The sequence below is a fragment of the Lytechinus variegatus genome, chromosome 13 (genome assembly GCF_018143015.1).
Source record: "Lytechinus variegatus isolate NC3 chromosome 13, Lvar_3.0, whole genome shotgun sequence".
Classification (NCBI taxonomy): Eukaryota; Metazoa; Echinodermata; class Echinoidea; order Temnopleuroida; family Toxopneustidae; genus Lytechinus; species Lytechinus variegatus.
In genome coordinates, this window is record NC_054752.1 from 34,975,377 (window position 1) to 35,047,465 (window position 72,089).

The 72,089-nt window shown below is 36.5% G+C and overlaps 3 protein-coding genes across 4 annotated transcripts; 1 reads left to right on the top strand and 2 right to left on the bottom strand.

Moving 5' to 3' along the window:
- Positions 1–1,500: 1,500 nt before the first annotated feature.
- On the bottom strand, positions 1,501–13,269 carry LOC121426362 (aqualysin-1-like). The gene is made up of 10 exons (XM_041622642.1): positions 13,120–13,269; positions 11,926–12,032; positions 10,372–10,494; positions 9,396–9,528; positions 8,330–8,445; positions 7,195–7,330; positions 5,339–5,523; positions 4,506–4,683; positions 2,953–3,109; positions 1,501–2,007 (listed from the first exon to the last, which is right to left on the bottom strand). The coding sequence occupies exons 2-9, from the start codon at positions 12,025–12,027 to the stop codon at positions 2,964–2,966; spliced, it is 1,119 nt and encodes a 372-aa protein (XP_041478576.1). The 5' UTR covers positions 12,028–12,032; positions 13,120–13,269; the 3' UTR covers positions 1,501–2,007; positions 2,953–2,963.
- A 4,215-nt stretch (positions 13,270–17,484) lies between these two features.
- Positions 17,485–46,370, bottom strand: LOC121426093 (pre-mRNA-processing factor 40 homolog B-like). 2 transcript variants are annotated; one of them, XM_041622244.1, is made up of 26 exons: positions 46,301–46,370; positions 42,424–42,504; positions 40,988–41,231; positions 40,206–40,307; positions 39,360–39,400; positions 38,358–38,453; positions 37,475–37,498; positions 33,455–33,565; positions 32,546–32,666; positions 32,091–32,118; positions 31,251–31,607; positions 30,756–30,855; positions 29,861–29,925; positions 29,278–29,350; positions 28,773–28,864; positions 28,226–28,485; positions 26,952–27,085; positions 26,029–26,235; positions 25,279–25,395; positions 24,030–24,167; positions 23,538–23,633; positions 22,460–22,552; positions 21,565–21,766; positions 21,173–21,237; positions 20,746–20,859; positions 17,485–18,326 (listed from the first exon to the last, which is right to left on the bottom strand). In XM_041622244.1, the coding sequence occupies exons 1-26, from the start codon at positions 46,301–46,303 to the stop codon at positions 18,234–18,236; spliced, it is 3,057 nt and encodes a 1,018-aa protein (XP_041478178.1). In that variant the 5' UTR covers positions 46,304–46,370; the 3' UTR covers positions 17,485–18,233. The 2 variants fall into 2 exon arrangements, with proteins under 2 accessions (XP_041478178.1, XP_041478179.1); XM_041622245.1 differs by lacking the exon at positions 37,475–37,498.
- Positions 46,371–46,515: 145 nt separating this feature from the next.
- On the top strand, positions 46,516–57,568 carry LOC121426443 (INO80 complex subunit C-like). The gene is made up of 5 exons (XM_041622744.1): positions 46,516–46,630; positions 52,692–53,141; positions 54,985–55,096; positions 56,852–56,919; positions 57,396–57,568. Exons 1-5 carry the CDS (start codon positions 46,529–46,531, stop codon positions 57,525–57,527), a joined length of 864 nt encoding a protein of 287 aa, XP_041478678.1. The 5' UTR covers positions 46,516–46,528; the 3' UTR covers positions 57,528–57,568.
- Positions 57,569–72,089: the final 14,521 nt, after the last annotated feature.

Genomic DNA, 72,089 nt, shown 5'->3' on the forward strand with positions numbered 1-72,089 from the left:
GGCTTTGCCCCCAAACGAAAATACACGTTCCGCCGTCTCTGCTGTTCATGATTACCATGATTACAAAAACTGCGCAGAACTTCCAGTTATCATTTCAGGATATTAAGGATTTTAGCTCGGCCTTTGTGCTCTATTATGAAACAGGAAAAACGGCATGTCCCCCTTTTGTCCTCTTTAGTTTAAAATATTAAAATAGTTAGACATACATTAATTTATAACTGATTGCCATTTTTTTCAATTGTGCCAGAATTATTTAATTGTTCATTGTTTTTATTAGCGAATAAATTATACAATTAGTAGTTTTAAAATTACTTACTGTTCCCTTTTAAAAATTTCAAATATTTTAGTTTGATTCATATCATCATCTAAGTAACAATATTCGTTTATTTATGTTACTAAGTATTGTTATCTTTGATTTAGATTTTGACATTATTTTCATGTATGATTTGATGATTTATGTTGTTCTTTGTTTTCATCAGGTCATTGATGAAAAATATTTTTATACTGATCTTTTGTACCTGATTATGTTCTAATAAATAAATAAATAAATAAAATCTTGGTGCCCCCACTGTCTATAGTGACAGAGCTGATTCCTTACCCTTTATAAATTCAGTGATTGGTAAAGTTTATGGAACATAGTCAAAATATTATAAATCTTCCTCATTCCCCTCTTCTTCTTATTTCTCCCCCTTCTTCCGTCATCTTTTTCTTCTTCCTTCATCTTTCAATTCTTCTTTTCTGTTACTCTTTTTATCATTGTCACTCCTCCAACCTTTCTGATTAACATTTCATTTTTAGAGTGTATCATCATTTTAAAACATTTTTTCATCATGCTAATCATCCTACATCTCACCAACAATATCACCTATGTCATAGTTCATCCGTCACTATTGTTATCCCAACATCTTCGATAATGCTATAATGCGATCATCATCATCATCACCATCATTATCATCATCACCATCATCATCATCATCATCATCATCATCATCATCACCACCACCACCACCATCATCATCATCACCATCATCACCATCATCACCATCATCATCATCATCATCATCATCACCATCATCACCATCATCACCATCATCACTATCATCATCACCATCATCACCATCATCATCATCACCATCATCACCATCATCATCACCTTCATCATCATCACCATCATCATCATCAGGCGCGCATCAAGCATCAGATCCTAAAAAGCAATTCATGGGCCCATTGATTGCTTTTTAGGATTTTTACGCGCATGGGGACAATAGTGGATCGATTATGCTTGTGCAAGGGCCCATCCATTTCTTTGTCATCGTTGATGCTGGATACTCTAAGTCCTCCTCCTCATTATCATCATCACTCCCTTTACAATGTCGCAGTCAAATCAACTAAACCGACCCCATTCCGATTAAAAGAAAAAACCCATCTGCTCTTCAAATCTTTGAGTGGTGTCGTTCTTATATATTAAGGAACAAATTAATGAGAATTCAGTAACGCTCCTGTGAATAGAATTGAAGCAAACTTTATTTTATCCGTACACGTTCGCTACCAGAATTGCACAGCAGAACTGATAAACGAAATCTATATTTCATTTTGTAAACTCAAGATAACTACGTCATTATCAATATCACTTTGTCTCTAATTAAATAGATATTTGGTTGACAATTTCTCAAAGGTAGTTCTTTATTTCACATTACAATGAACGTGTGAAATGGCGTCAAACAACTTTTTTATGAACGTCTTAATGTCATGTACATGAAAATAAACTCGCGTACAATAAGCCATCAAGTTATATTTTCATTGCATAATTTCATGTATTTAACTACATGAAAAACATCGAAATAAGTAGCAACAAAGTATTATTATGAAAACTTGGAATTTTGTAACAGAATTACATTTCTATGGAGAAGAAGATGGTTGCAGCGCTGAAGATCGTAGAGACAATTTCATCTGCAAGGATTGATTGTGTTGAATGAAAATATAGTTCGGTATGGTGGTAAGTTTAACCTGAAAGTAAACGGAAAGGTGAAATATAAAACAAATAATGCATGGCATACAAATATTTTGACACTGTGTTCTTCGGTTTATGATCAGTTCAATTATTTTGATTTTTCTACTGACCATGGGCGGAAATCCGAGGAGAGGTGGGGGCAGGGGGACGCGTCCCCCTACCAAAAAGAGTAGGGGACACAATATCAAATGCCCCTACTATTTTTCGTCTTTTATGATGGAAAAAATACACCGTTGACAAATAATACATGTATTTTGGACTAAATTACCTTACATTTTTGTTGAAAGATTTTTTTTGCTTGTTGCTTGTCAATTTTTTGGGGTTAAAATTACATTTTTTTTTGGGGGGGGCTTGTCAAATTTCCAGCCCCTGGTCCCCCTACCTTTGGGGATAGATTTCCGCCCATGCTACTGACACTGGGGTGATTTTCAAATGTCAGAATACAGTCATCACATCATCTTGATCAGTGGAATACAATAAAATCGTACAACAAATGAATTTACGATAACATCGTCATGATACATGCGATATATAAATAAAACCTCTCATTGTAACCAGACTTAACCCGAAATCAGGTTCTCGTAACAGACCTGAAGTTAGCAATTAATCGTTGGCTTGATTTTTACATAAGCTCTATGTAGTTAATGCAATCAATCGCTAAAAAATACGATCAATGCTGAGCTTTGTGTTGCGGGCCCCAGGACAGGACTGATGATGTCAATTATTGATGGTGTTATCTCAATATATCATGGGTAATAGGCCCGAGATAAAAGGTACAAAAATAAATCCGGTTTCCAGAAGGCTCTAAAATATTGTGTGTTTGTCTCTTTGATATTTCTGATCACTCCTTGCTTAATATTGTAATTTGTTCTTGATTATATAATAAATACATAAATGATTTTTTTAAAAAGTTTCAAACATTACAATGCCTATATACTTACCGCCGTTTGGTCTAAACGTAGAGCAAGCGATTATTAGAACCGGTGCCAGGGTCGGTTACTTTATCGACGGAAGCAGCACTGAGGAGTTCACTGACTGTGTTCAGACCATCATCCCCCTCCTGTTGATCCTCTGCTACGGCATACAATGCCAATGCGCCTATGTACAGAATGATAACACGCATAAAGATAGAATTTACTTATTGGCAGAGTAGGTGAAAGGGGCGCTTCCAATGACGAGTGGATAACATGCGCGACCATGGGGTCTCGAAAAGCACCCTAAACACGTATTTTCCATATTCTGAAAATGCACCCCTTAACAAGTATTGGCCTGTGAAACCCTACCCTTAACAAGTATTGGAAACAAAACGATACTAGTATTCCCTGAAATGAACCCCTACACAAGTATGTACAGCAATATTTTATTGTTGTCACGGGTCCGTCGGTCGTCGGTTTTACCTTTACACATCATTTGGTTAAGTACGGCCCCACCTTCCACATCTCGCGCAAATCGGATTCTAAATGCGTAGTATATTGTGGCAGAAAGGACATCCTTTATAAAACATTTTGATTTGACCCTAAACACGTTGCTTTCCTAGCGAAATAGATTCCCTTTTCATTATTTTTGTGTTTTTGACACCCTTATCACGTTACGTACGTAACGTGCCCTATCTTGAAAAAGACATCCTGTTTACGTGTTTTTGGGGTCGCGCATGGTATCCACTCGTCAATGTAAGTGGGCCTCACGGGGGTCGAGGTACAGGAAGAGGAGAGGGGGGGGGGCAATTCGGAAGGCTCTTTTTTGTGTATGTTTTTTTTTGCTGGTCAGTGCTCATCGGATGATAGTGCATTTGAAACAAAAAGTAGTTGTGAGCAGATTTTGGAACATAAAGTTTTTTCGGGAATAGCGATGTTTTTCATACTATTCATTGTTTTATTTTGTCAGAAATTTTGTGATACGAATTGAATTCAAATTATAGTTGTACTCTAAAAGGTAGCTTTCACAATTAACTTTCGACCGGAGTTTAAATTAAAGAGTTCACCCTGATGAAAAGTTTGTAATAAAAATAGCAGGAAAAATAATAAGAAAATTATTGGAGGGAAATCCATGAAATATCAAGAAAGTTATGAAACTTTCAAGTTTTGATTTGTGAAGTTATAAACAAGCAGATGTAAAACAAAATGCATAAATTTAATTTTTAATGGTTCGTGATGAGATATTTTTTATTTTCTTTTTTTTTTTGAAGCGCATGTGAAATGATTTGATTAATGATATACTGAAGGTACAATAAAAACCATTTTCAATCTGCTAAGAAAATGACATTTCACTGATTTTTTTTTACCCAATATGTAGGAAGCTGCTCGTAGATGTCGTCACAAATCAAATGATTAAAATTCTAATAGCTTTTTCATTCTTTGATGGATTTTCCTCAAACCTTCGCCACTATTTTTTTCTGCAATTTAATTTTTATTTATTTTTTTTTTTTTGGGGGGGGCGCTGGTGAACTTCTTCTTTAAACCCTAGTTTCATTAGTTTTTGCCGTTTGTTGTCTTACCAGTGACATGAGCGCATGCGCTAGATGTGCCACTCATGGTTTGTGTAGCTGAGGTACTGTCTGGGTCATACCAAGCAGAAGTGATTTGATCACCAGGAGCGAAGATATCTACGCAAGATCCATAGTTGGAGGTGGAAGTCCTGACATCAGAAGAATCGGTAGCTCCGACGGTCACGACCTGTGATTAATCAATCAATCAATTCATTAATAAACTGATTAAATAATTGATCTTATCTGCCAACATCACTCTCCTGAATAAAAAAAATCTAAATCAAATGTCAAGGGGAAATATCCCATAGGGGATAAGGCTAACATTTATTTTACTCACATAATAATTCATGATTGAAAAAAAATACTTGAACACGTTTGAAAAGACTCTAATATGGTCACATGATCACCGTTGACAAATACTCTGGCATAAAGGGATGGGGGTGCATGGTGTCCAATATTCTGCCAAAAAAATGTGTCTGCAATTGGGTAAATGATGGTAAGTATTCCTATATATTAAAGCAATTCATTATTAGCCGGTCTACACAGTAAAAACGCTGTTTACTATATGAAGCTTACAGTTTGTTTAACCGTTTAAACAATCATATTTAATTTATTGAAGATTAGATATTGAAAATTAAACTTTGTTGCTTAAGATTTAAACACTTGTTTAAACTGTTTAAACAATTACTGTAAGGTTCATATAGTAAACAGCGTTGCATAATTTTTTTTTACCGAGTATGGCGTTCTTATAAAGTACAAATATCATTACTCTGCGTGCCAGCAACGCTTGAGTCAATTAACGTTCCTTAGCGTCAATGCGCCTATGCACGATACAAACTAACCCCTGTTACGCCAGCTGGAGAATAATAGCATGCGTCAGCGTTGTAGTTCCCGGCTGGGACCGCGGTTTGGACACCGTTAGACACTAAAGTGCTGACAGCGGTGTCTAAAGAGTCGCTTTTGCCGCTAACAAGGGACATCATTGCAAAGGCAGGCTTTTCAGCATGATCCACTATCCATCCGAGAGCTAGTAAAACAGAAACATCAAATATTTATGAGATCTATATGTAGAATTATTGCAGGAGCGATGATACAGAGGCGACCGAAACCTCGCCCCCAAAAAAAGGATAAAAAAGGAGTGAAGACCATTTGATTCGTTCTACTATAACCTAACAGTTTTTTAACAGTACCGAATTGGAAGTGATAATAAATTTTCCTTGCAAGGGGTGGAGGGGATGGGAAAGAGCTTGTCGAAGAAAAATAAATAACATAATATTATAGGACCCATATTGAACCAATTCTCTAAAATGCAATGGACATGCGGAATTTCTTTATGTTGTTGGTTGTTCATTATATAGCCGATCATCTCCATCCATCCCCGTTTTCATCAACCCAAAAATTCTCAAATTCTTCACACTAAGTGAATGATCTTCGAATGTTTTGAGTTTAAAAATCATTTTAAAAGAGCTGATTAAAGATCGAAATGTTCTTGGAATGAATAACTCAGTGCTTGAGTGCAGAACTACAATTTAAAAAATGTAAAAAAGAATAAAAGCACGTTGTTTAAGCTCGTCACTGTAACAACTAATTTTTTATAGTTTTAAGCAATTGTTAAATGTGTTAAACACCATGTTTAAAATTTTACACGAGTTGTTTAATGTATCAAACAACTTTTTTAAAATTTTGAACAATTTGTTTAGATATGTAAGTAAGTTATAAAACATTTAAATAATTTCAAAAATGTTTGAATAATTGTTTGAAAGTTTAAACAACTTATTGGCAGAGTCAGGGGCGGATCAAAGATTTTCAAAAAGGGGAGGGGCAAATTTTTCGGATGATATTTCGTCCGCTAAAAAAATTAACAAACAAAGAAAGAGAAGAAAAAAGGTCTTCAACCACAAATGAAAGGGGGGGGGGGTTAAACCAAACATAAAAATTATGGGTTTTTCTGCCAGAAAATTTGACGGAATACATACCGCCTCACCAGGGTGGTTGAGGAGGAACTTGAAGAGTCGGGAGTCATTCCTATAAATCATAGGCCTATATATCTTAGGATTATTTTCAAACATTCGAGCTATAATGGAGGTGACTCTTAAGATTTTCCCACGAAAAAAATGTAGGTTGCCACCGAAGTCGAAAAGTGGCTATTCTAAAAGTATTGCAAAGAAAAAAAAAGTTTTAAGAAGCTAATTGGAGTCTCCCGGACGTGGTCCAACGCAAAATTCATTCAAAATTAAATTTGTTGAGGATTCTCCTAACATGCTTTCTAAGTTTTTGTAAATGTTTTTACACTGAATATAATAAAAATGTTAATTAATAATAATAATGATAATAGTAAGGATGATATTAATAATTGCATTTATGTAGTGCTTGAGAGTTTCTAAGCGCATTACATTTCAATTATTATTACCCCGGTCATCGGATCCTGACATGCCCGCACACAATGTATGCATATGCTCCACTCCCTGTGCCCTGCATGTGGAGCGTTCAAACAAGAGTTCAAGGACTCGGTTGCTAGTTGTACTACAAAGGCTTTCGCATCCTACCAAGTGCCCATTTAACGCCTGGGTCGAGAGTGGCAAAGTGTGGATAATTTAAGCCTTGCCAAATGACACTAGCCTGTGGTGGGATTCGAACACACGACCCCCTGATTACAAGGCGATAGTCTGAACCGCTTCACCACGACGCTTCCACTTACCAACAATAATATTATCGATTGTTGCATATCCCGTGCAATCTGTAACCTTGACACTGCAGAGATGCGCTTCAGGAGCAACTCCATAATTGGTACCAGATGCGATCCCAGCACAGTAAGTGCCGTGTCCGTTACAATCCTTTAAACAACAAAACAAAGCATTAGCGGTTTAATGATGATGATGACGATGATAATAACAATAGTAATAATGATATGTAACCAATTTCATAAGCTTTTCTTATATAAATGAATGGGGTATATTGTATACGTCAACGTCATACACTTGAAAACAGTATTACGGCCAGAAACAGCCCATCTCAAAGTTTGTGATCGTTTTATGTCTTCTTTGAATCTCGAAGATTCAAGGGGTGGTGCGCGGAATATATAGCCGACAATATTTGGGATTTATTTTTAATCTTTAGGATTTTTAACATTTAAATCTCAAAAGATTTAAATTCATTTTTTTTAGCTTTATGGTTAAATCCTACAATGATTTGAATCTTGATCTAACATTCGGCTGGTCACTATTCACAGCCGATCTGAATTTATTTTAAATCCTTGGAATTCAGAGTGTGGATTTTTTTTGTTTGGCTCCACGACACACGATTGTCAAATGCCCTCTACGGCAAATAACAGCCAAGAAATCTTTGTCGAAAATTGGTAAATCAAAACAAAAGTTTCATACTGGAATCTTGGACTCACGATATGTTTGCAATATTGCGTCAGGCCGTCAGCTACGAAACTTTGGACGAAACTGCTGCTCCGGTTCACAATTTCGACCAAGAACTCCCATCAGGGACCCATTGCAGAAAGAGTTGCAATCAATCGCAACTCTAAAAATCATGCGCAACTTGATTTTCAACCAATCAAAAGCGCGCATTTGGGACTTGCGATTGATTTTTTGGCTTGCGTCATAGAGATGTACATCTCTATGGCTTGCGTTTGAGCGCAACTCTTTCTGCAACGGCCCCCAGTTCTTTGTCATTGATGGTCACTTTTCAATACATTTACTAAGATCTTGAATCCGTCTTGTTTTGCGGATTGAAAACTTGCTATTGAGACGTAAAGAAGTTGGGAAGCCCTATAGGCTACAAAGGTCATGTGGACTTATGACATGAGGAATAGAAGAGATACTCACACTTGGGTTCGTGAGCTGAAGAGGGTTTTCAATATGTAGACGGTTGGTGAATTCGTCGTGATTTTCTTGGATACCAGTATCAATCACGTACATGTGGACCAGAGCAGTTCCAGTAGCTGATTATACGAGAGAATTATCATGATTATGGGAATTTCAATGAAACGCTAAGAAATTTTAGAACCTTTCGTTATAAGTTTGGAACGTTAAAACAGTCCTTCAGAACCATTTTTGTTCAACAACGAGCCCTTTATACAACCTACGGGGTTCTTTGTGGTGTAAATAACCCTACCAGATTGAATGGGGTTCTCAACACCAGAGACCTAAAGGTTGTGTCGAGAACATAGAATGATTCCTGTTCTTCGTTATTGAAATGGTGTCACCGACGATTTCCATCGAAAAAATGATGAAAGTAAGTTGAAACAAAAATAACGATAAGCAATGAAAAAAGGATATTAATAACGAGAAAAATTGTCACACCAACAAAATTAATAACCGAACGTGGAATGACATTATAGAAATAACTTTGATCGCTCTGGAGTTGGTTTTGTTATAATGACTGTCGATGGGTATTAAATCAAACATAGTTAATGAAGGTTATACGGAATTGCATCAATCTATAATGAAGGAATGGGTTTTAAGTTTTCATTTTGTGACGTCACGTGTGACCAGCTACTCCATGTTACCCCTATAAAGTCATTTTTTTCAAATAGGGAATAAAGGGCATAATTACTATGATACGATCCTCAGTTTATTGTTTAAGATTAATCGACTGCAAATCATTTGTGATTTCTATTTGAAGACATTGCATTTTTACCACGTAACAAACCATTCGCATGTGACGTCAGAAGTTGATATTTCTTAAATTTCTCAAAAACAAAATCCCTAAGTCCCATTCCTTTGATTAAACCTTAAAGACATCAAGTTGAATCGGTATTTGGCTGGAAATAATGTAGATAATAACGAAAATAAACCAGCTAGTTAAGCTTAATGAAAGAAGGCTTCATACGATTGAGGATATCCAAAAATATTGAGCCATATTTTTTAAAGAGCGAGATTCACTTCTTACCAAGGTGAGGTTGAAAGGTGTCATCTAGTGGAAGATCTCTTTGGTCAATACGATCGAGACCCCATGACGGCACGGTTTGAGGGCGGGCAATAGCATTCTCTTCAACATATTCAACAGCGGGCAGGTTAAGCACCTATGGAAATCGATTAAAAGATTCATTAAGTTTATACACGATAAGAGGTTTTTCCATTCAGGCCAAAGTAGGCAACTTTACAATAGGGGATAAGGTATATGCGTTTAAAGCGGGTACTAACGACTTCGCGAACGACTACTTTATAAGCAGCTTCTTTAAACCACCATTGCCGGGTGTTTCATGAAACACTGACAATTCAAGTGGAATCTTTGGTTTCGATTGGCTGAGAGGCACTGGACTCTGGCTGTTACTACGGTAACTGTCGGAGAAAGGTTGTCAATGCTCAAAACTTTCATGAAACGGTCCCCGATCAACGCTCTTTCATCGGGACGTTATCATATTCGATCATTATCCAGAATTTTCTTATAGAAACTTTGAAAATCTTTCCAAATCTTCAAAGACGCCTTAGACAATACCAGACCCCTTGAACAAAGTCCCTCTTAACCATCCAAATGATCACTGTCTCTTCATGCCCCCCCCCCCATTTTTCGTTACTTGTAGGCTTAATGGTTTTTGTCAATTACGCCCTATCTTTGTGTTAATATATTATTTTCCATGTTTCATACTGATTTCATATGTGACCCGTTTGTTCTATGAAAACCTTTTTCATTATTTTCAATCGCTGTTTTAATTTCTGTTATTATGTCATGATTTGACACGGCTACCTTAAAAAGCAAGTCAATTGGCTTGAACGGGACAACCCTGACTTTTCAAAGAAAACTTACCAAGAAAACAAACATACAAATAAATAAACAAACAAACGAAGGAATGAATGAATAAATAAATAAATGAATACATGAATAAATAAATAAATACTAAAAGAGGAATCATGATTGTACTTACAACGTTCAGTACTTCATCAGAGAGTTCTGCGGAGAAGCCACGAAGAGCCGATTTGAAAATACGTCGAATATTACCGCCGGCAAGACGCACGGTGGGCAGAACGGATTCAACGTCGAAATCAGACTACATTAAAAACAAAATGAAGAAAATATTTACTCAGTTGATGTATGTCTGGGTAGGGGGCGTTTCATAAAGCTGTTAGTAAGTCAAAAGTGACGCTTAAAGAACCACTGGTGATCCTTTGTTATGGTGAATTATATTCACCATTAAATGTTCATTGGTTTAGCTCGTAAGAATAAAGGTTCACCAGTACCAGTCGTTCTTAAATTCGCTAATTGACTTACGAACAGCTTTATGAAACACCCTCCAGGTTTGTAAGGGCCCAATGGAATATCACAGATAGCAGACACATCACAAGAGTGAATCATTTGAACCCATTTGAAATAAAATATCAGACTATACTTCAAAAGCGTATTATCGATTTGACATCGCCAATATCATGAATACCATGATGAATTATAGTGAATCTTATTAAACCATATAGGAGCCACTTGCACTCCTTAACGGTTCTTCTCCCAGAGGCACTTGATACCCTTCTCCAATCTAAAGCGTCAAAGAGTGGCTCAGTGGTAGAGCGCCCGCCTAATGAAAGGGAGGTTGTGGGTGCGATCCTTGACCGAGTCATATACCAAAGACTAAAAAATAGAAAATGAATGGGATCTTCTGCCTTACCCATGTTCAAGGAGCTCGATGTTTTTTAATGGAGAAGGGTATGTTATGCAGGGCCAGCTGGGAGAACAGTTCATGAGAGCTAAAGTGGCTACCCTGGGTAAATAATCGCATGCCAAGAAGACAAAGTCCCATTAAAAAAAGTCTTTCGTGTGACTCGTCCGTGGATCAACACGATGTTCGTCCCCTCGTTAAGATAGAGTGCTCTAACACCGATCCACACGGTCACTCTCTACAACGTACGCACCAATTCCTTTGAAAATGGGCAAGTCAAATCACAATGGAGAGCTGAGATCGAGGTTATTTTGTCGAAAGTTGGTGGACCGGGTACAGCATCGGAATCTCTTGACTCAGGACAACGACATATTCACAATGGTTCGTCCGATGCAAATCTTCGGATAGTCCAACAACTTTCAACTGTCAGCTCTCCCATGTAATTTTAATTGCATTTTCAAAGGAATAGATGCTTTGTGTAGAAAATGCGAAAACTATAATGGAGCGAGAGTTCTGACACTCTAATGGGTTACCAACATGACACATAATACTCTGTGAGGCAAGCCCAATGCAAAAGGAATCACGCCATATTAGTAACCCTTTGAATTTGGGTTGGCCGAAGCTTTGGATCCACCCTATCCATTTAACAACATTGTGAAATGACTGAAATCTAAAGCAGGAGGATCAATATTTCTTAAATGTCCGGACATCCATCCTCGATCCGAAGTTACATAATTAACGTTGCGTGTTCAAGGAAATATTCTAAATGGTCCGTTCGTAGAAAAAAATGATACTCAATATTAACTTTATAATACATTGTATTAGTTTTACCTTGATCTTGACGATGTACTGACCAGGAATACTATCCTGTACTCTCAGTAGGTTCGCGGCATTGGCCGCAGCAACGATGACCAGAACTAGAAAGGCACGCATGATGTCTGCAATGAAAAGGTTTTGATTAAGAATATTCTTCATTTCATTAAAAAGATGCAATCAAAGTGAAACAAATTCTTCATGTGGACAAAGACAATGTTCAACGTCATAAAACAAACTATAGACATGTTTGACGATAACTATGTAAAGACACAAAAAATTGTTGCCACTTATATGCTTTTAAGATAAGTAACCAACATATGTACTTAATGCAACTGGTAAAAATATCTATTGTTTTAGTTGTAACGATTGTATCATTATCGTGACGAAAAATCAGTTGAAAAGGAAATAAAAATTGTCGGTATCATGATAACAAAAGAGAAAAATATATCAAACATAATACTTTGAATATCACGACCATATAGTAATGGTATAAGAACTACAAGATTATTTAAGCAAAATCAAGCGTGATGTCTATTTTGAGGGAGTTTGTTCTATAAGATATTGGCGACATGTTTGTGAATTGTACCACTTATCTTTTGAAGTGTATTTACCCGCCCCAACAATATTACTAAACCATGCATGGAGCTATCTTGTTATTTTTCGGGATGGGATGGGAATTAGGGAGGTGAAAGGCGATTAAAAAAAAGAGGAAAAGTGAGGTTGGGTGGGGGTCGTTCCCCTTGAAGGATGTAGAATTTATCTAAAAACTGAAGTGAACTACTGTTTTGGAAAGGGGACATTCTTAACGCTAACCCTGGCGTCAAATTTTGGAAGGGGTGCAAACAGTGCACCGAATTGATACTGCTATTCACATCAGTACATGCCAGTGTTAAGAGCGAATGGTGATCCCATCTTGTGAGCTAAATCAACACCAATGAAAATTTCTTATATCATTTACAAAAAGAGAGAAGGTCATCGGTCTTTCATAAGTCAAGCTTAACTTACGAACAGCTTTATAATAACATGACGATGTCAGGTGTCTCTCTTGTAGGCTGTCGGTCGATGGGTGTCATCTGATGGCTTGAACAGTTAGCCGGCCGGCCTTGGGTCGACATCGGGTCGGCCCCTTTTGCTGCTGGTCGCCTGGGCTGTCGGTATCGGTATAAGCCTGTCGATGAGAAAATGATTAACTGAAAGATTCCTACTTACCGATTGCGAGTGGTTTGCTTCAGTGTCTCTTCTTTGAAGTCAGCGAAGACGAGATGATTCCTCTCGGGGGTGGATGCCCTATTTATGGTTCTTGAAAAGAAACCATCTGTGGTCTTTCCTGAGCTAGCAACAGAGACTTTACACCATGACGTCAGCAACCGTCTTATCTTGATGCCAACAAAGCAGAAAAATTACTAAACTCTCCTTTTAAAAAATAAAGTGCTTGGTAAAAAGATGATTACGAGCCGATCAAAGTATATTCAGGATATTTAACCAATAGGATACCAATTTTCTTCAACACTTTGGATGGAATAAAAAAAAACCCCCTTCAATGTCTGCAGATGGGGCAACCAATCAAAAATCAGTTTTGGACGCGGGCCGCGCGTGCACTCGTTAAGGGTATAAAACACCGTTTTTTAAGGGGGGGGGGGGGGTAGCTTTGAAAGACTGGTCAATAGTCAATCGCAGGGTCAAATGTATTTATGTGTTTTTTTCCAAAGCTTTTTTTAAGACTAGCCAAACATGTTTAGGGTTCTCGTTTAGGGGGTGTTTGGATATAATTTGTCCACGCGTATGTACAACACTACATTTGACTGCCCCCCCCAGATATGGAAGGTATTAATAAATGGCGTCTAGCCTATGTATAAAGGATGTAGATATCAAATCTTTCTCAACTGAGTGATATTTGTGAAATGGGTTTTATATTTATTACTGGACACTGACCTGTCTTTTTTCTTCTTCATTTCCATTTTTTTTGGTTTTCTTGTTCCTCTTTTTTTCTCTTCACATGAAAAGTCCTAAGGGCGTTTGCTCCATACGGCACTGCCCTAGTAGGACAGATTTCGACAAAAGCTAAAAAATAATATGACCAGGAATTTAAATGTCAAGAAAATATATACAGTTAGAACCCGAATTTAAAATGGCTTGAGTTTGGTAGAACTGAAGATAGATGGTGCAATTTCAAAATGATATTAAGGACGGTTAAATCCAATATAGTATTGAAAGGGTTAGTAGGATAAGGCGATAAAGTCATATTTCATCTTTGAAGGTGACATTGGGTTGTACCGCCATATTTGTTTTCGCGTTCATATTCCATGTGAAATCGCCATGAGGTGCAAACACTCCAGTCCATTTTGTTTAAGATGGAGACACTCCGTGGTAGGGGCCAATGACTTGGGCAGTGAATTTCAGGCAGATAGGAATACGAAAGTTTGAAGAACTTTTACATTAAGGCATCCTCACATCTTACGATTATGATCCAGGATTCGATTTTGGAATATTCTGAAAATGTGAATGAAAAGTGTCTTTTTATTTCAGGTTCAAATGAACTATTATGACACTAATATAACAATTTCGAATGATTGCATACATTTGTTTCGATGACGCTTTGATGAAAATGGTAAAAATAAGAGTTGTGAAAATGTATGACTTCATCGCAGCTTACCTGTTTATCACGTAATCTAAATTTGATAATGGATTTTTAAAGGAATTATTCCTCCTATTTATTCCTCTTATAGAAGATCAAGTGACTGATCATTAATCCCCGTATTGAGCGCCTTACAAATATTATTATTATTGTTATTAAAAATAGAATCACTCTCAATTATCAGAGAAAATAGAATTTTGGGAATTTATTTCAAGAAATTTTGTTCTGTATGATATTGAAGGTCAATTTTGTTCTGTATGATATTGAAGGTCAATTCTATTCTTCGCTGTAACAATGATTTTCTATATGCTTTTCTTTTTAAACATTACAATGGAAACGAATGGTTTAAATTTGCGTTTAGTTTATTTCAGGAATTTTTTTTAAAGGTCTTAAATGCGTTTTACTAGAACAGATCTCACTTCTGGCTTTTTCCGGAATAACCTAAGGGATGAATCATTACATATGCGCATAAACTTTTCAAAATTAATTATAAAAGAGAAAAAATATAATTGAGTAATATTTCGATCATATGAAGGTAACTTTGAGTCATATCTTGTTATCTTCATATTCCATGTGAAAGCAACATGAGTTGTAAATATTCGAGTCTTTTGAGACGCCGCGGCGCGCAGTATAGGGCCAATGACTTTAGTATGGTTTTGCAAGGTTGAACAACCTTTTTCATTAATTGGAGAAACACTGCAAAAACTCCGGTGTTGATTTAACACCAGCCAGGAATCTTATGTCCACACCAGAGAAGTGTTAAACAACACAAGTTTCGTTTTGATCTAGCACCAGAAAGGTGTTTATACAACATTAATAAGTAATAAACATGATCGGTTTGATTCCAAACTGGTGTTGTTTCAATATACTTCTCTGGGATGGACATCCGGGCTGGTGTTAAATGAAAACCGGAGTTTTTGCATTGTACTTCTGCATAACTACAATGCTGACCATGAGTACATTCAACTTTTATCATATATAACTATAATTAAAAAAACAATGATAATTATGCCTTTTATATTTGGAAATACCTCTTTCTTAAATCTAATTTATTTTACTGGCTCTCACGATTATATCATGCCCCTCCTTGCTACCATCGCTTCAATGTGTGTGTTTATAAAATTCTATTTTGTGTTTTAAATGACATTTAAATCTATGTATTTTTATTCATTAAAAATATCTTTGAGTAATATTTCCAGCATGTGAAGGTAGCTTTGAGTCATATCTTGCTATCTTCATATTCCATGTGAAAGCAACATGAGTTGTAAATATTCGAGTCTTTTGAGACGCCGCGGGGCGCCGTATAGGGCCAATGACTTTAGTATGGTTTTGCAAGGTTGAGGAACTTTTTCATTCATTGGAGATACCCTTCTCCTACTACACTGCGAACAGTCCGGTGTTGATTTAACACCAGCCCGGAATATGTCCACACTAGAGAAGTGTTAAGCAACACCAGTTTCGTTTTGGTCTAACACCTGTCAAATGCCCATTTTTCCTTCTTATTAGTTTTTCATCTTGCCCACAACACACAAAAAACCCTCCTACACTGTAGGCCAATAGCTACTCGCCAACAAACCATATCTCTATTACATACACATCCATTTGCACATTTTCATCACACCTATACTTGCTAACACATGTACACATACCCACACCCTCACAAAGTAGGCATAGATACTCACCCACACACCATGTAACTTTATCATACATAACACACACATCCTTTTACATAATGTGAACTATCTCGCAACCACACTTAAACAACCACACTTAAACACACACACAGAGGCCTACAGCTCTTCAGCCACACATCATAAAACTCTCACACACACATATTCTTTAAGACACATTGTCATATACCGGACACCCACACTTTAACAACACACATTCATACGCACCCTCTTGTCCAAGACAAATAAACATACCCACACACACCCGATACTACACATACCTTCTCCGTTCATGATGTTTGTATAAAAGTGTTAGGTAATATGGTTTTAACTTTTCAATATATTTTTGAAATGTTTGAATAAATTGATATTTCATCATAAGTTGACATATTGAATCAAATCTGTATTTGTTCATGTAAATATATATGCCATGACAAATTTGACATCAATTGTTCTACTTGTGATTTAATACAACTCATGTTTTGTCATGGAATAATTTTGTCATGAAGACGATGCATGTTTAATAATTCCAGTCAGACGGAAAAAATAAAAAAGTTAACAAACCTTTTCAATTACCCAAGATAACTCATGCAGTGCTTAGCAAGACTCATTTTTATCAGTAGAGTCGAGGCAACAGAGCAGTTAATTTTTTTGAACGGCACACCCTCTTTAAAAACTACAAGTGAGTATTGCAAGAGAGCCCAAAATTAATAAGTAGCAAAATGATACATTTTGGACTAATTTGGCATTTGTACCTCTCTCATTTCCTTTCCACTTTTAATTTAATAATTTCCCCAAAATCCCCTTTTGTAAATAATTAAAAACTTATTTCTTTAACATTTTATCAGTACCTTTTTTAATCTCCCCATTCTTATGAAATGATTTAAAACTGACATTTCTCATAAGATTTTTCACTTTTAGTATCCATCTCATCATCTTCCTATGTTAAAGTTAAGGATGTCATTTCATCTAAAAATTTTACAGTGTTTATATATATTCATAATTTTCACCATTATTTTTTGTAATTTTTGATGTGCAAGGTGTGTGCAAGCAAAGTCAACTTACATAAAGAGTGTTAAAGGATGGCATATGATTGTTTTATATGAGGGCCAGACAGAGCATATCTTTATCTTCATCTGATTAAGAGTGTATTTGGGACAAGTATCCCCTTCCTGTAATGGGCTCCTGCACATACTGGGTAAAACAATTCTATTATATGCTAAACTCTTTAATAGAAGACTTTGTTAACACAACAAACCAACCAAGATATACAGGTATTTGGCTGTAATACAAATTTATTTACAAAATTCAGAATCATTTCATTTTCTCCTCCACATGAAATGAACAGATTAGAAGCAGAAAAGATCAAAATTTACACAAGGACAAGCATAGCATTTATTAGGCCATATGCAGCAGGGTTTTGAGATTCATAAGTCTTGATTGAATGCTCCTCCAGGCGCCCGTAACACAAAGCTTAATAGTAATGATCGTAGAAACATTTTTCTACGATTGAATCCATTGACTACAACACACAATCAATCGTGAAAATCAAGCGCACAATTAATTGTTAACCTTTGTGTTACAGGACCCAGGAGAGGAGAAAGTGGATACATCGTTTGACGAAGCCAGAATCAGCAGTGTAAGGTAATGATATATAGTTTATCAAGCGTTTAGTGACATTGTCTCTATTATTAACACTCTAATAATGTTGATCATGGTATTCATTCCTATAATTTCATATAGCCTGCACGACAATCGAGGTAAAATGAAAATTGGTATATTCAGTATGTGAATAGATCCATTTATTGGAATGTTTTTAGAACGAAAAACAAATTGAGTGAATGATTGACCATCTGTCTCCACTTGAACCTCAACAAAAGCATGATCCTTGCTATACAAAAAATATTAAGAAACCAAAATCTTAAAATCAAAGTTTTGAGCATATCTAATTAGCTCTCCTGAACCTTCACAACTTCTTTAAAAAAAAAAGGAATAAAGATTGAATAGACGCTGTATCATCAATGATTCTCAGCCAGTTGTTCTAGTAATGCTCTTCTCCGTCTTTCCAACTCTCCCTCGCTTAATTCACTGTCAGAGGTGTCCCAGCCAGTCTGCATATTACAAGAGAAAGATAGAAAGAGAGGGGGGGGGGGTTATAGACAGATTTCGTCACAGAAAAATAAGGAGAAAGGGAGATAGAGAAACAAGAACACATGAAGAATTACAATTTTGAACAAATTAAGCACATAATATTTAATGTTTATTCATTAGATGGTAGGTTCGAATCCCACTGGTTCCAATTTTTTTATAACTTATGATTTTCGTTACAGATCGAGCATGCGATGTTAAACACATAGGAGTAATGCTGAAAATTTGTTTACAAATCATAATTTCTCCTATTAAAGCCTCTTTCTTTATTTACTATCTATTGTCCACGGCAGACTGCATTTGCATATTAATGAGTCAGAAAAGAGAGGATCTCTGGTATTTGTATTCCAGTTCACTGTGAACCAGAATAGCCTGGTGGTTGAGTCGCTGCCCGGCGAGCAGGTTCAAATCACACTGGTTCCAATTTTTTCTGACATATGATTTTCATTACCGATCGAGCATGCGATCTTAAACACATAGGAGTAATGCAGACAATTTGTTTACAGTTTATTCATGGATTATGCAATGGCTCACAATATTGGTTAAAATGTATAGGACTGGAATATAAGAGAGGCTTCAGAGGGCAGGGGGGGAGAGAACAGGCATAAAGCGAGAGGAATACGATAGCATGGATTTACCCCCCCCAAAAAAAAATGGGGGGGGAACATGAAATCCATATTGCAGAGATGCCAACTTTTGGAAATCAGAATTAGGGAGGATTTGCAACCGCCACCAAATTATGTGCGCATAGCGCACATCTCGAGCGCGTAGCGCTCGACCCTTGCGGCCGGGGTCGAGGGCCCGCCTTAGGGCCCTGGAAGCTCTGGGTTTCTAGATGCTCTCTGGTGCAATCTGACCCTTATTTTGGGGCATTTCACATGTTTTGAAATGAACATTGTTCCCACTTTTTTAACATTAAAAATATCAAATATGAGTTTCACATTGTAAATTAAAAAATGAGGGGACAAAAGAAGTACCTGTTCAACAACAATAAGGATGAATTATCACTATCGGCTATAGGCAGGTTATATTCCACTATAAATCCATTAAAGAAATGCTCAGCGCTGGTCCTTTGCTTGGTGAAATAAAGACAACAGGGTACTAGTGGAGCTCGAAGATCTTGTCATCGCAATGTCCGTAGGGCTATGCCGTTTTCTCCTGAACGAAAGTGCTTCCGAATAATCATCACGACCTCCCTGCTATAAACTGAAATGTCCACGCTGCAAATTGCGCAAAATGCATGGTAAATTCCTCTTTCCGACTTCTGAACACACAGGTACTGGAGACTGTATTCAGTCTTATACTTCTGAGACCATGTCTTGGTCTTCTTTTGTTGATTTTCCGCCATTTCGTGTCAATATCAATACGCCGAAATCACACACCGATATTCCACCTCACGACTCGACAAATCCAGTGGCCGCGAGTGCACACGCCTCGCGAAGCTAGCCGGGCCTACCGGCCTGGTGCACAGTGGATTCCCGTTGGGCATATTACATGCACCAGCTTTTCGCTGCTCCTTATTTGTCTACTTTTCACACAGAATTTAGTAGCAGCGAACGTAATGGAGTTACTACATGCTAAAGTTAGCAGACGATACATGTCCTTCCAATCCAATTTGATCAATGCAAAAAAATCGTAATTTCGGGAGGATAAGGATGGTAATCGTAAGGGCGGGAGTTGGGATGAATTTTCGGGAGCCTCCCGATGAAATCGGGAGGGTTGGCATCTCTGATATTGGACATTGAGGTTATGAAGGCACTCTTTCCCAAAGCTAACATAGAGGGCCTGATTCCCTATCCTCTTATCTTGAGATAATGATAAAATGAGGCGATGTTTATGCTTCCACTTTTCAGGCCAGAATCAGCGTTTCCATACATGATTAGTCCAAAACACGGTTGCATCCATGCTTACTTTCATTTAAACGACGTTTCAAAACGCCGATCGTAAACTCACAAAAAGGTGCGTTTGTAAACGTCGTTTGACCAGAATCAGGCTTTCTGGGGAAGTATACACAGAACCGCGATCGTAAACGTGTTTAAATGGCGTCATTTGGTACATGCTTCCGGTGAGATGAAAATCCGCAGGCAAATACAGTCGCATGTTATCTCCACATAATAACAACACTCGGAAAAAAAACTTTCAAAAAAGGTGCACCCAATTTGACCTCGCTTTCCTGCTCAGTGAAAATTACGATGCTAAGCCAGCTGGAGATCGTGATTTTGCCTCTGAAAAGTTAAGAATAAACAGCACTCCAAGAACCACATTTACGATCGACGTTTGAAAAAACGCTGATTCTGTCCTCGCATTGGAAGCATAAACACACCCTAAGAGAGGAGATGGGAGATAGAGAGAGAGGTACAGAGATTAACATGCTTCCCCTACCTTTTCTTTCTTGGGTGTTTCTGTAGACATGGATGGTGTTGCTGACTTGCTTGGCTTGTGAGGAACTGATATCTCACCGCTTTCCTTCTCATCCGTACCAGAATCAGATGCAGGCTACAGTAACAATATGAGAAATTCAAACAATTATAATCATTATCATCATTGTCATCATCATCACAATAAACCTCTTATGATAGTGTTTTGAAATCATCTTTGCCATCCTCCTCATTTACATCATCATCATTGCATTCATCACTACCACCACCACCACCACTATCACCATTATCATCATCATCATCATCATCATCATCGTCGTCATCATCATCATCATAACCATCATCACAGTCATCACCATCATCACCATAACCACCCAAACATTTAAACAACTGCCAAACGCAATTTTGTATTCTTTCAACACAGTGCTCACCGTTCTCCTGCACTTCTTCTTGGTTTTCTTCTTGTGCCTCTTGGATGATTTGCTCTTACTATGATCTAATGGATGAAATGAAACAAAATAGAGTTTATTCTTTGAAACTTATGTACCAGTATATCATTCACATGAATGAACGCTGATGTTATGGGTCCACTGGCACCATCAGAAATGCGGCAACTATAGTTTCGCTCTCCTATGCAGGCAAGACAAAAGTTCTGCTTGTGAAAATGCCTACCCTTCCTTTAATTAAAAATACATTTCAGTTCAAAGAATTGTGAATTCAATTAAACCTGTTAAATTGCAATCAATTGTACATGTAAAATTATTTTACTTTGAGGTAAAAACATAATTATATTCATATTAGCAAAAAAAACCTTAAGTCCTACCTGATTCATGACCAGATGAATCCGATGGTGTCTTTGAACGTTTCTTCTTCTTAGAGCGTTTGTGACTGTCTCTCTCTCTTTCTCTCTCCCTTTCTCTCTCTCTTTCCCTTTCTCTCTCACGTTCTCGTTCCCTCTCCCTCTCTCTTTCACGCTCTCTCTCCCTTTCCCTCTCTCTTTCATCCTGTTCATCATCAGAATCGGACTGTCAAAGGAAAAAGAAATGATAAATATTACAAAATTGATTGCAGCGAACAAAAATTCATGCAGGTATATGTAATAGAAATCTTGTGAAAGTAGAGTTAGTTATGCAACCAATCCAACTTCGTAATTGTATCAACATTTAGACCTTCAAATCCTTACTAAAGATCCATCTTTTCCAGCACCTTTGTGACATAATAGGGAGGCGGCGCCTTTGAATGTTTTTTACAGATAAATGGCACTATACAAATGCTGTTCATCATCACCATCAATTCATTTTCAAACCTTGGATTGGTACAATAATTGAATTGTGTGCCTCTAAAACATTTTGTTTGTAATTTTTCATAAAAACTAACAGCTAAGAGCTGCAAACCTGAACAAAAACATTTCAGTATTTTATAAGCTGAAAATCAGTATTTGCAATCAGTATTTTGCATTAAAACATCAGTATTCTAATTTTTTTTCAGCACTACTTGGAAGCTCTGTTATGGATGTAAAAAAATACACTGTTTAAAAACCCCTCATCACAAAAAGGGGTTCGGATGTTGATAGTTCATTTAATTGCGGGAATGGTTCCTCAGGTATTGTAAGAAAACTTATTATGAGAAAAATTCTTTGAATGACGTTACACTGATGAATCACCCATCTCTGTGTCAGTCTTTTTCTCAACATTTCTAAGTCTGAATGCAAGACTCACCGATTTGGATGGAGATCGTCTGCTGCGATGTTTCTTTGATTTCTTAGAATGCTTCCGAGATGAAGACTTCCCGTGATGATGGGCACAAGCAGCCTGAAAGAGACAAAGAATGATATTCAATTTTTATATAGCGCTTAATATATCTGAACAATGTGTCTAACCGCTTTACAGATATATTATTACCCTGGTCATCAGATTCCCACACACAAAATATGCACATCCTCCACTCCCTGTGGAGTATTCCAGTCAGTTGCCATTAAGGCACACCCAGTACTGGACAAGCTACAATGACCTTCACATCCTACCGGGTACCCATTTAGCACCTGGGTCGAGAGTGGCAAAGTGTGGATTAACGCCTTGCCAAAGGATGCCAGACCGTGGTGGGATTCGCACACATGACCCTCTGTTTACATGGTGAGAGTCAGAACCACTACACAATGGCTCTTCTACAGAATAGTTTTCAATGAATTTGACTAAAATGCCAGATCATAAGTACTCATCCAAGAAAATGAAACTGTGATCAAGGAGAGCGGATATTTCATGCAAGGAATGCCCGATAGAAAAAATTAAGTGCCTATATTTCCTTTTACAAATATGAGACATTGTTCTGGTTGGCAGTGTGATTGATACATACCCCTGCCTTATGTCATTTTGTGACAATTTATAACAAATCATTATAGGAGGAAAATTATATATGGTATATGATATGGGTGTATAATACATTTAGCTACGCAGCTCTGAAATTGTGGAACTTTCCCTTAGTGGTAGAAAGACCTAGTCGTCCCTTTTTTTACAGAGCATTATTGAAGACGCATCTGTTTAAGGAAGCTTTTAAGTAGAACATAATTTTTAATTAGTATAAGCAGTAGGAGTAACCAAAGCGCAGTAGAGTATATTTATATAGTGGCTGCACTATACAAATTTATCATATTATTATCATTATTATATATTATTATCAAATTATTTTCATGGGGACAAAGCCAAGAAGGAAAGCTGTCTTTTAATCAAGGACAAGCTCAATATCACCTTGGAAAAAATAACATTGGTGGAAAAACAAATAAGTGAATGAAATGCTTACTTCGAGTGAAGTGATGAATTCTTTGAACAGACGGATCCTTTCTGACTCAACTGTGATTCCATCGAATGCATGGTCGTTGACGAAGCGATCTCGTACCTGAAAATACAAATAAAGTTTATTGATTTCAATGTAGTGATTCTTTTGTAAAAAAAATAATTCAAGTGATCATAAACCAACCGTCAGTTGCGTAATGAGCAGATATGGTACATTAGGCAAAATTAATTAAAATTGCGAGCAAGCGACGAAAAATGTGGCATCTTTCTCTCTTTCCTTTTCAATTCTCGTTAGTTTTCGTGGTCGTGAATTTTTTGGGGGGCAAGCACCCCCACATCTGCATACCACTGCCAACCGTTATTTTCATTAAAATGTTCAAAACTTTCTTAATGTTTACCCAAGTTCATTCAAACTGTTATTGATCTTATTCTCTGATTATTTTTGTATTCACACAAGAACAAAGGATTTTATTCTGATTTAAGAAAGATGAGAACTTACATCATCCCAGTTTGAGTTGACATCTAGGGGTGGAGCAGATTGTTTAAGCATCGTCTTGAACGCACTCTCTTTCCTTCTCTGTTTCCTGGCTTCTTCTTTCTGTCTCTCCTTCTCCCTTGCTTCTGCTTTCTCTATCAACTAAATCACAGAGAATCAATCTACAATGTTAGGCAAGTTGATGTTGCTATGATGGTGATAATGGTGGTAGAGGGTGGTGGTGATAATGATGATGATGGTGGTGGTGATAATGAGGATGATGGTGACAATGATTGTAATGATAATAATGACGTTGGTTGGTGGTGATGATAATGATGATATTGATGGTGATGGTAGTGACAATGATGACGATAATAATGATGATAATATTGATGGTGGTGACAATGATGATTATGATGATATAGATGGTGGTAGTGGTGACGACGATGATGATAATATTAGCAGTGGCGGTAGCGAAGGTGGAGATGGTGTCTATGCTGATGTTAATTACAACTATTTTTCTACTTGCATAATGATGACAATAAAAACATTTACTGCACACCATAGTGAATACATTTTTGATGGCTGGATCCACTTACATGATCAAACAATAATGATAATGATTATGATTTTTACAGTCAGTTATGATGACAATGATAATCAAATTATATGATACTATATAATAAAACATCTGTCTGTTCAACATAGGACTGAATAACTTTCTTGATCAAGTTAGATCAATTCGTCAACATTCCACTTGCACCACATTTCTCTGATAATAGAGCAGACCTGCCAACCTTTATAAAAAGAAGTATTCTTAGAAGGAAAAAAAAAGTATTTTTTGACAAAAAAAGAGTATTTTTAACAATTTGTCTAAATGTAACAATCGCCAGCCTGTTGTAGTGAGATCGGTGAAAAAAAAACATATAAAATAACTCTACTTGAAAACTTGATAATTCACCCTTTTAAACATGTGCTCGTAGCTAAGAATTTACTTGTTCTTTTCATGCAACATGTTACTGGCCTGACAATGATTTTTACCGGTCTGGGACTGTCGGACCAGCGCTAGTGTCATGCGCTGTGTATAATACATGTACATACTCCATGATCGGAAATAAAAAAAACCAAAAAAAACCACCATACAAAAAAGTATTGGTGTATTCATACAAAAAAAAGGAGGAAAAATACTCTAAAAAGGGAATGGTTGGCATGTCCGAATAAAGGCATCTTTATCAATACCCAGCAAATAAACATCAATCTAATCAAAACTTACACTATTGAATGCCATCTTGATGTTTCCTGCATCTAAGGTGGATGCCCTTTTGTCTGTGCTGATAGTGCTGGCAAAGTCATCAAAACTTGTTGTGAGTTCTACTGTCAAGTTCCTATCCTATAAACAGAAAAGAAAAATGTAACAAGAATGTTACATTACATATTACACAGTTGCTAAAGTGCATTCACATGGGTGCGTGCGATCCCAAATAAAAGTAAAAATGTAAAAAAAAAAGCTAAAATTGAAATAGTTCCCATACTCCTTTTTTACACATAAGCTGAAATTAAGCTAGAATTATGCTGAAAATCAAAAGGTAGTGAAAGTGGGATAATACTTTACCAAAAGGCAATTTCAAGTGACATTGCATAATGTCTGTTGGTTATATACCTTGTTATACTTGGTGTGATTATACCTTAATTGTGCCGTATTCCCAATGAAAACATAATAATCTGCCATTAATGAAACTTAGTTATCTGCACAGAAACGTTTTTTTGGCGCAAACAGAGGCTCTTTTACAATATTGCAGCATTGCGTGATGTCACAACAACCTGTTATTGACATCTTAGATCAACATTTAACATCACAATCTGAAAGATACGACTGGGTCCACAATCTGAAAGATACGACAGCGCTCTGTATAAAGTGCTAACAACATTCCTGTGTGGCCAGTAAAGGTCTTTTCACATTTAGGTCAGCAAAAAATAATCTACTCATTTCCAATGAAAACTGAAGATAATTAAGAGCTCTGACCTTGAGAATGTCCTTGACAATTTTCTTCTCGTCATGGAAACGGGCCTTGAGATCATCAACGTAGAACTTAAAGAGGTCAAGGGGCGTTGACCCTGGTTTACCCAGCATGCTATTGAAGCGAGGATCGGCACTGATGATTGGATATAGATCCATCCACAGAGCCATGGAGTGAAGCTGACCTCTGTCGTGCAACTCATCAAGAAGAACCTAAATATTGAGAAGAATAATGGTGAGTTGCTTGATTTTCTAATAAGTGCTTTCTTGTATACTTGCATAACCATGAAATCCTGTTGCTCTCAGTCATCTCATTCATGTCATATCTTTTATGTCGGGGAGGGGCTTAACCTTCCAATGCAAATCAGAAATTTCATAGCTTAGTTGTTTCTATCAGAACGTTGTGTGTCAAAATCCAGGCCATGGCATGTTTTCCTTCAGCAAGAAATTTATTCACATTGCGCTGCACTCAACCCTGGTGAGGTGAACAGGTACCTGGCAGGATTAATTCCTTGAACGCACTGAGCAGTGGAAATGGCTATCTCTTGCTAGGGCCGGGTTAATAATAGCACGTCTCAAAATAAATTATTCCTTAAAAGATGGCACTATATAAATGCCTATTATAATAATACCAACATGCTTATATAGCGCATATCACTGCCAAATGCGTCCCTATGTGCTTCATTGGATATTATTACCCTGGCTTTAGCCCCGCAGCCTTTTACAGCGCGGTGGCATTTCAAGGAATAAATTCCTGCCAGGTACCCATTTACCTAACCTGGGTTGAGTACAGCACAATGTGGACAAATTTCTTGCTGATGGAAATTACGCCATGGCTGGGATTCGAACCCACGACCCTCTGTTTCAAAGTCCGAAGACTAATCCACTGGGCCACAATGCTCCACATGCCTATTATTTCATGATCTTACCAGAAATGCTTCCCGGCACTTTCTAAAGTGTCTCTTCTTCAACATCTTAGCTCTCTCTAGCTCTTCTTCTTCCTCCTTCTCCATCTGACGAATGTGTTCCTCAAAACAAATCAATGCATCCTCTTTGTCCATACCTATCAATAACATAAGATATTAATACCGGTAAGTGTTTTTCGCTATGGGTAAAAAGATGCAAAAAAAATGCACAGTGCTTCACGAAAAAGGCTGGGAGGTTGCATAGAATTAAAGCATGAACATGTGACTGCATAATTACACATAATGGTCATAATAATAATAAAAAGTATAAATACAGTCCAACCTGTATATAATACCACCCAAGGGTGACAAGAAAAGCAGGCTCTATGAACAGATCTATGATGGTATGGTGGAAGATACATGTGACCTATGTAGCCCACTAAAGGTCCAAAATATCCCCATGAAATATCACTCAGTTCAATACTACTTGTGATTTGGAATGAACAGGTGCAGAAAAAATAGCCAGTTAAAAAACCCCAACAAAAACCCTGTCATTAGTATTACCTATTTAAACCTCAGCTCATTTGACATTTATGCATTAGTCGAGCCTGAGTAAACCCAGAGTGAAAACACACTACATAGGGCCCTGTTTCAATCACTCTTAAAATGGAATTAGCCATTTAAACTCACTGTTGCTTGAGCATATCATGAAATACACCCAATGCAAACCAATTAACAAGATTGTTTGAAATGTTCAATTGATCAAAAACATTTGCGTAAAAGGTGCCATGACCCTGTATCATAAAAGAGACAAGCAATTGTACTATTAAACGTAACTTTAAGTCTAAGGCAATCTATGAACAAAAAGTTACAACTGGGCCCTGTCTTACAAAGAGTTGCGATTGATCCAATCGTATGGAAATCCATCAGTGTCATAATTTTTTTCTACAGGGAATTTGCACAATCTCCTAAAAAAAAAGAGAATCACACTGAATCTTTAAGAGAATGAGAAATGTATAAATGTACATCATATCTAGACAATATTTTGAACAAATTTGCATTTTTAATTGTTGACATTGCTGGCCGTCCATAGTTGTGATTGATCGAACTCTTTGTAAGACGTGGCCCTGATTGTAAATATAAATCATCCCTTTACCTTACAAACCCAACAGACCCGTTTATAAAAGCAGTTTCTATAATAAGTTTAATCTCGGCCAATCAAATTAGATTATTTCACATTAAACTGTTTTTGCACATTTTCAAGTTTTATGGAACCTTCCCAAGATCATGTAACTCACTCATAAGCTCGTCATCTTCAGCAAACGATGGATTCTCGGCCAGATAGCGCTGGCACTCGGACCACGTCGTACGGAACGTCACGTTTGGCATGCTATCAAGAATGTTGTTCATCGCTTCGATGTTTCTCTTGCGCAACACCTTCGCCTCCTCCTTCTCCTTCTTGCTCAAGAAGAAGATGACATCGTCGTAGAGGTCCTTCCGATCCCGATCCGGTACCACTCTCCAGATTTCCTCATCCTCAAACATAGCGTCTGCTTTCCTGTGATAGAGAGAAATATGGTTGAAATTTTGAATTATGAAGACATATACTTTCAGCATTTAAACCAAGATGAAGTAAATGGGGAACTGGTAGGAATTTGTTATCTTAATTGCAGAATACATAGCAGCTGTTCTATTACTTTGTTTAAACTTTGAATATGACATTTTATAAGTCTTCTAATTCATTCCAATCAATTAAATGCACTTGGATGGAATTAAATTAAATCCAGAATAGTTCAAATACAAGTCAATTCAATAGGGGATAAATAATACTACTAAATCTTGTACCTGTATCTAGTGGTAGAAGTCATTTTAGGATGTTGTTGGAGATACTCTTGAAGTTCTTCCTTAGCCTTCTTGGCTTTCAATCGCTGTTCCTCCTGAAATCACAATAATAATAAAATTGTCACCGTCCTCATCATCACTACCATCTTCCTTCTCATTATAATCATCACCATCACCATCATCATTGTGATGATTACCATCATACTTCAATTTATGTTGCTTATGGTGAAACATATCTGTAAGAACATTGCAACTTCTACTTTTATTAGTAAAAAATCTCTAAAAGAACTTGAATTCACTGAGGTATTTGTATTGAATGCTTATTCGTATCTCTTATCATCTATCTATTCAATTACTTCATTGGTACATACAAAATTAACATTAGCACAAGCTGAAAGAGTTCATTTGCAAAGAGTAACTGCCACATATCAACAATGATGAAAAACCAATAGAGTGGCAAAAACCACAAACGAAGAGAAATCCTAACAAAAAAAGAAATTGATCTAACCTTTTCTTCCTTGCCTCTCTGTACTTTCCAATTGTTGAATACTTGTTTCTTCTCACTCAATTTGGTAAGAGCTCTGAAATGACAAAAATACAGAGACACACGATAAATACACCTTTTTATCATGTCCCTTGGAGAGGTCTTAAAGCTGTTGATACCAAGGTGAAGTTGCCTTAGGCTGTTTTATGCATGACTTACAAAGGGATACTTGAATGATAGATCCTCTAATACACAAAGCTACTTAAAGTGTGTAATGAATGAATGAATAAATAAATTGAATCCTGGGGAAGGTTTCACATAAATTTCAACTATGGCAGGCAGTTCATGCCATAATTTACTGTCTTTTGTGGATTGGCCTTGATGAAATGTGAAAAAATGGCAATATTGAATTTAATGTTCAAGAAAAGAATCTTCATCAATAAAGTACAATCTAAAAAAGAAAGAAAATCTGTAAATGTGTGAGCATTCTTTACTAATATGAGTGCAACAGTACCCCCAAAATCAGTAACATGAATTGCTTGCAATGGTTAAGTACCATTTCAACAAACCTTACTTTGAGAAAAACCCTCCCTCATGAATGACTTACTTGTATCGAGGATCATTCACTATCAGTCTCATGGCCTGGTCCCAGTTTGCTGTCGATGGAACGCTCTGTAAATAATAACAATATAAGATATCATCATCTTTATAGAGCATTTTAACCATACATTAAAAACATGTATTTTGGTCTGCATCAATTGCCTGTGCAGTATCAGAGTGTATCCCTGGAATCAAATTTCTCTCTCTTTTAGATTGCTTAGGGGTGGGATAGATGATAATAATCATATTGATGCCTTATTTCATGGAATACCAGAAATATTCCACTCGTTAGGGCCTTTACTCCACTCATCTGCCCAACTCTTGGAATATTTCTGGTATTCTATTCAGAGCCATCCAATATAATTATTAGATAATAAAATACACAGCAATAGATACTTTAAAAATGTGACCAAATATGAAGGGATTTCAGAAAAGAATTCTGAGGGGAAAAAATTACTTTAAAAAAACTTATAGTGAAACATGTAAAGATGCTTATGAAATAACATTTTTAGGGTTTTCTCTTAAAACTTTGTATGCACTGACAGCAAGAAGGGCCATAAAGACCTGGGGCTTGTCTTACAAAGATTTGCAACTGATCCGATCAATCAACTATGGAAAGCCAGCAAAGTCATCACATGAAATGCATGTTTGTTCAAGAATTTTTCTAGATATGAATGTATATCCATAAAGTCATTGATTTCTTGACAATTTGGTGTGTTTTCATTTGTTTACAAAGGACATTTTCCAAATTTCCTGTAGAAAAAATTATGACACTGATGGATTTCCATAGTTACGACTGATTGGATCAATCATATCTCTTTGTAAGACAGGGCCCTGGTTTATGCAAACCTCAATTCAATCCCTTTAAAGTAAAGCTGAATACTCTTTGAGTTGTAACTTACCCTTTCCCTGAGAAGTTGTTTAAAAGCATCCTTAGCTTCTTCCTTTGTATTGTAGACTACTTCTTTTAGTTCTGGTGTGTCTGGTCGAGACTCTGATGCACTGTTTGGAATTCAAAATTATAAATAATTTACTAATGACAATCATAATAATCATCAAAATGAATGGGATTCGAAAAGCTAATTTCATTTTGTTTAATCATAACAAAAAATACAAAAACAATTGGAAATCAGGGTTGTCAGTGACACAAAATAAGGAGAGTTGAAAGGTTTAAAATATTTGCAAATGCTTCTATATTGGGTCTAGAAATAAACAAACTTATACCCAAAACAAGATGAAAAAAAAACATATATGCAATGACCAGGGTTGTAGTTGAGGCAGGTAGATCTGAGTCATGAGATAGTTGGAGAAAACCTTCTCACATAGACTTGGGTCAAGATCAAAGAGGCCAGCATCAACGACATCCCTGGTAATCACTAGAAATCTATACTACCAACCTTCCAGCATCCTCATCCGTCTTTGGAGTGGCACCGGGTACCATTCCCTGTGCCGCCATGAACGGTAGGATACCCGGCGGCACACCGGGCATGGGTACCCCTGGGAGGGGAATCCCCATCATGGCTGCTGCTGCCACTGCTGGGTTCATTACAGCAGCAGCAGCGGCAGCAGTAGGGTCCATAGCAGCCCCTGTCCCTGCTGCAGCGGCCGTGACTGCTGGTACAGTTGTAGCTGGCTGGGTGGTCTCGGCCTGGGAAGGGGGCGTGTCCTGCGCCTCTTGCTTTGCAGCTGCTTCTTCAGTTTGGGGTTTGTCTGCTGATGTGGTATCGGAGCCATCAGGAGAGTTCGGGAGCACCCTGGAGAAGTTAAAAAAAGAAATGATAAATGTTCTGGTTTGTAAAAAAAAACATATTTGAACTTTGACCTCATGACCCTCAAATCTAATCAGATCCTTGTCACTTTGAGGTTCTTTAGTTATTGCAAGAATGAAAATGGGATAGACAGATGAACGATGCAAAAACATAATGCCTCTGGTTAGCGCAGGCATAAATATCTTTTTTTATATTAATATCAAGCATTTGAGTGTTTTGGATTTTTACAGACTTGTATCAATCAGATATGATTATTGTAACACATGTAAACCAGTCTTTCCTTTAAATCCAATATAAATTTGTGAGGCTATTGCATGCACTAACTGTTTAACAGTGGACTTGTAGCCATGCAGAATAAGAACACTGACTATTTTTGAAAATGTATACATTGAAAATTCATTGCATGTCCTTTAATTTTAACAACGAACTCATAACCAAGCATAACACATTAACAAAGAGAATACTCACTTGTCTAAACCCTCTGCTTCAATCCGAGCTGGAAAGAAAATAATAAAGACAGGTAGAAGAAGTATTAACAATAGAATTGTGTTGATAACATTGTAGGAGAAATGTGTACCTATTTCATCCCTAATTGCACCATCAATAATTGAGGGGAGGGGAGGGGGGGGGGCTAAATACCACTACCTGTGCATTGTCAATCATCATCATTGCCAGCAACTTCAGCACACTTTCATCATTGTAATCATCACAATTATCCTCATCATCATCACAATATTGTCATCATCATCATCACCATCATCCATCATCACAATAATCATCATCATCATCATCATCATCATCATCACCTTCATGATCATCACCATCATCATCATCTTAATCATCATCCATCATCGCCATCATCATCATCGTCATCATCACCATCCTCCTCTTTGTAATGCTTTGATGCAAGCAGGAATAATCACCTTTCAAATCTTCCAAATCTTTGGGTATAGTCCACTTAGACTCCTTAGTTTGACTGTTGTGGAAGTACACCTTCCCGGAATCTGATTTAAATTCCTTCCAAGGACATTCAGACAAAAGGATCTATGGGTAATAAAACAAATATAAGAACAATTATTTAAATAGCCAGTGTGTTAGCTCAGTTGGTAGAGCATCCTTCTCAATAAAGGGACATTTGGAATTCAATTCCTGACCGTGTCAGACCAAAAAGAAGGTGGTTGCTGCAACCGTGTTTGGTGTTCAATGATTAGAGGGATAGAGCAGCATCAATATGGCACGCACAGTGGCTGCTGGGCTGACAATTAATTGGGTAAAATCAATTTTCCGGGTATATCTATTTCAGATTTCTATGTCCAACAATAATTTTAATTTTCAATGCACTTTCACCTCAGATAATATGTAAAGTATTTAACAAGTTATAACTATTCAAATGCAAAGAATCCTAATCCATTATTTATCATGAATTCATGAGCATATTTTCAATCATATTTTATTTGATGGTATGGAGTGAACAAACTTTTACTTAATAATATACATGGCATATTAATCTTTTCTGCCTACCTGAATGACAGTGAAGCAACCGTATGTTCAGCATGTACTTGTTTTTCTAATAATTGTTAAAGATAACTATTATTAGATTTCAACCTCATACATCAGGCCATCCTTCATCTAAGTTCTTCTTTAACTGGCTTCATCCCTCACCCTGCTTCAATTCACTTCTATTATCGTCATTCCTGGCAATATCAGTTCCAGAAGTGACATGGCTATGTAGGTGACATCACATTATGTGAGGAATGTAATCATAAATATCAACAATAAATCATTAATTTGGTTATCTTCAAGAGTTGCACTGTGCTTCTATATATACTTACTTCGGCCCTTGTCTTGAGTTCATCAGGTTTTTCCCACTTGGATTGCTTGGTATTATTGTTATAGTAGTATGTCCTTCCGTCTGGTGCTTTGTGCTCTGTCCACTGGCTCTTCTGGTAAATATAAAAAGAAGAAATGAACAGTTTAATCTCTTGATTCAAAATATACATACAAGATAAAAAAAGAAAAGACACGGTTGAATCTACAAAGCTGTTTTTCATTGATGTGCTGTTAATATATTCCTATGAAATCAATTCTAATACAAGTGCATTTATCTTCAGCACCTTGAAGCAGCGATTGTCACCTCAGGACAATCTTCCTTCAAGACAATTCTTCCCAAGGTATGGCTCTCCAGGAGGACAACTTCTTTAGTATGGCAGGACAGAGGAGGTGTCATCCTTTTATTTTCCTACCTACATGTACAATGCCAAAGATCTGGGATCTTTTAACGGCAAAGCCGGATCGAGGCAATAATATACTAGTATCTCTAAAGCGCAGAGGCGTTTTTACCATGTATTACACAAGTATTGAAAGTGTAATATTAATGATTATTTTCATCATTACCTTCCATCCCTCAGGAATTGTGTAGTAACTCAAGAAAAAGAGCAAGTTTCCTACCTACTTTTGATACATGTGTGGCGTCGCGCGAAAACCAGACTATTGGTAAGAGACAATAAATGCGCTAGGACGTCATTTAAATATGCATGTCATCAAACTTTTGTCTGGCGCGCGTCGCGAGGAAAATCAAAACAAACAACCCGCGGGAAATAAATTAAATGTCAGGCGCATTTTTATTTTTGAGAACTGTGGATATATCGGCTCGATATATATGGTGGCCCATTTCATGAAATGTTGATATCCCTTGCTCGAATGAAAACTACCATGAATACAGTGAAACTTCTGCTTCCTGATTCGCTCGTTCAATGAAAGTTAATATTTCATCAAGAATTGCTGTCAAATTAAATCTTTATGAAATGTAGCGCCATGAGCGTCTACTGACGGTGTGTGCGCTCTACAAATATACACTATTATTATTATTATTATTTATCAGCTTTTCACTGTTTATTGCCACCGAAAAAAACTTGGTTTTGCACAATTGAATTTTGTCTCGCAATCTACTATGGTCAACAAAGAAATTCGTGATCACTCTCGCAAAAAGTGTTCACTAGCATACAAGTTCATGAGCTTTCGAGTGCCGCTGCAACTCTTTATCAAGTGACGAAAATTATCTGAAATAATTTTCGTCACTTGATAAAGAGTTGCAGCGGCACTCGAAAGCTCATGAACTTGTAAGCTAGTGAACACTTTTTGTGAGAGTGATCACGAATTTCCTAGAAAGCCAGTGAACACTTTTTGCGAGAGTGATCACGAATTTCCTTGTTGACCATAGTAGATTGCGAGACAAATGAATACCCTCTAGCAATTATTTCAATCCGCAATAATGAACATATTTAGTACAATTGAATTTTGTTTGTGTTTATTTTCCAAAGCTTAAGCATGATATTTTTAGATTTTACTTTGCGAGAAAGTGAAGTATGGACAAACAGCAAGGTGGTGTCTTTTTTTTTTGGGGGGGGGGTTATGGGCAGGGACAAATCTAGGATGGAGGTGGGCAGGGGCTTTGGCCCCTCTTTTTTCCCCCAGAACTCATGTATAAACATGTAAAAAATTACCATTTGCTTGTGATTTTTTGTATGGATAGCCCCCTCCCATTTTCGAAAATGTTCTGCGGCGCGTGTGGGGGTGGGTACCCCCCCCCAAAAAAAAATAAAATAAAAATTGATAAGCTGTCCCCCCTAAAAAACCCAGATAAATAATCCAATCCCATCTGCCCCTGGTCTTTGGATCTTGTGACCTCCTCCCATGTTAAAACTACAAATAGTCTCCATAAGGGTTTTTTTTGCATGTAATGTGAGTGTGTGGGTGTGGGTTCTAGTGTGGTTGTGGTTGAATATGTAGAATAATATGTTTTATTGTATTCGCCTAGCTGTGTATGTATGAAATTATGTCTGCAATACAAAAGATCACCTCGCCTATGCCAGGTATGTTGGGCATAACAAAAGAACCAACATTTCCCTATCATGAAAAGATGGAATAACAAGCCGACTACCATTTATACCCATACAGCCAGGCAGGGGGGGGGGGTACCCCTGATTCAATTGGCCATATCTCTAATTTGAATATGAATTAGACTCTAATATTTTGTATACACATTGTACATGTGTCCAGGTACCATAAAATATAAAAAAAACAAAATCCAAAATTTCACCTATAATACCCATTTTCCCAGGATGGCCCACACATGGGAATTGCTGGTACATGCTTTTTGTACTACATATTCATATACGATGTCTTATGTAGATGTCAGACTAATAAATCACGGTTGTGGATTCCAAAAATATAATGTATATTTTTCAGTTTATATCTCTGTCAGTTCAATATTGTTTCATGCAAAGTCAGTTTCTAGAGCAGTGAAATGACTGATAATGCTCATGCCTCTATATAATGTACTAAAAACAAATTTCATAATAAAGTTACCCCAAAATGATACTACAACACACTAATGCAGCAGTCGTATTTTCACTACAGTGGCGGTACAGCGAGTCAAAAACATCTGTTTTATTAAAGGTAAATGCTAGTTTTGGTAACGATATCAAAATGATTTCGTACAGAATCCAATGAAATGACCACCAAAGTGTCTGTTTGTATAAATAAATGTGCCAAAGGATTCTGGAAGAAATTGTGTAATTGCTGAGAAATCAGCAAATAAGCGCAGGATTCGGGTAGAGCGTCGGGCCCGACGCTCTAAGCAATAATTATACATTGTCCCACATGCGCATATCTGTGTTGGGGATCTTCGGTGTGAACATTTTTCAGCGTACATTTCACAAAGTTCAGTTAATGTAACTGTACCAGATCTAGATCCTCGATGATATACTGACAATTAAGCATTGTTTTACAGACTTTCTTATGAAATCAGTGTTTACTGCAACTACTGGAATTTCTCTTTAATTTTTATTCAAAACACTGATATGTAGCTGGTAAAACATATTGTTAAAATGGCCGTTTTTGACTCACTATACGCCCACTGTAGGGAAACTGACTGTGCCATTAGTATCAGGGTGAAAATGTATGGATTCAGAGTAATATGAGATTACGCATTAGTACAAGTGAAATGTATGCATATGGAATCTATATTAGAGCTCTGTCCTGAAAAGTCCAAGCTAAATGTGAACAGAATAAATAACTTTCCTTGGCAAATCGTGGAGCTAAATTGCACAGTCAAGAAAATGATTAAAGGCAGTGCTGATATTATAAGACCCTGCATACACAGCAACTGCACACACAGCAACTGTTTATAAAGCTGTCTTTGAAATATGCATAACTGGTGACCATTTCTTTAAGTAAGTGATATACACCAAATTTTCATTAGTGATGATTAAGCGCCTAAGAAAGGATCACCTGTCGTTCGGAAACTCACCTAAAAACAGTATTACGAAACACCCATGAAAAGATTTTTGAGACTGATACAAAATATTAAGTACTACACTGCAACTTCAGAAGCATAATTTTTTTTAGACCATTACAAGATATTAATGCACACACAGCAACATAAGAAGACTTATTTTGAGACCAGTACAATTTCAGAAGCCCCCAGTGATAACAATTTCATTAACTGACAATGCTACCCTGTTTACATAAAACAATATAAATGCAGGTTTGATTTCTTTCACTACATATTGTCAATCTGTTATGTCAAATGCAATCCAGTGTTGATCAACAATTACACTGCCCACAGATTCATTGTCATCTTCAGTGATTTTATTGCCAATATCTAGGAAAAAACATGTCTCACAACTATCCCTGCATAATTAGAATTCTCTCACCGGGACCCAAAGTGAATTCAGAGGGCCATACTCCCGCACCACACACTTCTGGCATTGGGCTTCAAGGGTCTCTGGGGTTTGCACTGCACCCACTAACATTACATTCTAAATTGATCAAGCTCTACATTTACTTACGTTTCCAATGGCAGAATAATCCAGCTGGAATGCATATGTTGAGATATAAATTCAATGGGAATCATTTATGGTCATTTACAGTTATTTACAATGCACATGTGATTTATTAGAAGAATATTTTCCTAATGTAGTCTATTACTCTAAACTCCAATGGTAAATCATTTTCTACTCGCGTACTCTTTACAACATTCAATTTTTCTCCTACGAAACAAAGTATTTTCTGCATGCTTCTCAGCATTCATTTTTTAAAAGAACGATTCAATGAAAGATTGAAGACTTATTTACAGACCCAGTCAGCAATCTTTGAGCATAGTTTACACTCGATTTTACACTCGAGCAAGAACAAAGGAAATGGTCCAGTGAATCTATTGTTCTCCTATTGTTCTGGCTTGGTCACTCTATTGTTCTGGCCTCGAGTGTAAATTTGAGTGTAAACTATGCTCAAAGATTGCTGACTGCCACTGTACAAAACATATAAATGCCAATGATGGATGCCGGAGCACAAGAGTGCAAGTCCACCTTAATGAAATGAGGGTTCCATGCCATTTCCTCCGCCCACACACAATTGCTCCACTGTTAATTCCATACACTAAAGAAATCAACTTGGGATTTAACACTATTCCATATCCTAAATCCAACCCTAAACCTAACATAAACCCCTATTGCAACCCTTACCCTATATCTTCGACAAAATAAAGCCCGGAGAAATTGTCGGCGGAGCAGATGTCTAGTCACCAAATCAGATCCTGAAGCATGACAAAGAGACTCAAGGGGGACTATCGGTAACCGTAACCCCCCCCCCAAAAAAAAAAGATGCACAAAATAGAACTTGTAGGAAGCTATTAAAAGCCAATGTAAATGAAATTGTGATTTGTTAAAGTACCTTTTTCTTAGCTGGTGGTTCGTCTCCCCCTCCCTGTACTGTATCCTTCAGAGTTGGTTTGCTCTCACTAGGTTTGTTGTCACCAGATGATGAAGGCTGCATTAGAAAAAATTATTGAGAGTTATGAAATAATCAGCTTTTAAAAGTGAATTTTCATTGTTTTTAGCAGATTCTCATATTCAAAAATTCAAATTCATTTATTTCACATCTCTTAAAAACAGAGTTCAATACATAGTGAGTTAATGCAATAGAGTAAAAACAACAATGACAGTTGTACAATTTAGACAACAACAAGAAGAAAAAAAATTTATCCCGCTTCCCATAGCACCCTTTGCCAAATGCCTGTAATTGTACTTTTCTAGCATACACGATGACATAAGTGTAATTATGCACAAAAATCTGCATAATCCATGGTTTTGTACCATGGTACAATTGAAACCTCTCTTGAGAATACAGGCCTGTGGGTTTGAGTCAAGTTCCTATTAAATGCAAGGATGGACTTGCATGCTGAATGTGACACATCATCAAACTTCTCCACACGGCGTGATATTGTGTTATAAACCATATGTGTGTCGGCATTTAAACTTACCCCTAAGTCATTTTTAAAACGTCTTCTTCCCCAGACTATATATTTTTCAACTTGGAAATAGGAACAAGAATCTCAAGATAAATTGATAAGAATCTCTTCTCAATTTGTCTTTTTCCAATGTTTTCAAAAAGAGGAAAGCTTAGGATTAATGTGTGTCTTCATGCCCCCAATGGGAAATGAATAATTTTACAGGGGTGTAACTGATTATAAAAAAAAAAGAAACTTAAAAAGCTGATATTTTGAAGAAGAACTCCCATACTTTTGTAAAGAGAATAGTTAAAATGAGCTAAAAATCATAAAAACCAACATAGTTGAAATTAGCTAAAAATGCTGAATTCTTTCACCCCAGATTTTAAGGCAATAAAGAAATGAGAAGAACCTATTAAAGTCAATAAATTCTTATAAATACTCACCTTTGCAGTCGTCTCTGAATCTGAAGCACTTCCTGTTGGAGCTGCAATACATAAAGCAACAGAAAGAAAAAATCATTAGTGATTGAATAAGAAAATAACAAAACGTCTTGGAATGAGTGGAATTCGAAACTGTCATCCACTGCTTGCTATGCGTCTTGTAAATCCAACCCATCAATCTACCATGAAGCCATTACATTCCTAACTATATAAATTTCTAATTGATTTTTTCTGGTCACCTTGACTGGGTGCATGTCAAAATTGTCTTGACAATAATTTAACCTCCCCTTGATATTCGTGAGGATGAACTTGGCAAGATATGAAAATCACCTTGCTCAAAAAATTAAACATGACCCTAGTCTAAAACAAACTGACCTTCATAGCACATTTCATGTTTGATCAAAGGGCTAATTTTTATGATTGAGCAATGATCACTTTGTGCGATTAAGTATACAAATGAACTATACAATTGAAATGTTTTGTGTTAAAGGCCAATGACAACAAAGTGGGACTAGACCAAGACAGTGCTGTTATGAAGAGAAGGTGAATGCAACTGTTGACAAAGGAAAAAACAAACAAACTAACAATATTTAAAGCTATTATCAAAGCTGATATTACCATAACCTGGTATTAAAGTGTGATTTGAAGTGTTTGGGTCTTTTAAATCATGTGATGGCTAAACAATAGGGAATATTCATGAAGCTTTTTGTCAATGAGTTCCACTGACATACAAGCAATAAATTTTCTAGTCAATCATATGCAAGGATTTCAGTAGCTTGTAACATCTGTCATAGAAAATCACAGACAAAGTGTTTCATGGAAGATTCCCTTATTTGTCTTGAGAAGTACCTGATGCAGCAGTAGTGGCAGTTGTTTCTGCAGAGCTTGTTTTAGCCGATGACATGGTAGATACAGGTGGTACTGTAGGAGGTACAACCGGTGGAAACATTCCTAGAAGAACGGAAATACGGAATTTGATCATCATCATCATCAGCACCAGCACCATCACCATCATCATCATCATCATCATCACCATGAGCAGCAGCATCCTCATCATCATAACCATCATCATCATCATCATCACCACCACCATCAACCCAACTACCAATAGACCAGTTCGTAGTTAGTTCATGGACAATTTTGGTCAAATGACCTTTCATTTCTTTCATTATGATAGGCAGGTTTCAAAGCAAGATATTATGTAAGCATGCCTTACATAGCAGGATGAAGAAACTGAATAGATCAGGTGACTAGAATAGCACACCAATGAACACATTATGAAGGTAGTTGTTGCATTCCTACTTTGAATGCATTTCGTAGCATGTTGCACAATGTACAAACTGTGAAATACCAGTCGTTCGTGGACGCATTGTTGTTGTTTTTGGATGTAGGCCTAAATGAAAAACACCATTCAAAAGAATAAATGAATAATCAAGACATCAAAGTTGGTGCTTATCTCATTGGATTTTAAACCACCATGTCATTTTAGTACAAATAACCTTCCTCTGATCATGCGCAGAATCTTTTGATCATGCGCAGAAAGGAACTACGAACTGGCTTATACTACCATCTTCCTTATCATTACCACTCAACATCATTTATACTGCATGTATTTATTTACAGTGACTTACCTGGAGGGAAGCCTGGTGGCATCATAGGAGGCATACCCATGTTAGGTGCATTGGGCCATCCAGGGGGTGGCATGCCCATGGGAGGCATAGGGGGCATTCCAGGAGGGGGTTGCCCAAAGTTTGGTGGCGGCATGTTCATCGGGGGTCCTCCCCCGGGTCCTGGCCCTCCCTGTGGCGGAGGCCCACCCGATGGTGGAGGCCCCTGACCTGGCATGGGGAATGGTGGTGGGGGCATTCCTGGCCCCTGGAATGAAAATAGAAATAAAGAAAAGTATATTATTGTGACAGCAATAATTGGGTAATTATTATTAATGTTACAATTTGAGGGTGTTAAATATTTGTAAAAAGTTTTAATGAAGGAAATAATGAAGAAAAAGATGATGGCGAAGTGGTCATGATAATTATAAAAAGTACATTTTATCCCACAGCCCATTATTCTGCTCCAGTTATGAAGAGTGAATATGTGATGCTGCATGCTATAACATCAAAAAGCTTAAATCATTTTGTATTTTCCCACAATAAAGAATAAATTTACATACACATTCACACAAATGGATTACTGTTGTGAAATTTGGGGGAATAGATATTTAGGTCAAACTGATAAGTTGACTAAACTGCAAAAGAGGGCAGCAAGACTTCTTTTAAACTGTAATATATATACACCCCCTCTAATGAAATGTTTACTCATTTAAGATGGATGCCTTTTAAGAAAGAGTAGAATACTTCAGGTGTATATTTATTTATGAATGTCTTCATGACTTATCAGCAGATTGTTTTAAAAATGTTTCTAAAGAAATTTCCCAAGTGCATAATGTAAATACTAGACAAAGCGCTCATCATGATTTAGTTATAGGAAAATGTCGTACTGATTGATAAATAACTGCTTTATGTTATGATGGCTGCGTTCTATGGAATAGTCTCCCCCAAAGTGTTAAAAATGTTAAAACCCTCAACAATTTCAAACTCTCTGTTAAAAGACATTTCCTCAATCTTGCCTAGGTCGATCAACTGGGATGCAATACCATTCCCCCTTTTAGGACTGATGCTATTAACTATCATCTCTTTTTTTTGATGTATTACTTTATAAAATCACTTTCACTTTAGTCACTTTATCATGCTTTATACGTCAATATTTTAATAATATCATATGGACTAATGATTGTATATGTATTATCACCATTGACAGTTTTTGATTGTATATAGTTGTATTGTTTGTTATCCAGGGCCTCATGGAAGATCAACTTTTGTTGAATGAGCTACCCTGGTGAAATATGAATAAATAATATAATAATAATACACCTTTACAATAATGCAGACTGTTTCAGTGTTTCATGTTGTAAAAGATCTTCAATATGCTCACAATAAATCATATTTCATGAAATATATTTGCTTGGTTTACCCCTGTTTGTTCAAATCAATTTGACGATGTCTCTTACCCCAAATGGTGGCATCATCATCGGACCTTGAGGGTTGAAAGGGGGATTCCCCCCAGCGGGTGGCTGGTTCCCAGGTCCAGACTAAAAATAAAACAAAAATTCTGCAAAGTTCAAATGGGCACATTTCATACATTCATTCATTGAGATACAATATTTTGAGAGCATGTCAGTGCATAATATCTGGGGCAGAGTAGATCCTCCATATCGCATACAACAAGCCAAAACTTGGGTGCTACACTCCCTATTGACTTTGTACATGCAACCAAGTTTATGACTCAACCACAAAAAACTCTCTATAAGTGAAAATTCAATTCAATTTATTTCACATTTGCATAAAAAGACAATACATACAATTACAATGATAAAAGGCATATAATATATGAGATCACACAAAATACAGAGAATACAAATGTGTGGAATTTAACAAAGGCCAAAGGCCTATCAAAGGCAAATCCCAAACGGTTGTAAGAAAAGAAAAGTATCATAGATAAAAACAAAACATAAAAAAACCAGAACCAAATACAAAAGCAAACAACAAAACGGCTTAAAGAACAATTCATGAGTTTACAAGAATTTTTTTATACTTTCGTTTAAAAGAGTTGAGTGTTGGACATAATTTAAGATCAATGGGTAAACTATTCCACAGAGTGGGTCCAACATATTCAATTGTAGTTCGTGAGAAATTATGTTTGAAATTAGGCAAATAAAAGTAGTCAGACTGTCTAGTAATGTAACTACTAACATATTTGTTTTTCACAAATAAATCATAAAAAGAGGGAAGAGCATCGTGAAGAAACAAAATTGGGGATCTTTTCTCCCAATTCAATTGTGCTCACCCATTTTCCCCACCCTTTTCGTTGTTTTTCCAATCAGGGAAGATGGAAAATGACATGGACTCCCCTTCATCGTATTATGATTGTGACACCCTACAGCACAACAACTTTTCGACATTTTCAGTCATTTTTTGCAACAAAACTATGAAAAATAGCAGCATACTTTGTCTTCACAAATCAGCAACGTGTAAAAAATGGTTTGTTGTTTGCGTAGCTGAGTCGTTTTCACCCACGCGCTGCGGGGATCGCATTCTAGGCAAAAGTACCCGGATGATCGGAACTGAGAATACCAAGCAACTCTTACATCAGGCCACATGCAGCCAAGAGGCTTTTTCAACAAATGGTGAAGTGTCCAGTATTTCACAAGTAGTGTCTATGACTCTGATCACACGAACAACAAAGGTTATATCTGGTCAAAATACATTACAATGTCAGTTCAGGAATGTTAGTCTAAATTTAGATAAAATTCTCATTTTGTGCACGAAATTATTTCATAAAATGTGGCGAGTTCTGCCCAAAGTGCCTAGACAGGCATGGCCGTGTGATTGGCCTCTGTAAGAGGACATTCTCATTATGCTTTCTAAAACTAGTTTACTGGATACCGATTCAGGAAACCAGTTTGGAAGATCGCTCTGCTAGCATTTCCACTTCATCACACGAAAGTGGTTTTCAAAATCACTTCATGTAAAGCAATCTTGTTGCTATGGAAATGTTCTCAGTGGGGTGACACATTTCTAGCAAAATTCAAAACCGCAGTAGGTATTCTACACCTGTCGTGTGAAGTATCACACTCAAATGTGCGAAGATCATTTTGAGTGATACATCAAACTTGATATAACCAGGGAAGCCCAGCAAGCAAGTACTACATACATTTGCGTTGTGATTGTGAGACTGCATGCATTCAAATTACAATTGTAAAAAAATTCCTTGAATGCATGAGCATCTTGGTAGCCAAGGCCCCAAGCTAAAGTCGGGATAATAATAATAGCAGGGCCTGTTGGGAGAACGGTTTTCGAAACTGAAGTGGCTACTCATACATTATTATTATATCCTCGTGCTATCCCGTAAACTACAGACCTTACCAAAGTAGGGTGTCTGAAGCCACACTGAAAAGTGTCAGCATAAAACAGGCTGATTTAGAGGAAAATATGGCACATGTTTTTCGGGAAGTTCAGGCTCCTAGAAAAATGTGATCTGAATTGATTATGAACTTGTGTTTGGCATGTATGGAAAGAGAAAATTCAGGGGCTTCTTTTGACAGTAAGGACAAGTTTATATGATCATTTTAAATAAAGATTTAGAGATAAATTGCAAACCCTTATTTTTGTGTGTGTTGAGATTGCCATTTCCCCATGCGTTTTCTATGGGAAAATGAAATTTCTGTTTTGCACAATTTTTTTCACTTTGTCGCAATTTTTCATTGTGATCTGGTTTCCAAATCTTTATAAAAATCATACCATCAGAAAGAGCATAAAAAATCCTATTTGACTCTTTATGGACAAGTTTTTGGCATTAATAATAAATTTAGAACAGCTCTCAGAAGCTAAAAATTTGGATTTGTGTGTGTCCATTTCTTAACTACACAGTCTATGGCAGAGAAATGCTGAAAATTGACCTAATTTCATTCTTCTTTTTTGCAGCCAATAATTGGATTTTTTTCAAAAATGTTACATTTCTGTCAGTCTGAAGGTCATTTCTCTTCGAATTCACAAAGAAAATGTGATATTTTCTTGAAATAAGAAAAATAATTTTTTTCTCCAGACACCCTAACCAAAGATAAGAAAGTCAAACGCATGCGACTGCCAAAAGATGTGCGCGAAGATGATCAATTAACTTGTTTATTTCTCATGTTTCTAGTTCTACTTGCCAACTTGGCCTCAGAATTCTGCAACTTAACTTTAAGGCAGTGTATACAGCCACACGCGTGTGTCTTTACCATCCAGCCACACGCGTGTGGTTATATCCAGAACACCTATCTGTGGATACCGCCACACGCCGCCAGTAATAACAGTAAAACACGTATGTAGGTCTGACCGTCTATATCACGATCAAAATAACCTCATTTCTTCATTAAATTCTTACATTCTAAACCCCTTTGATATCTTTAGATCGTTTCAATTTCATTCTCACCGTCTTCTCTCCTTGCTTTTCTTGTCTTGTTACAAACGGTCGTCTGTTTAACAGCAAATTCTCTTTTTCTACTTGTGTCGATTCTGGCTTCCTTCGTGGTGGCAGACCCATACAGCGTTAGCGCAGCGCAGTAGTAGACATACACAGTTTGGGTTTCGCACGTACGCGCACATAGCCTAGAGTCAGTAGAGAATCGACACAAGTAGAAAAAGTGTGGAAATTTGCTATTTAACAGGCGGCCTTTTGTAACAAGACAAGAAAAGCAAGGAAAGAAGACGGTGAGAATAAAATTGAAACGATTTAAAGAAATCAGAGTGGTTTATAATGTAAGAATTTAATGAAGAAATGAGGTTATTTTGATCGTGATATAGACGGTCAGACCTACATACGCGTTTTACTGTTATTACTGGCGGCGTGTGGCGGTATCCACAGATAGGTGTTCTGGATATAACCACACGCGTGTGGCTGGATGGTAAAGACACACGCGTGTGGCTGTATACACTGCCTAACTTTAAATTCATGCATCACCCATTTTTAGGACAAAACATCACACATCTGATGTCTTGTTCTTGAGCTTGAGGCGTGAACCAGGCTGAGCTCCACCGTGGCTGAGGCCAGCGGACTCGACTCCCAAGTAAGTAGCTTCGTGCCCGGGCCACCGGCCAGGCGCAGCTGCGGACGTCGCTGGGCCGGGCCTGGGGGCTCGAGCGGCCTAGTTTTGACTGAAGTCGAGTGTGACACTTGGCCAGGACTCGACTCGCAACTTCTATCGGTCTTTACTCTCAATCAGATGTATAAATTAATTTCATGCACATACTAAACGATCTACTATTCAAACAACTTCATTTACAAATATATAACACTTATTACCAAATATTAAGTTCAATATAATGTAAAATGAAACTCTGTCTCACCATTTCACGGCAAATTTCCCGACACACGCGATTGATCTTTTTTATTATTCAGAATCTGACAATCATAAATGAAAATAATTTATGGCACCATTTTTAAGAATAGGATAATAAAACTCAAATATGTTATTAATTATTTTTAATAAGCTTATAACAAATAATTTTGTTGAAAAAATAGTATTTTTTTGCAATCATAATGAATAATGATGACCAGCCTGACAAATTTACAAAATGTCAGCGACCATCCGGACCTCCTCTCGAATTCAAGCACGAAAAAATAGGCTTGTTTCCACAGAGACAGAGCCAGCTGCAGGAGGAAGAAAGAGGAAAAATGTAAGCTCATCATATGCATAATTTTCAGATACTTCACCTCTTTACGTTATGTATAAAATCGTAATCAATATCATGTCGATTCTACAGTGTAGTCCTATGTGTGTATGTTCATGTCAGCGCAATTGTGGAAAAAAGTTAACATGATCAAGTAGATTCTAGGCACTAGGAGTAGGACTAGGTCTAGGTTTAGGCTAACTGTTAGACCTATCGATGTAGTAAGACCTAAAACTTCTAGTTGATAAATACAAAGACTAAGATAAGAGTAAGATTTATAAGAAGAAGAAGAAGAAAAAGGACGAAGTTGAAGATCTAGACTCTATAGCAGTACAGTTAGGCACTTCAGTCGGGCGCGCGATCGCGCGGACAAAGCGCTAGACGTCGATTTTTGCATTGCAGTGAATGGCAGGCGTATGTCTAACACACACAGTTCGCTCCGCTCGGCACTTCGGCCGAGTGCTTGAGTTGCATTCGGATTTTGGCCGAAAAGACAGAGTCATTTTCTTCCTTTATTTCCGTGATTTTGATTGGTCAAAACTTCTCGCAGTTGCTTCGAACATCTTCGGTAAACGTCGGAAATACTATAACACAGAGTTACACTTACCTTCTTGCGAGGGAAGGACCTAATATCGAAGTATTTATTTTTCTTTGCTTGAAATTTCCTTCTTGTAATCATCAGATCTCTTGATAACTTTGGTCATTTATAAGTTTATATATTTGAGAACATTTTGTGAAATTTTAATCGAATTTGGTCCGTAGAGAGACTCCGAATATGAGCTTCAAATTTGAGTGTCATGAGGCGTTTGCGAATCTGACTTGACGATCGAGCAGGGTAGTTTTGACCGTGTGCGCGATCGTGAGAAGCTGTGTGTGACGTCATCCCCGTTGCGATGGGCATCGAGATTAGTCTGGATTTTCAGACACATTTCGTTTTGTTCGTTGTATATATTTTTTTAAATTACGATTTGAGCTCTATTTATTATGAAATTTGAATTGTTTTTTGAAAATTAATTTGTAGATTTTTTGCGAAATATGTATTAAGACAAAAAACTGCGAGTAAAATTCAAGAATTTTGATTGATAAGGGATTGTTTTGTATCAATGCGTCTGAGTGCATAGAATATGGAATTGTCAACGGAAGTCGTATTTTTAAATGGCACAGAAAGCCTTTGAATTTAAACATGTTTAAGATGTGTTTCATGAATTTGATATCTGATTTATGGACCTTTGTTTTGGTGTTAATTATTAGTTTGAAGACAATAATGAGGCAATAGTGATGAGACATTAATAATAATTAGACAATAAATGTTGAGACAATTATAATAATTATTATTACAATAATTATTATAAAAGGATTTCAATTATATCAATTATAATTATAATAATTATGATTGTAATAATTATTGAGACAATGTTAATGAGACATCAGTAATAATTATAAAATAATTATAATTACATAGATAATGACAATTCTAGTATTTATTGACAATAATAATTATTATTACAGTAATCATTATTATAATAAAATAATTGTAATGATAACAATTATAATGATAGTACTTTTAGTTGTAATAATTACTGAGACAATAATATTAATGAGATATCAATACTAATCATAACAACACTCATAATAAAAATAAATGTAATTGTAGAAATGATTATAATTATAGTAATTATAATTATAGGCCTTATAATTATTGAGACAATGATACATTGTAACTATTATTACAATAATTATAAAATAATTATAATGATAACAAATACAATGAAAGTAATTATAATTGTAATAATTACTGAGACAGTAATATTGATAAGTCATCAATAGTAATGATTATTATAAAAATGATTATAATTATAAAAATAATCATAATTATGATTAAAGGCCTTATAATTATTGAGACAATACAATAATAATTATTATAAAAGAATTATAATGATAACAATAATAATGTAAGTAATTATAATTGTAATAATTACTGAGACAGTAATATTGATAAGTCATCAAAAATAATTATTGTCATCAAATTATTTTAATTATAATTATAAAAATAATCATAATTATAATTAAAGGCCTTATAATTTTTGAGACAATATTAATTATTATTTCACTAATAATTATTATGAAATAATTATAACAATTATTACTATAATGATAGTAATTTTTATTGTAATAATTATTTAGAAAATAATATTAATGAAACAAAAATAATTATTATTATGATAATAATAATAATCATAATAAAAATTTGGACAATAATGAAACGATGATGAGACAATAATAATATCAACAATTTTATTGAGACCACAATAACAATAATGAGATAATAGACAATTGAAATCAATCTGTTTTTATTTTTTCAAGAAATCCTAAGATTATTTTAATTCTCTTCTTTGATTACAAATTATATTAATTGAAAACTTAATTTCTAATGTTCAAGCAAAGAAAATCAAAATCAAGTCATGTTTACCCTGTGCACAAACCTACCACAGGGCAATTACCCCCGAAATAGGCATAGGTTTACAGTATTACAGTATAGTTGTCCGGCCGGGGGGGGGGGGGGGGGGGGGTAACTGTCCGGGTGGGGGTGGGGGGTAATTGTCCGGGGGGTGGGGGGGAATTGTCGGGGGGGGGGGTGGGGGAATTGTCCAGGGGTAGTTGCCCTTGAACCAAAGACATCATATGCCAATATGTCAAATCAATCTGAGTACTTTAAGATATATTAAAAGATTGTACAATTCCCCATAAGCTATGTGTTATAAATGTGCCATGCCCAAAACAAAGAAAATAATAAGATTTCGCAATCTTCTTTTGTCCACAAAACGCCCTGTTTTTTCATCACAAAGATGACAATAACTCGACTTCTAGATATCGGAATTTGAAAATTCAAACAGTTTTGTGAATCGTAGATATAGGGCCTCATTGTGAGCCTATCAAATATGCTGGAACAGTCTTTCCTAATTTTCACCTGAAGTGCCTAGTAGAGAGGCGTGCATCCAATTATAATGAGAGACTGTCTCCAATGTGGGAGATTATCTCCAATATCAGAGACTTTTGTAAAGAATTTGGGTATCCAATTTCAGAGACAAGAACATGACGAAGAAGGAGGGGATTGAAGCTGAAGCCAAGGAAGAGGGAGAATCGAGACTGAGACGTGATAAGTGAGGAAGGAAGATGAAACTAAGTGAGGTCGGGCACGTTGGGAAAAGTGAAAGAAGAGCAGGTGTTCACCACTGTATTTAATGAACAAGTTTATGAGTGTGACCTAGTACTAGTGTTCACTGACACAGTGACGGGACAGGAGAGAGAGAAAAAAGATGCCCTTAAGCTTGGCTTGGAAAGTGAAATCTGGAAAATATGGCATGCACTCACAAAACATGCATAAAGGGAGAGATATGGGAAGATATATGGATGAAATGAATTAAAAGATGAAGAAAAGGGAGGGTGATGGTCATCATGAAAGGAGGAGGGAAAGGCAGAAGTAGGAAGCAAAAATTAGATGTCTGATGGAGCAGAAGAATGAAAGAACAGGAAGGGGGAGGATGCAGCTCATAGTCATGGTGTATACCAGAAGACAGGGCTCCACACTAACACATTTTTTCTACTGGTCCAACCTATTCATGTCGGACAAGTAGATACCCAGTTTTTCAAATTTTTACTTGTCCGAACCTAAAATCTACTGGTCCCAAAAAATAAAGAAAACATTAAAAAAAGGCGCAAGTTTATTTTTCTAGCCTTCTGTTACCCCCCCCATGAAATGAAGGACAAAAAGCAAGACAGAAACGAAGAAGGAAAGAAAGAAAGAAGGAAGGACGGAAAAGAAAGAAAGAATAAGAGAAAGGAAGGAAGCAAGCAAGGAAGGAAAGGGAGGAAAAGGATGAAAGAATAAAAAGGAAGGAAGTAAGTAAAAAAAAGAAAAGGTAAAGAAAGGATAGATGTGAAGGAAGGAAAAAAGAAAGAACTAAAGAAGGAAAGGAAGGAAGGAAAAAAGAAGGAACAAAAGAAAGAAAGAAAGAAAGGACGGAAAATAAAGAAAGAATAAGAGAAAGGAAGGAAGCAAGCAAGGAAGGAAAGGGAGGAAAAGAAAGGAAGAATAAAAAAGGAAGGAAGTAAGTAAAAAAAAAGAAAAGGTAAAGAAAGGATAGATGTGAAGGAAGGAAAAAAGAAAGAACTAAAGAAGGAAAGGAAGGAAGGAAAAAAGAAGGAACAAAAGAAAGAAAGAAAGAAAGGACGGAAAATAAAGAAAGAATAAGAGAAAGGAAGGAAGCAAGCAAGGAAGGAAAGGGAGGAAAAGAAAGGAAGAATAAAAAAGGAAGGAAGTAAGTAAAAAAAAAGAAAAGGTAAAGAAAGGATAGATGTGAAGGAAGGAAAAAAGAAAGAACTAAAGAAGGAAAGGAAGGAAGGAAGGAATAAAGAAAGAAAGAAAGAAAGAAAGGAAAAAAGAAATGAAGGAAAGAAATGAAGCAAGCAATACAGAAAGAAAGAACAAATCCAGAAAGTAGTAAAGGAAAGAAAGAAGACGCAATGAAAAAAGAAAGAGTTAATGGAGAGATGGAAAGAAGTACAAAAGAAAGAGAGGATGGAAGGATTTAAAGAAGGAAGAAATTAAGGAAAGGTAAAATGATAGATAGATAGAAGGAAAGAAATAAATGAAGGAAGGAAAGCACTATAAAAAAAAAGAAAAGGTAAAAGAATAGATGAAAGGAAGAAAAAAAAGAAAGACTGAGAGAAAAAGAAGGAAGAAATAAAAAAGGTAAATGAATGATGGGTGGAAGGAAGAAAGAAACAAAGAAAGTAACGAAGAATGAAGGAAAGAAAAGGGTAAAAGGAAGAAGAGAAGAGATGAATATAGGATGGATGGACTCAAGAATTAAAGAAAGAAAAATATCAAAAAGGAAGGAAGGAAGAAGGAAGGAAGAAAGAAAGGATGGAAGGAAGGAAGGGAGGAAGGAAGGAAGGAAGGAAGGGAGGAAGGAAGAAAGGAAGAAAGAAATAAAGATAGAGAAAAAAAAAGAAATAGAGAAAAATATTTTTTGAAAGGATAGAAAGAATGAAAGAACGAATTAAAGAAAAAAAGGGAAAATAAAAAAGAAAGACAGTAACAAAAAAATGAAAGAAGAGAGGGAAGAAACAAAGAGAGATTGAAAAGAAAGAAGGAAAGAAAGATGGGAAGAAAACAGAGGAAGAAAGCTGAAACTATCATCATAAATAATTTATCAATTTCTTTTTGGCTCAATTAAAATAGCTACGCAAGAAAGTCAGAAACCAAGTGTATCAACACACACATAAATGCATATGTGGTGCTAATATGTATTCAGACGATATCACCCGAAATCCGATCTGTTTGAACCAAACAGAAGTGAAAAATTTATCCTTTTACTGCATACAAATGACAGAGTTACTCCAATTTTTTAGGAAATATGGACATTATAAGAGCCTTTCAAGAGTATGAACCGTGAATTTTGACAGTTCTGTGAGAGATTCCTGCCAGAGTTTAGCCAAGCTTCGTTTGCGCAGCCAGTAAAGAATTTACCGCGTGAGTTGTGTGGATGGCTACATGTACACTGTATCTGCTCTAGTAACAATTACGTGTGATTCATTCTGTGTGTGTGAATGACAGAATTTATCAGGGGGAAATGGTTTGCAGTGAATTTGACCATTTCTGGAAAAGTTATTTGCCCAAAAATGGTTTTTATTACTGGTCATGTCGGACCAGTAAATCTTCCCATTTCTGAAAATCTACCGGCCCGACAGCGATTTTTACCAGTCTGGGACCGTCGGACCGCTGCTCGTGTCGAGCCCTGCAGAAGAAGATTGTTTTGTTATATCCCTCAACCAAACTATATTATGATAATCATGAGATCTGGGAAATTAATTTGCTCTAGCAATTCGGCAATTACCCTAATGTGGCCAAAAATAAATAATCCCCCTAAAGCAAATAAAAAAAAAAATGATTTCCCACTCTGCTGCATGCAGAAGACGATACTAGTCTTTTCCTGATATCTGATTTTAGATATATGATGTAGATTTCTTTACTCTCACAATATTTCTTTCACTCTTTTATCAGTCAAAAGATGACCAAACACCTGCCATTCCACCCACAACCCCTGCAAAGAAGTCTGCAGTAAGTCAGAGTGACACCAGTCCAAGTATTACCAATGCCACAGCAGTACCTACCACACAAACTAAAGCACCATCAAACTCAAGCAAAGCATCAAACATAGTTACCTTGTCAAGTCCTGCAAATACACAATCCAGTGCTACTGTGTCAACAAGGTCATCACAGAGAGGGTCATCATCGGTCTCCAAGGAGGATGTGAAATCTGTGCCTTCCACACCTGCAGTGAGGCAACCAGTTTCAGTTCCGGCCCCAACAGGAGATGCTCCAATTGCCACTGCTCCTGGAGGACCAGTCAAGACTGAGCCAGTGCCGCAGGGTACCAATGTTGCGTCTGCAGCTCAACAAGAAGTTCAAGTCTTGCCTCCAACTCACATCTTCAAGAATCCAAATTTTACAGTACGTCTAGGCTTCTAACACAATTGTCTCTCACATCCAGAATCCAGAGATTGTATATTTGTTTGTGTGTGTAAGCTGTGTTTCCATGTAAAGCATTTGTCAGAATAATCGGCGTACCGTGGGTCACGGCATTGGGGGGGCACCAGCAAAAATTTTGAGTCACTTAGTAAGCGCGCGCCCAGTTACCAGGTATACTGACCTATTAGAGACATTTTAAGGACAGTGCAATTAAACGGATATGTATCTCACTTGTCAAATAATGCGAGCGCGAAGCGCGAGCTTAAAATTTTTGATATTCAGACCTAAAAAGAGACATTATAATCAATCTTTTGTAATCATGATACGTACCTGTCTCGCTAAAAAATGCGAGCGCGAAGCGCGAGCTGAAATTTTTGTAAATATTGACCCCCAAACAGGAAGATTTTAAGGACTATATTTGAATTATACTTGCTTATATAGCGCTTAACACTTAGTTTGTCAGAAGTCTCTAAGCGCTCTACAGTATATGCAGCATAATTACTTTAGGAATCCAATAAGAGTATATACATCTCACTATAAGTCATCCAATGCGATTGCCAATAAGCACTTGCTGATTTTGTTAGAATTATATCTAAACATGCACATAAAGCACTTGTAATCGTGATTAACATGCCCATCTCACTAATCAAATCTTGCGAGCGCGAAGCGCGAGCTGAAAATTTAGGAAATTCAGACCTGAAGAGGGGCATTTTAAGGCTTGTAGGAATTCACAAAGACCATACGTAGTTCACTAACCAAATGATGCGAGCGCGAAGCGCGAGCTGAAAATTTTTGATATTTAGATCAGAAAAGGGAAATTTTAAGGACTGATTCTAGGAATTCTTGGAGAGCAGACATATTTCACCAATCCACTACTGCGAACGTAATCACGGAAAGGAAATGTTTTATATTAAGACCTTAAATAGGGCGCTTTAAGCAGTCATGAAAAAGAAGCATACTATTTTACATAAAACAATAATAACTCGATCGAAGTGCGAGGAAATATATTTGGCAGTTTGGTGTATATTGACTTGAAAACGGGAGGTTTTAGTATAACAGGAGTATATATCTCGGCAAACAGACAATGCAAGCACCAGGAACAATGAAGAGATAATCCCTGAGCAAATTATGTTTCATTAAGTTATGAATTTTTTTTATGTAATATAACATAACATAATTATGATATAATATAACATTATAATGAATAATAATGTCTTCTTTCCCACTACGTTTCTCTTCCTTTCTCCCTCTTTTTTTCCCTTTTCCCCGTTTTTTTTTTTTTTTTTGGGGGGGTCAGCCGATTGGGGGGGCACGTGCCCCCCCATGCCCCCCGTAGTTACGCCACGGGTCAGAATAAAGTAATCCCAAAACTCTTGAGTGTTGATAATACAAACTTGTTTAACCTCAAAGTTATCTAGATATGAAAAAGAATCCTCAGCTGTTCATTGATACCTTGTATGACTTTTATTATTACCGACGTTATTTTTGACTACACTAATTATTTTGCAAGAAAACACAGGAAGTCTTTGTGGCCTATATATTTTATTTCTATGTTTGATGTTGGGCTGATTTTTACATCAACACAGCACCAAACTTAAATTGATGATAAGCTATTAGTAAGATGTTGCCAATTTTTGTAAACTCACATCACGTTAAAGCATGGGACGGCCATTTGAATTTTGCTTCCAAAAACCAGTGCCAACACCCTACTTGAAATCAAACAATGAAGCGTTATATTTCCATATAGATTTGTTTTTAGACTATTTCCTCTGAAAGCAATTGTGTTTTGATATGAAATTTCATCTCTCCATTTGTTTATTTACAGTTTTCAGGTAAAGGAGGTTTGTCAGCTGGGAAGAAAACTAGGACATGGAAGACATTGAAGCAGATAATTGCCTCAGAAAGAGTTCAACTCAATAGACCAGTTGGATCAACATGTAAGATAGGACCCTTCAGAGGGATATTATTACATATAAGGGACCCAGATACACAAGTCATAGTAATAAGGTTGACTTGTGAATATGATTGCTATAGAGTTTGAATAAATGGACATTTCATAAATATGAAACCTTTTCTGGACAAAATCAAATTAATGACAGAGTGTGACTGTTGTGTTTGGCTAAAAACCACTAATCATCTATAGGGGAAGGCGGGGTAAGTTGAGCATAGGGGCAAGTTGAGCCACCAGCCCCAGGCCAATAATGAATGAGTCAGACATTGTGGTGGTGTCATGTATTGATGACCCATAGCATAACCCCTAACCCCACCACATTGTTTCCAACTTTGACACAAAAAGTAGTTTTTTAGAGGGAAAAATATGAATTTCAGCCAAAAAAGTAAAAAAGAGTGTGAAATAGATAAGTGCTTAATTAACACACAAGTCTTTAAATATAATAAAGACATGATAACAACATTATTAGTCCAGGTATGGATCTTCATTCTTGTCATATTTTTTTATATGATGGATGCATAATAAATGTGTGGATACAAAATTATCGCACTAAGTTCGGACTGGGGTAAGTTGAGCCATGGTAATTCCTATGGTAATGTATCTTAAAAAACAAACCATGAAAATCGATTGAAATGCAGGCTGAAAGGAGCAAATTTACATGACTGCTCTTTTCCTTTTACATGATGTTAGTATTTACAGAGAATTAGCAAGTGAAAAGACTTTAAACAAAAAATTGACATGCTGGTTCTCCCCCATACATTTTGTACATAGTTTTTGTGGCTCAACTTACCCCAGAAGGTGGCTCAAACTTACCCCATATATGGGGCAAGTTGAGCCATTTGACATCGTTTTTTTCAAAGGTCACGATGACTTTCAGTGTGGGGATAGAAAGTTATATATAGGTGGAAAATATTTCAGAAGAATTAAATTTCAAGGCAAGGTACTTATTTCGACAAGATTATTAATCATATCAATTCTAACATGCAAAAAGCAAAAACTGTCACAACTTACCCCGCCTTCCCCTACTAAACATAGCAACCACTAATCCAAGCTGTAATCTACAACCATTCTCCAATCTATACACTACCATCATCATCATCACGGGTACACAGCAACAGAACGAAAGTTCCATGACGCTGTGGTCGGGTGCTGATGCGACATTGATTAGTTTAGAGCAGCCTTAAATTTGTCAAGGGATTGCATTGATGTTATGGCTAAGGGAAGGTCGTTCCAGTCCCGTATGGTTCTGGGCAGGAATGAGTATCAGTTCTGGATTCAATGATATTGTAGGCATCTGGTTTGAAGCGTTGACTTGTACGGCTAGAGTTTCTAAGGTGGAGTTTGGTTGACGTTACTGGAGATTCCCTCTTATAAAGTAGAACAGGCTCAATCTGGCATTAGGTCGTCTGTCAACAAGCCTTTCCACTCTAATTGTTTTAGCATCTACCGTTCTTACACATATTAAAAAGGACTGCTACATCACAATAAGAAAAGGAAGGAAGGAGTATTTGACATAAAACTACTGCTTTTTCCAACTACATCACACAAAGCCCTAAGATATTTGTGTACCAAACAGTTAAGCCACTGATCAGTGGAATTCTCTGAACTTTAAACCACAAGGTCACATTAAAAACCATATATTTCTGTATTCTTATATAGCTAGAATTCAGAAATAAAACAAACTTGAAGATATTACATAATGGATTTACTATTAACATGATTTTTTTTCCCATTCACACAGATAGCAGCATAGATGCACCACCTTCAAGAAAACCAGCAAAGAAATACTCTGATATTTCAGGTTTGCCAGTAAGTAATAATCTCTAGTGTTCAGTTATCGATTCATTGTAATTTCACAAATAAGTGACACTTCTCTTGAGATGCTTTTAGACTTTGCTAGGGCTTACGAATATCACTACCTGAATTAGGGTCTACTTACTTTCCATAAAAATACTTTTTCATAATGGTCACTATTCAAAATTTGATAAAAGTGACATTATTATTTGGGATTATTATTGATAATATTAGAAGTGAAATGATATTCATATATGGAAAGGGGAAAGTACAAAATTACAAAAAGAATTACTCTTCCTAACAAAGAAGAGGTATGATATTCAAAACATAATGAAATAAGTGACTATTTTTGTGTACTATGAATACGGATCATTGTGAGTAGCAAATTCACCCATTAAGTTTTGACTACATAGGAAATAGCAATAAAAAAATTCTACTTTTAAAGTAATTTTCTCACATTTGATGTGTTACTCTTGAATGTTCTTTTCCAGGCAAAATACACAGACCCACGCACCAAGCTGAGGTATTCAAATACGGAAGAGTTTGCTCAGTTACGGATGCTGCCTCAAGATATTGTAAACGGACTCTTAGCTTTGAGAAGAGCAAATTTGGATGTCCAGTGATGGGGAAGTATCAGAAGCAGGAGAGGAAGAACAAGGAAGAGGATAACACAGAGAAATATGAAGGAGGGGATGACAATCAATAAGAAAACAAGGAGGGGACAGAGGAGAACAATAAGAAAAATGAAAGAGAAAAAGCATAAGGAAGGAGAAAGAGGAAGATGATGAGGAAGAGAAGGATAAGATGTGGTCTGTGGAATAGATGATGAAGAAGAGTAGGAGAAAGGGAAGACAAAAGGTCAATCATCTGAAACCTGTGTTTAACTTCACATGATTTGAACTATCTTATTCAAGCTAATAGTCTGCCAAGGATCATTGTTCTTTTTTCGCTTTTCTGATTGTTTGAAATGGAATTAAATATAATCTTTCCATATATATATAGAGTGTTCCCACGTTAGTATAGTAGGAAATAGGGGTTCCACCATCGGAAAACATTTTTTTTCACTGACTTTTTGTATTGCCTAGTTTAATGATTCTGATGTTTCGTTTGGCTTTCAAAAATAACCAAGCTGTCCAGAGAACAATTGTAACCAATTCCTACTATCCAAATCATGGTAAAAGCATATTCATTTATGATTTTTCCATTGTGTAAAAAAAATGAAAATAATTGGTTTTCATGAAAAATCCAAGATACTGTCAAAATTACCAATTTTGAACCCCATTGGACACGATTTGGAAAAGGGAACATCGAGATTAATTTACTAGACACGTCAGGCAATACATAAAGTTGGTTAAAAAAAATGTTCTCCGCTGGTGCACAGAACCGCTATTTCCTAGTCAAAGACCCATGATCTGCCTCAACTATCATTTTTGTTTTTGGAAAGAATAAAGATATCACTATACTTTAGCTCTGCACTGAACCAGACGACTTCATCGTATAGCTGCTTTATTGACATTTTTTGCTTCATGGTATCCCAATTGACTTTAAACAAAAATTATTTCTGAGCTTTGTCATGATTGATATAAGCCTTAAAGGGATGGTCCAGGGTAAAGAGAGTAGAATTCACTTAGCAAATTGCCGAAAATGTCATCAAAATCGGATAACAAAGTTATTGAATTTTTAATTTAGCAATATTTTTTGTGAAACCATTCGTCGTGAATATTCATTAGGTGGGCTGATGATGTCACATCCCGACTTGTACTTTTGTAATTTATTATATGAAATTCGGTTTATTCAAATTTTTTCCTCCAAGAACTAGAAAAATTGGATTGACAACTGATTTAGTGCATTAGATATTTATTGCTGCAACTTATTTCATTATAAGGGAGACATATTGTTCACACAAGTATGAAATAATGAAAAAATTAAAATTTTATGTAATAATATAAGAAAACGGAAAGTTGGGATGTGACATCATCAGCCCACCTAATGAATATTCATGACGGCTGTTTTCACAAAATATTGCATAACTTTATTATTTGTTATCTGGTTTGAAGAAATTTTCAGCATTTTGCTCAGTGAATTCTACTCTATGTATTAAGATATAAATATTTTCAGCCCGGATTATCCCTATAAGAACTAACAGGGGGGGGGGGGTGGATGTCCAGACACTCTTCTGTTTGGCTCTCATGTATTAAACAGCACAGATTATTGTTAAACTTTCTTCTTTGTGATGATGTCAAACATTCTCAACAATTTATTTATTTTTTATGAATTTGCAATAAAATATAAACTTTAAAATGTTTTCAGGCTATTTCATTGCAGAGTATGTGAGGATATGAAAAAGCATGATTTTGTTCACCATTGTGAGAAATAATAATCCACGGAACTAAGTATAGATAGTGCACTTTCCATCATAATTCAAATTCTATTGTTCTGATAAGGTTTTGTATATGGAGCTAGATAGAATTGTCACTTTGCCATAACGATTGATTTAAAAAATGGGAACTTCACAAGCTGAGTCCACCCCAACAGTGTTAATGTGCATTAAAAATTTTTATGACATAGAAATGATATGCAAAATGAGGTAATTGATGACCTTACCCATGTACTATTTTGTATTTTGATATATCAAACATGCTGAGATTCCTCCATGATCATGTATAGTATCCTTTGTTGTGATACAATTTAGATCACCCTTATGGTTAAATCTAAAAAAATTGCAATATTCAATATTTCATATTAGAATGCAAGAAGGTCATCTGTGATTAATTTTCATATCAACTTCTATTTGATTACAACTGTATGCAAGTTAATCGAAAACTGTAAGGAGATAGAGAGAGCTAGAAAAGGGGGAGGCATATTAATGCCAGAGTGGGCAGCATTAGCGAGGAAAAAAAACGCAGAAAGAGATTTTTTTTTTAGAAAGGCATGGAACGCAAGGAACATGAATAGAGTGTCAGAAACACCAAAATGTGAAAAAAGGCCCCCTAAATCACAATGGCCTAAAATGCGAATAGCGTGTAATTTGCAAATCTGGAACACATGCTCATAAATCCCTGCATAGAGACAGAGTGTTCAAATCTGAGACATCTACATAAATCCGCATATAGACTGTCATAGCAGCCTGCCCTTCAATCTTTGTTCAGGCAAATTTTTATTTTCAGTACTATTCTTGCAGATGCTGTCCACTCTTCAAAGGCAGTGACCCCCCCTTGCAGAGATTGAGAGATAGGGGGAGTAGGGAAGAGGAAGAGAGAGGGAAGAATTAAAGGGGAATTATAGAGAGAAAGGGAATTAAAGGAGGGGCCGGGGGCTAATTTGAGATACTCTACATTGGGTGGAAAGAGTTAAAAGAGCGCATATATTTTAAGAACTTGCAAAAGCCAAGGATATATTGAGGATCCAAAACTGACAATTTCGCTTTCCACACCCCCATGGGATCTCACTGCACATGAGATAAATGGCTTTGGCCTGCCATACATTAATTAAGAATTAAAAAAAAAAAACAAGGCTAAAAAATATAGAAGTACTGATGATCAAGAAGCACTTGCAATACTTGCCAGCTGTCTTGGCAGAAGCTTAATTAACAATGCAAAATCAATAGCGAGGGATTGGCCTGGCCTGGATGAGGTCAATAGAATGTTCGGGTTTATTTCATAGACTATGTACATGTCATCATTACAATGAATTGTTGGGATATAAAGTAATTTGTGACCCATTGAGCAATGACATTCAATTTTTAAAGTGTTTACATAGTGCAAATATGTATATACCTATACATGTAGATAATTATTTCCCTTTAAATTTATAGCATTTCAGGGAGTAACAACAGTCTGCATTGAATTTCATACCATCCAAAAACAAAGTCGACCCTTCTTCCATTTAAATGCTGCTTTCTCAACACCGCGGCCCCTTTTCACTTTTTTCCTTTTTTGATAAAAAATTAATTCTTTCTCCTTCCTCCTCTTCTTCTTCCTATATTCTTCTTCATATCTTCCCCCCGTCTTTTTCCTACTCTTCTTCCTTTTGTTCTTAACGCCTCTTTCTCCTCTTCCTTCCCCTAAATTCTTCTTTTACCCAAGTTCTTCTTCCTCCTCTTCTTCTTCATCTTCTTCTTCCTCTTCTTTTTCCCCTCTAAATCTTCTCCCCGTTCTTGATCTTCTCCATAGAGTTAAATACGTATCTTCTCCTTTATTATACGTACGTACATGAGAGCGCTCGCTCGAACTCGCCGACTTGCGGGAAATTTGAAACTCTGAATGCATGGCATAAAGGCTGAATGGTCATCTCTCCGACTCCAACGAATCTATCATCTCGCCTGATTCGACGCGACTGCAACTGGAAATGTCTGAAGTTTTATCACGATCAATAATTTCATCAGAAATTCATCACATTTCAACATAAAATGAGTAAAGGGAAGGATGCACAAGGTGAGAAATGATAAAGCTACCCCTCGATGAAAAGTGCACGCATTTGACTTTTTTGTTCAATCGTAGTCCCACATATGCAAATTCATTGGAGTTATCCACTTGACATGCTAATAAGCGATGCCGGCAGATGGTTATTTTTTTGTTACTGAGTTGTACCTGAATTTCTCTTTGAAATACAAAAATAGTATAATTGAAATCTTTCATTATTCTTCTTTACAACGATGTGTCGTATTTTGTAATTATGTAATTATGATGTCGGTTACTTGCATGTTTATTTTATTATGTTGATGTGTTACTGAAAGGCAGTGTATACAGCCACACGCGTGTGTCTTTACCATCCAGCCACACGCGTGTGGTTATATCCAGAACACATATCTGTGGATACCGCCACACGCCGCCAGTAATAACAGTAAAACACGTATGTCTGACCGTCTATATCACGATCAAAATAACCTCATTTCTTCATTAAATTCTTACATTCTAAACCCCTTTGATATCCTTAGATCGTTTCAATTTCATTCTCACCGTCTTCTCTCCTTGCTTTTCTTGTCTTGTTACAAACGGTCGTCTGTTTAACAGCAAATTCTCTTTTTCTACTTGTGTCGATTCTGGCTTCCTTCGCGGTGGCAGACCCATACAGCGTTAGCGCAGCGCAGTATAGTAGACATACACAGTTTGGGTTTCGTACGTACGCGCACATAGCCTAGATTCAGTAGAGAATCGACACAAGTAGAAAAAGTGTGGAAATTTGCTATTTAACACTATAACAGGCGGCCTTTTGTAACAACATGAACAAGACAAGAAAAGCAAGGAAAGAAGAATGGAATTGAAACGATTTAAAGTCATAAAGAAATCAAAGGGGTTTAGAATGTAAGAATTTAATGAAGAAATGAGGTTATTTTGATCGTGATATAGACGGTCAGACATACGTGTTTTACTGTTATTACTGGCGGCGTGTGGCGGTATCCACAGATATGTGTTCTGGATATAACCACACGCGTGTGGCTGGATGGTAAAGACACATGCGTGTGGCTGTATACACTGCCTTACTGAAATGTGTCTTGACAAATTCATTGTCTTTGTTGCAAAATGAAAAATATGCATTGATAAATTGTGATTTGATGATTGTTTTTTTTCTTACCATTATACCAAATGAGATAATTTTCATTGCTTTATGTTTGATGTACAATGAAAATGTGTATTGTATGATCTGGATGTCAGTGAATGCTTTGTCTCTGCATGTTCATTTTGTTGTCAATGTCATAAGCATTTGAAAAAAACTTTAACACCAGTTTAAATGTTAAACTTTTCATTGGCATTAGGGCCTATCACTCATTCAATGAACAAGGTTATGATATAACCTTGTTCTCAGTTATATCCCCATGTGTGGCAAAATATTGGTGGCAATGTTTGGCTTAATTTCTCTTTTCGTATGGGACAAATGCTTGATTTTCTTACACTGTCAGTATATAGCTATTCATCATATAACTTGGCACTTATGTAAATTTAATTCTTTAAATGATTTTTTTCTTAATTAAAAATAGAGATTGAAAAATGAAAATTTTCTTGCCATATTACTTTCCACCAATAGAGGGCGTACACAAAAATATGCCCAAAACTTAAGTTTTTGAGCGCTCTGGTGAATACAATAATTATTCCCAAGTTACTAACGAAAAATAAATTGCAACTGTATGGAAATTAGTAATTTTGGTTACAAAAGTGCCATTTTAATGATTTTTCAAAGTGTGTGTTATGTACAGCATTGGCATACCATAGTCCTACCTGTAGATTACCGATCATTACCCACAGGCAGGATGGTTGCAGTGAACAAGTGGGGCCTATTAGATCTATCTGCATTTAAGATGAAACCTGACATTGCAATGATGAAGATGAAAACCTTTCTCAGTGCAGAGTTTTCTTGAATATTGCTTTCATACAATGTAAAGTTAAAATATTAAAATATTCAACAAACAATGAAGCCAAAGCATGTGTAACCTTTGGAGTTTAAACTTTTTAAATGACAGGGTTCTATAACATAATTCCAAACATCAATTTAGGAACGAAATATTGAGAATTGTTGCATCAACATTTTTCCAACTTGGTCTACCCCTTCCATCCTTGAAATTGATTTTTTGATAAACACATTTAAGTGAAATTAATAAGTTTTACATTTTTTTTTCGCATTGTAGGCCTATTGCTCTGTAAAATTCCAGTTGCAAAAAGATGGAAAATGTATATTCTATTGCTAGACAGTGGACATACATGTAGTGTAATGTCATACCGGTAACTACATGTGACATGTTTGTGATGTTGCACTTACATGCAGAAATTATAAAGCTATTCCTCAAATGACTATCTACACACATTATTTCCAGCAATAAAATGAATATCAATGTTTGTGTTTTGTAGTTTGGGGAATTATGATGTATGATTTTCCCTTACTGAATGTGTCTCAAGGTTTTGATAGTTTGTCCCGGACACCTGGTAGGTTTTTGTCAAGATAAGAAATAATGTGTAGTACAAGTCAATTGTATACCAAAGGTGAAACATCTATGGATTTATGCATTTTTACAGTTTATTTTTTTTTCATTTTAAATTGCTAAAACAAGTGTGATGTCACATGAAATCCATGTAAACTGTAATAAATCAGGGTACACTATTATTTCATTAGGTTATTATGAATAATATCCCTTTATCTGTCTATTGTAGCTGCCAGTGCAGTCTTGGATTACCTAAATCGCCAGAACAGACCTTACAGCGCCATAGATATTTTCAACAACCTCCACAAAGAATTTGGCAAAACTGTGAGTACTGTACACCTTAGTAACTGTACTTAGTCTTCTGGCCCACGTTTCATGAAGAATACATGTATAACTGAACTTTGCAGCCATTAATGCCACTACCTGCCACCTGAAAACCTTTTTTTTTATTGGATGATGATCACTGGTTGCCATTTAGCTGATCATTTTAAGCCTTTATGATACTGGGCCCAATTGGAGAAGGGGGGGGGGGGCCTCAGAAATATTGCTGTACATGTTTGCAAAACCCAAAAAGGCCTCATGATGGCCCAAAATGCCTTTAAAATTCCCCCAAAGTGCATGCTTTGGGATGTCCATGCCCAAGATCTGTCACAAACCCTATTCAAGTTTATTTAGAAAATCAATATTTTAACTGTAGCAAAATCATATTTCTTTTACTGTTTTTTAGCCCTAAAAAGTAGTCTGTAATAAGAAATAGCCCCCATATTCTACAATCTATGATCAATGGACAGGCACTCGTGCCTACAGCATCTTCGTCATGTATTAATGATTAAGTTATTGCTTCAATGTGGAAAAACGAGATGGCCCCTATAAAATGAAAATTATTTCCAACCCTGACAACTTCTACCAACCCGAATGGAATTGCTTCCCTTAAGCCCCTTTCACAATTGGTGGTGCAACTGCTTACAACTGTTGCGATAGTGTGCAACACATATTGTGACCAAATGATCGCAAACAATCGTACGAGCAATTGTGAAAGCCTCTTTACTGAAGATGGAAATAAATGTATTTTGTCTGAGTTCTTAATGTATTTGTTTTAAAAGAAACAGTTCCATGACATTTGCTCTGCTCTAAATCACCCATACTAATCGAATGACCAACTTCAACCCTGGGTTTAACACTATACCCTACCCTAAACCTACCCCTACCCTAAATCTTTTTTGTCTACTAAGTGTATGTAAACTTTCCCCAACTGTATGTTCTGTTTATTCATAATTCGTAAAGCGCATAGAGAATTAGACCAGTTATTATGCGCTTAATAAGTATCCTCTATTATTATTATTAAATCTAGCATAAAACCCAATTGCAACCCTTAACCTAACCCTATATAATAGACGAAATCAAGCTCATCGCAGAAGCAAATGTCATGTCGCCCAATATACATGTACATGGCACTTCTAATGGAGAAAGAATGAGTGAAAATTTGTAAATGTGTAGTGCATGCTTCAGATGTAAATATGTATTGTGTGCTTCAGATGTAAATGTGTGTACTTATTACTTTGTCTTTATTTTCTTTCAGGGGGAGGGGAATGGAGAGGGCGGGGGGGGGGGTCAACCTTATTGCTGTTCAATGATTAACCAGGATAACCTCTGTAGTTTCCCTGGTTGCATTATGAGAAGTGAGATTGTTCTATGGTGGGTTAATGGTTACATCAGTTAATTGAGATTGCTGCCCTCACTCCTTGTAATTAACATCGAATCGAGAGCACAGAAATCCTCTTCATTTATCCCCTATTTACCTTTGTATTTACTTCAGTCTTCAAACAGACTAATATGATAATTGCAAACATAATTCTGAATACACAAATCTATCAATCAATTACACTGTCAAGTATCCCAATTTGATTTAGTGTAAAGAAAAGAATAATTTTTTCAAGTACAATGGCAAAACCATGACAGCTAATTTGTAGAGGAAATTTGACCAATTTTTGAATGAGGGTCACTTGTTGAGGCCATATGTTTTGTATAAAATCAATTTTCAAGGCAATTGACCTACATGTATTTCCATGAATGCATTTCACTTTCAGAATTCATATCAATTTCATTATATATTGATTTGAAATATCCTGACCCTGCCTCATTGATACAAAAACAAGAATAGTATTTTAAAAATTCCCTGTAAAACTGTAAAAGAGCAAAATTGATGAACAGTAATTCATTTAGACAGTTGTTCGGGGTATATATTGGGGTAGATCATATCACCAAAAGTAGCTCCAAAAAAGGCCCTTATAAATCATTTAAACAAGTAGAATTATAAACAAGTGAAGTAATTCTTTTATTCTTGTTATGCATGGTCTTTATCATCATGATCATCATTATTATTGTTTTATTATTATTGTTAATATATAAGTTTTATCATCAGTAGTATTACAATCATTATTATTAATAATACTATTTTCAGTTCATCATTAATATCAACATGATACTAATTTCTATTAAATCCCTGTACATAGTCATTAACATACCTAATATTTCACTGATTCCTTTATTTCTACTAAACTTCACTGTTGTTGTATAGAATAAGTTCATTATTTGAATGCCATCCTGGTACATGTATTTCAAATTCAATGAAAAGTAAGTCTGGCAGGATGGTTAGTTTGCACTATACTGAGCAAAGGATGATTTCATTTTTGTCTAGATTAAAAGTTCTATTGGAACCATAAATCTCATGATCATAGTACTCACCAGCATAGCTGTAGGAGACTGTAGGCGCCGCTTGGCGTCAACATTGAAATCTTAAGTTCTTAACCATGATTAAGTTTTTAAATGCTACAATAAGTTACAAAGTATATGGACCTAGTTCATGCAACTTAGACATACATGTAAGGGTAACAAAGTATCACTGATCATCTTGCATAAGTTTCAGGTCACATAGCCAAGATCAATTGGGTCAATGAACTTTGACCATGCTTTGGTTATCTAAATTCAAATTTTGTAGGTTAAGTTTTTGAGATGTTTTGAAAGTACAATGTATGTGGATCTAGTTCATGACACTTGGTTAACAATAATTAAGTATTTCTGAACATTCTGCCAGAGTCTTTAATAGGTCATATGATTTAGGTAAAAAGGTCAAAGGTCATATAGGGTCAATGAACTTTGACTTCAATTGGGATATTTTGTAATTTTTTCATGAATTTGAAAGTAAATTGATCTAGATTGCAAGAAACTTGGGCATAAGAGTAATTAAGTATCACAGATCAAGACTGCCAGAGGTGTTCCACATGTAGTTTAAGTACATCTACATGTAGATCCTGACTTGGAGATGATGGCCTGTGAATTCATGTGCCTACCGGGCTTTGGCCCTCACACTGTAGGTGAACAGCCATGCCCAGTAAGATATGTATTTTTTTATAGAACATACATGTAGTTAAAGTAGATTCTGGCTATGAGATGGTGGCCTGTGAATTATGTGCCTACTGGGCCTTGTCCCTTAAACTGTAGTTGAATGGCCAAGCCCAGTAGATTTTTATATACTTTTTCAATATTCAGTTTACATAATTTTTTAGTAGATGCTGGCTAGGAAATGGCCTGTGAATTATGTGCCTACCACCCGGGCTTTGCTCCTTAAACTGTAGGTGAACGGCCATGCCCAGTCAGATTTTTATATACTTTTAAAATATTTTAGTTTACCTAATTTTTTAATTAGATGCTGGCCTAACGGCCATGCCCAGTCAGATATTTATATGTATTTTTTTTATAGTGTAACTAGATTCTGGCCGGAGATGGTGGCCTGTGAATTATGTCGCTACCAGGCGTTTCCCCTTGCAATGTAGGTGAACGGCCAGGCCAAGTCAGATTTGTTTCAATATTTAGTTTAAATATTTTTTCAGTAGATGCTGGCTGGGAGATGGTGGCCTGTGAATTATGTGCCTACCGGGCTTTGCCCCTTAAACTGTAGATGAACGGCCATGCCCAGTCAGATTTTTATATGTATTTTTATATAGAACATACATGTAGTTAAAGTAGATTCTGGCTATGAGATGGTGGCCTGTGAATTATGTGCCTACTGGGCCTTGCCCCTTAAACTGTAGTTGAATGGCCAAGCCCAGTAGATTTTTATATACTTGTTCAATATTCAGTTTACATATTTTTAAAGTAGATGCTGGCTAGGAGATGGTGGCCTGTGAATTATGTGCCTACCGGGCTTTGCCCCTTAAACTGTAGGTGAACGGCCATGCCCAGTCAGATATGTGTATTTTTTTTATAGTTTACATAGTTTAAGTAGATTCTGGCTAGGAGATGGTGGCCTGTGAATTATGTGCCTACCGGGCTTTGCCCCTTAAACTGTAGGTGAACGGCCATGCCCAGTCAGATATTTATATGTATTTTTTTTATAGTTTACATAGTTTAAGTAGATTCTGGCTAGGAGATGGTGGCCTGTGAATTATGTGCCTACCGGGCTTTGCTCCTTAAACTGTAGGTGAACGGCCATGCCCAGTCAGATTTTTATATACTTTTAAATATTTTAGTTTACCTAATTTTTTAATTAGATGCTGACCTAACGGCCATGCCCAGTCAGATATTTATATGTATTTTTGTATAGTCTAAGTAGATGCTGGCCGGGAGATGGTGGCCTGTGAATTATGTGCCTACCAGGCTTTTCCCCTTACAATGTAGGTGAACGGCCAGGCCAAGTCAGATATTTATATGTATTTCTTTTTATAGTTTACATAGTTTAAGTAGATTCTGGCTAGGAGATGGTGGCCTGTGAATTATGTGCCTACTGGGCTTTGCCCCTTAAACTGTAGGTGAACGGCCATGCCCAGTCAGATATTTATATGTATTTTTTTATAGTTTACATAGTTTAAGTAGATTCTGGCTAGGAGATGGTGGCCTGTGAATTATGTGCCTACCGGGCTTTGCCCCTTAAACTGTAGGTGAACGGCCATGCCCAGTCAGATATTTATATGTATTTTTTTTATAGTTTACATAGTTTAAGTAGACTCTGGCTAGGAGATGGTGGCCTGTGAATTATGTGCCTACCGGGCTTTGCCCCTTAAACTGTAGGTGAACGGCCATGCCCAGTCAGATATTTATATGTATTTTTTTTATAGTTTACATAGTTTAAGTAGATTCTGGCTAGGAGATGGTGGCCTGTGAATTATGTGCCTACCGGGCTTTGCCCCTTAAACTGTAGGTGAACGGCCATGCCCAGTCAGATATTTATTTGTATTTTTTTTATAGTTTACATAGTTTAAGTAGACTCTGGCTAGGAGATGGTGGCCTGTGAATTATGTGCCTACCGGGCTTTGCCCCTTGAATTGTAGGTGAACGGCCATGCCCAGTCAGATATTTATATTTTTAAAATTATATATAGTTTAAGTAGATTCTGGCTAGGAGATGGTGGCCTGTGAATTACATGGCTACCGGGCCTTGCCCCTTATAATGTAGGTGAAATGTAATCATAACTTAGAAAGTGTATGTAGATCTAGTTTATAAAACTTGGACATAAGAATAATCAAGTAGATCACTGATCATCCCGCATGAGCTTCAAGTGACATGACCAAGGTTAAAGGTAATTTTAGCATAATGATCTTTGTCCAGGTTGGGGGTATGTATTGAATTACAATCATAACTCTGAAAGTGTATGGATTTACTTCATAAAACTTGGACATAAGGGTAATCAAATATCATTAAGTCTTTAATCACATGATCAAGGTCAAATGTCATTTAGGGTCAGTGAACATATATCTTTGAATGATGTGTTATGTGAATAATTATCTCATAGTAGTTTTCCAAGTCAGCACTGCTTGAATTGCATAATGCAGACGAGACTGCCAGAGGTGCTCCACTTTTTAAAGTAGATGCCTAATGGGCCTTGCCCCTGAAAATGTAGGAGAACGGCAATGCCCAGTCATATTTTTATTCATTTTTTGTAGTTTATATAAATTTAAAAAATGGTTTGTGGTTTGGAGATGGTGGCCTGTGAATTATTTGCCCGCCACTTTTTGCCCCTTGAACTGTAGGTGAATGGTGAGGTTCAGTTAGATTTTATACATTTTGTGTACTTTCCATGATTAAGATACATGTATGGTTGGTCGTTACAGGGAGATGGTGGCCTTTGAATTATGTGCCTATCAGGCTTTGACCCCTTTTTGAAAAAAATATAGGTCATAGGTGAACGACCATGTTGAGTCATTTTTTTACATTTTTCATAAAAATTACGAAGAAAAAATAAATCTCTTAATCTGGACTTACTGTAGTTGAAACGGAAAACAGTTTCACATCAAATCCGGCTTCTTCAGCTCATCTGAAATTTACATTTCTGGCTGGAATATTCTGGCCTACATGTATGAATTATGTGCCCACTGGGTCTTGCAGTTAAACTATAGGTGAATGGTCATGTCCAGTTAGATTTTATAATCTCATTTCAGTCTCCTTTCTTCACACAAACAAAAGCAAACAAAATTGTTTGTTATATTTGTAATCAATTTGTTTAATTATTGTTTTACTCTTGGGAGAGTGCGGTCACCGACACCTCAAAAACAAACACAGTCGTTCTCAAATTAACAACACCTCGAAAACATAATGTAACAACTGGCATCTAACTCAGCTTGCATGCTGATTTGAATTACTCAGACTATTCTAGTAATCATCATGATTACACATTCTAAAGAACATTGCTCTCGTGTATAACATGTAAAATGGTTGCATATTCATGAAACATCAATATTTGAAATCTTAGTGATCGTATGTCAATTACACTGAACGATTACGTATGAATTTCCTTCATAATTAGAATAATGAAACGATAATCAAATATTTATGAATTATCGAATCTTAGAAATTGAGTTATCATTCAACTTGATAACTAAGATTTTGCTTGCGTACTGCAAGCAAAACCATGGACCTTGAGATAGGCGAAAACAGAGCTAAACCAAATAAGGAAAATTCTCTTAAATTCCTATCCGACCCCATTAAGGCGATCGAGCGAACACAGAAAATAGCTCCAAGGTCATCCTACATTTTTACTAACCCTATCTGATTTTGGTAAGGAAATAAATTTTTGACCACCTAAAAATATGGTTTTATAAATCTCTGTGTTAAGGGAAAAAATATGCTACTTCCCTGTATGGTGTGATGACCGCGAATGAAAGCTAACTCGAAATCTCCCTTCCACCCAACATAGCAACAATAGCATGTTGCGTAATCACATGCAATTCAACATTCCCCCTCAAATGAGATAACAATTCTCTATACAATGCTAAGAGAATTTTACATTTCTGTCGCTGGCTTGGAGATGGTGGCCTGTACATTTCGAGTATGCCGGGCCTTGTCCCTTAAACTGTAGTTTGACTGGCCATGCTCAGTCAGATATTGATATATTTTTTGCAGTTTGCATGTAGATTCTGGATTAATCTGTCTTATACCCCTTTCATAGTGAGAGCCGAAGTGGAGTTAGTCCGGAGTCCAGGAGGAGTTACTCCACTTTGGAGGGCAATATGAAAATTCTGAGATTAGTTCGATCCGGATTCAAAGCGGAGTACTCAACCCACTTCGAGAAGAGGGTTACAAACGGAGTTACTCTGCACCGGAAATGCGGTATGCGCTTATCGCTGTGATCTCGCCACACATATGGCGCGAACTCGCTTGGAAACCATGGCAACGACTGCGGATACACCGCTGCGGTGCTTGCCAATATGAAAGGGGGTTTAAAGTCGGTCCGCAGTACAAGCGTATAAACTCAATCCGGAGTTATTCCAGAGTAACTCCACTTCGCCTTCAGTATGAAAACGGTATAAGAGACATGGTGCTCCCCTCCCCTCTGGATTTGCCCCAGAATATCCCTTAGGCATTCCATCTTTACCAAGCGCTAAATAAGAGTGTTTGATCCTTGAGCTGTCCTCTCTTTCTCTGGTTCCGATTTGTAAATACTGGTACTTGCGATCAAGGAAATCTTTAACAGATTCACTTCAGTTTAATCTTTGCACCGTTTCACTAGCTTAATCTAAACATTAACTTTCAGTTTCCCTGCTAGTTTTGTGACCGTAAGACTTGAGATTAGAAATAGGAAGTCATAGTACATTCAAGTACAAATTCTTTCTCACTAAATTGCACCATTTAATAAATTAAAACAGTAATTTGTAACTTGTAATCTCAAGTCTTTTTTTAGGCAGGGTTATGGGACTTGCGTTCTAGAAGAAGGAAATTAATTTAATTACAAATGCTCTGATTTTATGAGAATATCATTTCAGTAATGTACAAGAATAGA

What these genes read in the sequence shown, in the direction of transcription:
- LOC121426362 (XM_041622642.1), bottom strand. Translation starts at nt 12,027, where the DNA reads ATGCGTGCCTTTCTAGTTCTGGTCATCGTTGCTGCGGCCAATGCCGCG. An exon ending in CTGATGAAGTACTGAACGTT is followed by an intron (nt 9,529 to 10,371) that starts GTAAGTACAATC and finishes CGATTTCCATAG; the next exon opens with GTGCTTAACCTGCCCGCTGT. An exon ending in CGCATGCGCTCATGTCACTG is followed by an intron (nt 3,110 to 4,505) that starts GTAAGACAACAA and finishes TTCTGTACATAG; the next exon opens with GCGCATTGGCATTGTATGCC.
- LOC121426093 (XM_041622244.1), bottom strand. An exon ending in GTGAATGATCCTCGATACAA is followed by an intron (nt 29,351 to 29,860) that starts GTAAGTCATTCA and finishes TTGTCATTTCAG; the next exon opens with AGCTCTTACCAAATTGAGTG. An exon ending in AGAAGAAGTGCAGGAGAACG is followed by an intron (nt 20,860 to 21,172) that starts GTGAGCACTGTG and finishes TTGTTACTGTAG; the next exon opens with CCTGCATCTGATTCTGGTAC.
- LOC121426443 (XM_041622744.1), top strand. Translation starts at nt 46,529, where the DNA reads ATGTCAGCGACCATCCGGACCTCCTCTCGAATTCAAGCACGAAAAAAT. An exon ending in GAGGAAGAAAGAGGAAAAAT is followed by an intron (nt 46,631 to 52,691) that starts GTAAGCTCATCA and finishes CTCTTTTATCAG; the next exon opens with TCAAAAGATGACCAAACACC. An exon ending in TAGACCAGTTGGATCAACAT is followed by an intron (nt 55,097 to 56,851) that starts GTAAGATAGGAC and finishes CCATTCACACAG; the next exon opens with ATAGCAGCATAGATGCACCA.